Source organism: Ziziphus jujuba, chromosome 12, assembly GCF_031755915.1.
Source record: "Ziziphus jujuba cultivar Dongzao chromosome 12, ASM3175591v1".
NCBI lineage: Eukaryota > Viridiplantae > Streptophyta > Magnoliopsida > Rosales > Rhamnaceae > Ziziphus > Ziziphus jujuba.
In genome coordinates this window covers 6,611,107-6,683,195 of record NC_083390.1, presented here as the reverse complement: position 1 = coordinate 6,683,195, position 72,089 = coordinate 6,611,107, and the positions used below count along the sequence as shown (strand labels likewise).

The 72,089-nt window shown below is 33.9% G+C and overlaps 1 protein-coding gene across 4 annotated transcripts; it reads left to right on the top strand.

The window, feature by feature from the left end:
• Nucleotides 1–41,525: 41,525 nt before the first annotated feature.
• On the top strand, nucleotides 41,526–57,322 carry LOC132800274 (polyadenylate-binding protein 6-like). 4 transcript variants are annotated; one of them, XM_060813620.1, is made up of 6 exons: nucleotides 41,526–42,007; nucleotides 55,231–55,540; nucleotides 56,275–56,348; nucleotides 56,429–56,571; nucleotides 56,756–56,812; nucleotides 56,920–57,280. In XM_060813620.1, the coding sequence occupies exons 1-6, from the start codon at nucleotides 41,761–41,763 to the stop codon at nucleotides 56,944–56,946; spliced, it is 858 nt and encodes a 285-aa protein (XP_060669603.1). In that variant the 5' UTR covers nucleotides 41,526–41,760; the 3' UTR covers nucleotides 56,947–57,280. The 4 variants fall into 4 exon arrangements, with proteins under 4 accessions (XP_060669603.1, XP_060669600.1, XP_060669604.1 ...); XM_060813617.1 differs by lacking the exons at nucleotides 55,231–55,540; nucleotides 56,275–56,348; nucleotides 56,429–56,571; nucleotides 56,756–56,812; nucleotides 56,920–57,280 and adding exons at nucleotides 42,686–42,995; nucleotides 43,726–43,799; nucleotides 43,880–44,022; nucleotides 44,193–44,249; nucleotides 44,365–44,777 and having other exon boundaries at nucleotides 41,578–42,007; XM_060813619.1 differs by lacking the exon at nucleotides 41,526–42,007 and adding an exon at nucleotides 54,153–54,557 and having other exon boundaries at nucleotides 56,920–57,300.
• The last annotated feature ends 14,767 nt before the right edge of the window (nucleotides 57,323–72,089 follow it).

Sequence of the window (72,089 nt, the reverse complement as noted above, 5' to 3'; positions counted from 1 at the left end):
AATGGAATTAACAAGGTACATATTATACCTAATTATTAGGGAGATAAATATCAGGACCCGTTCAAAATTCCTCATCGGAATCCTAGACAAGTCCTGATCTCAGGGAAATCTTACCGGACCCTCGAATGGAAAATCCGGCAGAATCTCCCCTAAGGGTTGGACTTACCAAAATTTTCCTTTACTGAAAATATACTTCTATATACACCACCTTATTCCTCTCACATTACTATAATTTAAGTTCTACAGCTGGTAGCACTTCGATAACAAATTATATAAAAAGGCATATAATGTAATTAATTTAGTAAATAACCAATTAAAATATACCATTACAGATTCTCGTCCACCCACACCACCCACTTAGTGCTGCACATGTCAAATACACTTTAAATATCGTTTTTACAAATATGCCAATGCGTAACATAGAAAGAAAGGTAAAGCAATATCACATTAGCAATCAAGAAAAAAGACTATAACAAACGTTCTAATGATGATGGTATTGATGTAATTTGCCTGAGGGCTATTATATTCCCACACATATATTAATGTAACTTGCCTGAGGGCTGTCATATTCCCATACATATATTAATGTAACTTGCCTGAGGGCTATCTCACCTACCCAAAGCCTACCACTTATCCAAAGACTATTATACTTGCCCGATGGCTATCTTTTTTGTCCGTAGGCTATGATACTTATCCGAAGTTACCATATGGTAGTAATAATAATAAAAATAATAACAAAATTAAAATTAAAGATCTCATAATAATGTTAATAAAAATAAAAATAATAATCAATAATAACAACTATAACTATAATAATAATAATAATAATAGAGATTGGAATTACAATAAAAATAATTTTTATAATAATAATAACAATCCCGATAACAGCGACAATAATGATTAATTAAATAGTTAAATACAATTAATAGTAATAAGAATGTAATAACATCGATTAAGAATATTAGTAAGAAATTAAATCACAAATAGATAACATAACATAAATACATAAAATCATATCTTAAAATCCATAGCATAAAATGAAATATGCACGCTCGCAATGGAGATACATACGATACCTTCTAACATGTTACGTGATCCATGATTCCAGTTGTCGCCGGTACTTTGCTACCAATACAAACCAGGGTGGTTGCCTATGTGGGCTGTCCGATCCCCTGGACTTGTAGGTAACATGGTTATGAGGCTAGCTCTACATGGACCACATTTGTTCCCCGCCTCCGTATGGTGCGGTATATACAATATAATATTAAATAATATAACATACAAATATATGTACAAACACACACACACACACACACATATATATATATATATATAAAATATATTTGATGCATCATACTATATACCAGTGGTGCCCGAAGGTACCCAGCTTCCTAAGCACCGACTGATAGGAGGTTAAAGAGAGAAACTTGCATATGGTCGCTTCGGCGTCCTGACAGCGCCGCTGCTTATACCGTCATCCCGACCATGGAGGGGGGTGGCTTATGGCCAATATCAAACTTGCCTGCTCTCGGTCCGATGGCAACTCACGGGAGACATTACAACTTGCGTGCTTATCATAATCACATATACAGTACAGAATACTGGTACATGTATGGGTGCATCTTAAAAAAAACTATAAACTTCATAACATTATAATATTAAATTTAGATAAAATATAATCCAATTCATATACTTTTATCAAATACATACACAATAATAACAAATAATAAATAATCAAACATACGGATATTCTTGATCACAATAATTTAATATAATCATCTTCTTCTTCTCAATTCTTCAATTCAATTTATTCCAAAATTTATCATCAAAGCCACATACAATTTCACATAAAAGTAAAGATACAGAAATACATTAAAGATATCGCAATACAGTTTATTATAAGTCATCCATAGATATCAACGTATATATTCGCATATATATATATATATATATTTACATTTTCACACATTTAAATATATATATACACGGTAAAACCTTTAACAACCAATTTAACAAGCGCAATGTCCAGATACATATGTATAAATACATTTTGATATGCATAATCAAAGGCTTCAACAATACATATTTATACATATATATATATATACACCCACTCACACATCTCAATATATATTCACATATCACCATGTATTTATATACATCACCGCACATGTATATATATATATATATATATTTATATATATAATGCATGTATTTATCAATACTCCCATACACATGTATACAGAAAACACACACACACACACACATATATATATATATGTAATATACAATTTAATTTAATAATTTAATCAAAAATACCAATCTCTCAAATATACATCCATAATTTACAAACAAGATATCAATGCAAAGCTAAGGATATGAAGAATGAAATTTTGACCTTCGATTGGCTTGAAACCGCCGGGTGGGCGAAATTTTCGTCGTAAGCCGCTGCAGACTTGCCCCCCCCGGTACACCATGAATGAGCTTGAATTGGAGAAATTAAAGGTCACCATCAGCTTCAGAGGGTCCAAATTAAGGGGAAGGGACCGAGAACACGGTCGGAAACGATGGGAATCCGGTGACCGGACGGGCTGCTGCCGCCGGCTTCCCTGGCGGTTTCTCGGCACGTCAATAGCTTCCCCGGCGACCAGAGCACACTTCGACGAAGCTCACATGATGGGCTGCCGGTTGGTGTGGTCAGTGCAGCTTGGGTGCACCGGAACACGACGGATTCGGCCGGAAATGATGAAGGCCGATGGACCCAAGGGAGAGAAGAAAGAAAAGAGAAGAAAGAAGAAGAAGGAAGAAGAAGGAGGATCGGGGGGGTGGTCCCTTTTTTCCCACGTGGGGAAAGGAAAAAAAAGAAAAAAGAAAGAGAAAAAGAAATAAAAAGGAAATAAAATAAAATAATTAAATAATAATAAAATAATATTATTGTATAAAATAATATGGTATTTAACCATAGTTGACATGTGGCATCTCACCATTGTGACACATGGCACCTTTTATTAAGTCACATGTGGCACATTGTTCACATATTTAAAAATATTATTAAAATAATACTGTATTTGAAAAACTCTACAGGTCCATAACTTTCAAACCACATGTCTAAATCGGACGTACGGCTAGTCTACGGACTTGTATCGACGAGTACTTCACAACTATGCATGAGTCAAAACTCAACTTTGCATGAACAAAAACTCAATTCTGGCACCCCTTGGACAGTTTGGACCTCAAATTGTTTTGCTCACAACTTTCAAACCGTAGCTCCGTTTTCAACGTGCTACTAGTCTATGAACTCGTGACAATGTATACTTTTTAATGGTACCTTGGTCAATGTGAAATTTCATTAGGACCAAAAAGTCAACATTTGACCCCTTATCGGTCAACGACGGCCAAACTAGGTCAACTTTGGTCAAATTTGAGAAATTTCCGGTGTACTTTGGGACGGGGTGTTACATAAATTTTTATAATGATGTTGATGTGATGGCAGACCACAAGAGTTGTTCGAAACAAGGCCTTAAACTTTAGTACTGGAGCAGCCCTTATGGCAATTATTCACGAAAGAACTCACTTGAACCACATCTGCAATAAAAGAAAAATAAATAAATAAACAAATAAATGAAACCCAAAATTAAGTAACTAATTAAAAAAATCTGTATGTAAATATAAAAAATAAGAATATTAAGAAAAATATATACCAGTAATATTCTATTTGATTAAAGTAATGGGCACAGTTGTAAACTGCCGGAGGAGAAGACTGTCAGGACCCATCCAAAATTCCTCAGTCAACCTAGAATTTCATCCGAGTCAAAAAGTTAAGTTTTGACCCTTCGGTCAACGGTCAATGATCAACCTCGGTCAAAGTTGGAAAATTTCCGTTGTACTTTGAGACGGGGTGTTACAATCTTCCCCCCTACAAAAATTTCGTCCTCGAAATTTTAAACGTTACTAAAACGCATAAGAATATTGGTTGCGGATTTGTGTCTCGAGCTTCCACGTCGCTTTCTCGGCTAGGTTAATTCACCACGAGATCTTGACTTGAGAAAATAGTCTTATTGACCCATACGCATTCTTCATGACTTAAAAATCTGCACTGGTCGCTCCTTACATGACAGGTCTTCGATGTCCTTTCGTAGTAACAATACGTGAATTATGCTGCATACCCATGTCTGCTTTCCCGAAAATACTAACTTGCATGCCACAAAACCAAATCTTCCAATAACCTCGTAGAAACTAAGACAACGAGAACTTAGCTCTCTCTATCAACCAAAGCGTACGACTCTTTTCTACGGAGATAATTTCAAAAAAAGCTCAATCTCGGACTTCGAATTCAAGATCTTTTCCATGCACATTAGCTTAACTCATTGTTGATCTTGAGCAGCTTTCAAACTCTCTCGGATGACTTTCACCTTATTCATAGTCATCCGTAGGTGTTCGCATCCAATTCACGTTGGTCGTAGTGTGGTGCTTCTTCTCACCCACTTCACTTCAACACAGTGGGGTTAGACACTGCTTTCCCAAAAATTCTGCACTTCACTTGTCCAATGACCTGTGGTGGAAGGCGATGGAGTCGTTAAGTCTCGCTGCAAGAGTATCTGTTAACCTTCATCATAGTCTTGAAGTAAAGGTCTAATCTCAATTAGACGTAATGGCGATTGATGCTCTGTGCAGACTCATAATACGCTTTACGAACAGCTTGGCCGACTTGTCTCAGAGAGAACCACTCTCGTACCAGTAAAAAGTGCGTTAACATTTCTACTTCCCACTTCCACTTGTCGGCAGCTTACGTACCTTGATTCTAATTCGGCAACTTCCTTTATCGTGCCGATCCACCAATAATACTTAGTGAGCATTCGATATATCCTTATACCTTTGGGGTGTATCACATACATTGAATCACATGCTTCCTTTAGGATCTCCTTTTTGAACACAAGGATATCCTACTTTGGACTCTCAATTGGCGATACTTAAACCTTAAGTCGCTCTTGGAAAAACCATAACATAAAACAAATAATAAATATATTTTTCAAATATACCACCAACATAAAATATATACAATTTATCAACCCAACTTAGATTTCCAAACTTCTTCAAAAATCAAAATAAAATTTATGAAATTTACTAATTAAATCAATGAAATAATAAATAATACAAAAATTATTCTAATTAGTTTAAAATACCTTAACTTGCATAGGCAATTGTTAAAATTCCACATTGGAACAATAATAAAAACATGGATAAATGCATTTTAATAATTATTTTAAAGTAAGTAAAATGAATCCATTAAATAATAAAAGAAATATTTAAAACATGCATTTAAAATAAAAGTAACAATATAATAAAATTCATATTAAATCATCCAAACAATTTAAATAATAAAATCGTAGTAAAATGCACATTTAAAACATTAGTCGAATAAATGATGAACGCTTTAAACCGGGTACAATGATTAGAGTTATTTCAACTCGGGCAACAAATTTGCTTCGAGTCAAGGGGAAAGAACGCTTTAAACCGGGTACAATGAGAGATTAAATGCAGATGGGACGCACAACAATGCACAGTCCCTTAGGAATACTAGAACCTAGAGCTCTGATACCAACTGTCAGGACCCGTCCAAAATTCCTTAGTCAACCTAGAATTCCATCGGAGTCAAAAAATCATGTTTTGACCCTTCGGTCAAAGGTTAACCGTCAAAGTCAACGGTCAACGGTCAACCTCGGTCAAAGTTGGGAAATTTTCATTGTACTTTGGGACGGGATCTTACAAGAAAGCTTGCAACCAACCATGCAAATACCCATGCACGCTGCAAATGCATGAGGGACAATAATATTTTTAGCGCTTATACATGCATTTTCCCACACACTTCTTGTTTAAATTGTCAACCCCTGAATCAGAATCAGATGTTGCTGAGACTTCTTTAGCTACATCTACTACACCGGCAACCAATATCATGCTCAACATTACCGTCGCCACTCTCTTTCAGTTTCCACTTTCCATATTTCCCTAACTTTTCTACATTTTTTTTTTCACTCTGATAGAATTTCTGTGATTTCCAAGTAGTTAAACTTGTAATTTATAGATAAAATACTTTCACTCCATATATATGGAAATTTTCTATAATTTTAGCCAACGATTTTTAAAATTGAAAAATATTATTTATTACCATAAATGATAATCAATAAAACGCTTTCACTCCATATATATGGAAATTTTCTATAATTACAAATTGGGTGACATATATATCATTTCCTTTGATCATCGCCTAACTCTTCCAGTTATTAATTACTACTATATCCGTGAAACTATTTTGTAATTTTTTGATTCATCGCAAATCATATCAATTGGAAAAAGCAAGAATCTAAACACAGCAATAGACCAAAGGGGGTTGTGGACAAATTAACATTATATGTTGAGAAACTATAAACAAGTCAATAATTTCAACATAGTAAGTCACACGTGGCACACTCATCACATATTTAAAAATATTATGAAAATAATACTGTATTTGAAAACTCTAGAGGTCCATAACTTTCAAACCACATGTCTAAATCGGACGTGCCGCTAGTCTACGGACTCATATCGACGAGTACTTCAAAACCATGCATGAGTCAAAGCTCAATTTTGCATGAACAAAAAGTCAATTCTGGCACCCCTTGGACAGTTTGGACCTCAATTTGTTTTGCTTACAACATTCAAACCGCAGCTCCATTTTAAACGTGCAACTAGTCTATGAACTTGTGACAACTTGCACATTTTAATGGTACCTCGGTTAATGTGAAATTTCATCAGGAGTAAAAAGTCAACATTTGACCTTGTTAAGTCGTTGGTAGCTGATACACACCCTTAGGCAATCATCCTTCTTCTCCATGAATGAAACAGATGCCATTCACGATGATAAGCTTGATCTAGTGAAACCTTTATTCACCAAATCTTGCAGCGAAGCCTTTCAGTCCTTTTATTTTGATAGAGTCACACGGTATGGCGGTACTGAAATAGATTGATGTCCAAAGCCAAATTAATGACGATTTGATATCCTTTTTACGGTCATAATCCAGGTAACTTGTTGGGGAAACGCCTTCAAATTGCTTCCCATTATGAGCAGTTCCAACGCTCACCATCTACTCGGACATCAACCACATGGGTCAAATACCTTTGACAACCATTCTCCGATAGCTCCTTGGAGACGAGGACAGAAATTAACCACGGAAAAGGCCTCCTAACTCCTCCACGAAGCACCACTTCAGGTAAGCTCAATCACTTTAACTTTACTCCTTTATGCTAGCGGTCCATAAACATAAGATGCATAACTACTCAATCCGTATCTAGGGTCGCTTCAGATCCCAAAGAGATTCAAAGATTGGATCTGCCCGCATTACTTGACCTTCAAAAAAGAAAAGGTAATCCTCGACCTTTGACTAAGCCTTAGGAATTCCCCGTTACGATAGGTGATTCTGATTGACACCCTCAAAGATTAGTGTTATTTCAACTCAGGCAACGAATTTGCTTCGAGACAAGGGGAAAGAAAGCTTTAAGATGGGGAAAACGAGAGATTAAACGCGGATGGGACGCACAACAATGCACAGTCCCTTAGGAATACTAGAACCTATAATTTTAGCCAACATTTTTTAAAATTGAAAAATATTATTTATCACCATAAATGATAATCAATAAAATACTTTCACTCCATATATATGGAAATTTTCTATAATTACAAATTGGGTGAGATATATATCATTTCCTTTGATCATCACCTAACCCTTCCAGTTATTAATTACAACTATATCCGTGAAACTATTTTGTAATTTTTTGATTCATCGCAAATCATATCAATTGGACAAAGCAAGAATCTAAACATGGCAATAGACCAAAGGGGGTTGTGGACAAATTAACCTTATATGTATGTTAAGAAACTATAAACAAGTCAATAATTTCAACATATTAAGTCACACGTGGCACACTGATCACATATTTAAAAATATTATGAAAATAATACTGTATTTGAAAACTCTACAGTTACATAACTTTCAAACCACATGTCTAAATCGGACGCGCCGCTAGTCTACGGACTCGTATCGACGAGTACTTCAGAACCATGCATGAGTCAAAACTCAACTTTGCATGAACAAAAAGTCAATTCCGGCACCCATTGGACAGTTTGGACCTCAATTTGTTTTGCTCACAACTTTCATACCGTAGCTCCGTTTTCAACGTGCTACTAGTCCATGAACTTGTGACAACTTGTACTTCTTAATGGTACCTCGTTCAATGTGAAATTTCATCAGGAGTAAAAAGTCAACATTTGACCTTGTTAAGTTGTTGGTAGCTGATACACACCCTTAGGCAATCATCCTTCTTCTCCATGAATGAAACAGATGCCATTCAGGATGATAAGCTTGATCAGTGAAACCTTTATTCACCAAATCTTGCTGCTAAGCCTTTCAGTCCTTTTATTTTGATGGAGTCACACAGTATGGCGGTACTTAAATAGATTGATGTCCAAAGCCAAATTAATGACGATTTTATATCCTTTTTACGGTCATAATCCAGGTAACTTGTTAGGGGGAAACGCCTTCAAATTGCTTCCCATTACGAGCAGTTCCAACGCTCACCATCTACTCCGACATCAGCCACATGTGTCAAATACCTTTGACAACCATTCTGCGATAGCTCCTTGGAGACGAGGACAGAAATTAACCACGGTAAAGGCCTCCTCACCCCTCCACGAAGCACCACTTCAGGTAAGCTGAATCACTTTAACTTTACTCTTTTATGCTACCAATCCATAAAAATTAGATGCATAACTACTCAATCCGTATCTAGGGTCGCTTCAGATCCCAAAGAGAATCAAAGATTGGATCTGCCCGCATTACTTGACCTTCAAAAAAGAAAAGGCAATCCTCGACCATTGACTAAGCCATAGAAATTCCCCGTTACGATAGGTGATTCTAATTGACACCCTCAAAGATTAGAGTTATTTCAACTCGGGCAACGAATTTGCTTCGAGACAAGGGGAAAGAACGCTTTAAGACGGGTAAAACGAGAAATTAAACGCGGATGGGACGCAAAACAATGCACAGTCCCTTAGGAATAGTAGATCTTAGAGCTCTGATACCAACTGTCAGGACCCGTCCAAAATTCCTTAGTCACCCTAGAATTCCATCCGAGTCAAAATGTCAAGTTTTGACGCTTCAGTCAACGGTCAACGATCAAAGTCAACGGTCAAAGGTCAACCTCGGTCAAAGTTGGAAAATTTTCATTGTACTTTGGGACGAGATGTTACAAGAAAGCTTGCAACCAACCATGCAAGTACCCATGCAAGCTGCAAATGCATGAGAGACAATAATATTTTTAGCGCTTATACATGCATTTTCCCACACACTTCTTGTTTAAATTGTCAACCCCTGAATCAGAATCAGATGTTGTTGAGACTTCTTTAGCTACATCTACTACACCGGCAACCAATATCATGCTCAACGTTACCGTCGCCACTCTCTTTCTCTTTCCACTTTCCATATTTCCCTAACTTTCCTACATTTTTTTCTTTCACTCTGATAGAATTTCTGTGATTTTCAAGTAGCTAAACTTGTAATTTATAGATAAAATACTTTCACTCCATATATATTTAAATTTTCTATAATTTTAGCCAACGATTTTTAAAATTGAAAAATATTATTTATTACCATAAATGAGAATCAATAAAATATTTTCACTCCATATATATGGAAATTTTCTATAATTACAAATTGGGTGACATATATATCATTTCCTTTGATCATCTCCTAACTCTTCCAGTTATTAATTACTACTATATCCGTGAAACTATTTTGTAATTTTTTGATTCATCGTAAATCATATCAATTGGAAAAAGCAAGAATCCAAACACAGCAATAGACCAAAGGGGGTTGTGGACAAATTAACATTATATGTATGTTGAGAAACTATAAACAAGTCAATAATTTCAGCATATTAAGTCACACGTGGCACACTCATCACATATTTAAAAATACTATGAAAATAATACTGTATTTGAAAACTCTAGAGGTCTATAACTTTCAAACCACATGTCTAAATCGGACGCGCCGCTAGTCTACGGACTCGTATCGACGAGTACTTCAGAACCATGCATGCGTCAGCGCTCAACTTTGCATGAACAAAAAGTTAATTCCGGCACCCCTTGGATAGTTTGGACCTCAATTTGTTTTGCTCACAACTTTCATACCGTAGCTCCGTTTTCAACGTGGTACTAGTCTATGAACTTGTGACAACTTGTAATTTTTAATGGTACCTCGGTCAATGTGAAATTTCATCAGGAGTAAAAAGTCAACATTTGACCTTGTTAGGTCGTTGGTAGCTGATACACACCCTTAGGCAATCATCCTTCTTCTCCATGAATGAAACAGATGCCATTCAGGATGATAAGCTTGATCTAGTGAAACCTTTATTCACCAAATCTTGCAGCTAAGCCTTTCAGTCCTTTTATTTTGATGGAGTCACACTGTATGGCGGTACTGAAATAGATTGATGTCCAAAGCCAAATTAATGACGATTTGATATCCTTTTTACGGTCATAATCCAGGTAACTTGTTGGAAAAAGGCTTTCAAATTGCTTCCCATTATGAGCAGTTCCAACGCTCACCATCTACTCCAACATCAGCCACATGTGTCAAATACCTTTGACAACCATTCTCCGATAGCTCCTTGGAGACGAGGACAGAAATTAACCACGGTAAATGCCTCCTAATACCTCCACTAAGCACCATTTCAGGTAAGCTGAATCACTTTAACTTTACTATTTTATGCTACCAATCCATAAAAATAAGATGCATAACTACTCAATCCGTATCTAGGGTCGCTTCAGATCCCAAATAGATTCAAAGATTGGATCTGCCCGCATTGCTTGACCTTCAAAAAAGAAAAGGCACTCCTTGACCATTGACTAAGCCATAGGAATTCCCCGTTACGATAGGTGATTCTAATTCACACCCTCAAAGATTAGAGTTATTTCAACTCGGGCAACAAATTTGTTTCGAAACAAGGGAAAAGAACGCTTTAAGACGGGTAAAACGAGAGATTAAACGCGGATGGGACGCACAACAATGCACAGTCCCTTAGGAATACTAGAACCTAGAGCTCTGATACCAACTGTCAGGACCCGTCCAAAATTCCTTAGTCACCCTAGAATTCCATCCGAGTCAAAAAGTCCAGTTTTGACCCTTCGTTCAACGGTCAACGGTCAAAGTCAACTGTCAACGGTCAAACTCGGTCAAAGTTGGAACATTTGCATTGTACTTTGGGACGGGATGTTACAAGAAAGCTTGCAACCAACCATGCAAATACCCAAGCAAGCTGCAAATGCATGAGGGACAATAATATTTTTAGCGTTTATACATGCATTTTCCCACACACTTCTTGTTCAAATTGTCAACCCCTGAATCAGAATCAGATGTTGCTGAGACTTCTTTAGCTACATCTACTACACCGGCAACCAATATCATGCTCAACGTTACCGTTGCCACTCTCTTTTTGTTTCCACTTTCCATATTTCCCTAACTTTTCTACATTTTTTTTTCACTCTGATAGAATTTCTGTGATTTCCAAGTAGCTAAACTTGTAATTTATAGATAAAATACATTCACTCCATATATATGGAAATTTTCTATAATTTTAGCCAACGATTTTTAAAATTGAAAAATATTATTTATTACCATAAATGATAATCAATAAAACGCTTTCACTCCATATATATGGAAATTTTCTATAATTACAAATTGGGTGACATATATATCATTTCCTTTGATCATCGCCTAACTCTTCCAGTTATTAATTACTACTATATCCGTGAAACTATTTTGTAATTTTTTGATTCATCGCAAATCATATCAATTGGAAAAAGCAAGAATCGAAACACGGCAATAGACCAAAGGGGGTTGTGGACAAATTAACATTATATGTTGAGAAACTATAAACAAGTCAATAATTTCAACATATTAAGTCACACGTGGCACACTCATCACATATTTAAAAATATTATGAAAATAATACTGTATTTGGAAACTCTAGAGGTCCATAACTTTCAAACCACATGTCTAAATCGGACGTGCCGCTAGTCTACGGACTCATATCGACGAGTACTTCAAAACCATGCATGAGTCAAAGCTCAATTTTGCATGAACAAAAAGTCAATTCCGGCACCCCTTGGACAGTTTGGACCTCAATTTGTTTTGCTCACAGCATTCAAACCGCAGCTCCGTTTTGAACGTGCAACTAGTCTATGAACTTGTGACAACTTGCACATTTTAATGGTACCTCGGTCAAAGTGAAATTTCATCAGGAGTAAAAAGTCAACATTTGACCTTGTTAAGTCGTTGGTAGCTGATACACACCCTTAGGCAATCATCCTTCTTCTCCATGAATGAAACAGATGCCATTCACGATGATAAGCCTGATCTAGTGAAACCTTTATTCACCAAATCTTGCAGCTAAGCCTTGCAGTCCTTTTATTTTGATGGAGTCACACGGTATGGCGGTACTGAAATAGATTGATGTCCAAAGCCAAATTAATGACGATTTGATATCCTTTTTACAGTCATAATCCAGGTAACTTGTTGGGGAAACGCCTTCAAATTGCTTCCCATTATGGGCAGTTTCAACGCTCACCATCTACTCCGACATCAGCCACATGTGTCAAATACCTTTGATAACCATTCTCCGATAGCTCCTTGGAGACGAGGACAGAAATTAACCACGGTAAAGGCCTCCTAACCGCTCCACAAAGCACCACTTCAGGTAAGCTGAATCACTTTAACTTTACTCTTTTATGCTACCAATCCATAAAAATAAGATGCATAACTACTCAATCCGTATCTAGGGTCGCTTCAGATCCCAAAGAGAATCAAACATTGGATCTGCCCGCATTACTTGACCTTCAAAAAAGAAAAGGCAATCATCGACCATTGACTAAGCCTTAGGAATTCCCCGTTACGATAGGTGATTCTAATTGACACCCTCAAAGATTAGAGTTATTTCAACTCGGGCAACGAATTTGCTTCGAGACAAGGGGAAAGAACGCTTTAAGACGGGTAAAACGAGAGATTAAACGTGGATGGGACGCACAACAATGCACAGTCCCTTAGGAATACTAGAACCTAGAGCTCTGATACCAACTGTCAGGACCCGTCCAAAATTCCTTAGTCACCCTAGAATTCCATCCGAGTCAAAAAGTCAAGTTTTGACCCTTCGGTCAACGGTCAACGATCAAAGTCAACGGTCAACCTCGGTCAAAGTTGGAACATTTTCATTGTACTTTGGGACGGGATGTTACCAGAAAGCTTCCAACCAACCATGCAAATACCCATGCAAGCTGCAAATGCATGAGGGACAATAATATTTTTAGCGCTTACACATGCATTTTCCCACACACTTCTTGTTTAAATTGTCAACCCCTGAATCAGAATCAGATGTTGTTGAGACTTCTTTAGCTACATCTACTACACCGGCAACCAATATCATGCTCAACGTTACCGTCGCCACTCTCTTTCTCTTTCCACTTTCCATATTTCCCTAACTTTCCTACATTTTTTTCTTTCACTCTGATAGAATTTCTGTGATTTTCAAGTAGCTAAACTTGTAATTTATAGATAAAATACTTTCACTCCATATATATTTAAATTTTCTATAATTTTAGCCAACGATTTTTAAAATTGAAAAATATTATTTATTACCATAAATGAGAATCTATAAAATATTTTCACTCCATATATATGGAAATTTTCTATAATTACAAATTGGGTGACATATATATCATTTCCTTTGATCATCTCCTAACTCTTCCAGTTATTAATTACTACTATATCCGTGAAACTATTTTGTAATTTTTTGATTCATCGCAAATCATATCAATTGGAAAAAGCAAGAATCCAAACACAGCAATAGACCAAAGGGGGTTGTGGACAAATTAACATTATATGTATGTTGAGAAACTATAAACAAGTCAATAATTTCACCATATTAAGTCACACGTGGCACACTGATCACATATTTAAAAATATTATGAAAATAATACTGTATTTGAAAACTCTACAGTTCCATAACTTTCAAACCACATGTCTAAATCGGACGCGCCGCTAGTCTACGGATTCGTATCGACGAGTACTTCAGAACCATGCATGAGTCAACGCTCAACTTTGCATGAACAAAAAGTCAATTCCGGCACCCCTTGCATAGTTTGAACCTCAATTTGTTTTGCTCACAACTTTCATACCGTAGGTCCATTTTAAACGTGCAACTAGTCTATGAACTTGTGACAACTTGTACTTTTTAATGGTACCTCGGTCAATGTGAAATTTCATCAGGAGTAAAAAGTCAACATTTGACCTTGTTAAGTCGTTGGTAGCTGATACACACCCTTAGGCAATCATCCTTCTTCTCCATGAATGAAACAGATGCCATTCAGGATGATAAGCTTGATCTAGTGAAACCTTTATTCACCAAATCTTGCAGCTAAGCCTTTCAGTCCTTTTATTTTGATGGAGTCACACGGTATGGCGGTACTGAAATAGATTGATGTCCAAAGCCAAATTAATGACGATTTGATATCCTTTTTACGGTCATAATCCAGGTAACTTGTTGGGGAAACGCATTCAAATTGCTTCCCATTATGAGCAGTTCCAACGCTCACCATCTACTCGGACATCAGCCACATGTGTCAAATACCTTTGACAACCATTCTCCGATAGCTCCTTGGAGACGAGGACAGAAATTAACCACGGTAAAGGCCTCCTATCCCCTCCATGAAGCACCACTTCAGGTAAGCTGAATCACTTTAACTTTACTCTTTTATGCTACCAATCCATAAAAATAAGATGCGTAACTACTCAATCCGTATCTAGGGTCGCCTCAGATCCCAAAGAGATTCAAAGATTGGATCTTCCCGCATTGCTTGACCTTCAAAAAAGAAAAGGCAATCCTCGACCATTGACTAAGCCATAGGAATTCCCCGTTACGATAGGTGATTCTGATTGACACCCTCAAAGATTAGATTTATTTCAACTCGGGCAACGAATTTGCTTCGAGACAAGGGGAAAGAACGGTTTAAGACGGGGAAAACGAGAGATTAAACGCGGATGGGACGCACAACAATGCACAGTCCCTTAGGAATACTAGAACCTAGAGCTCTGATACCAACTGTCAGGACCCGTCGAAAATTCGTTAGACAACCTAGAATTCCATCGGAGTCAAATAGTCAAGTATTGATCCTTCGGTCAAAGGTCAACCGTCAAAGTCAACGGTCAATGGTCAACCTCGGTCAAAGTTGGGAAATTTTCATTGTACTTTGGGACGGGATCTTACAAGAAAGCTTGCAACCAACCATGCAAATACCCATGCAAGCTGCAAATGCATGAGGGACAATAATATTTTTAGCGCTTATACATGCATTTTCCCATACACTTCTTGTTTAAATTGTCAACCCCTGAATCAGAATCAGATGTTGCTGAGTCTTCTTTAGCTACATCTACTACACCGGCAACCAATATCATGCTCAACGTTACCGTCGCCACTCTCTTTCTGTTTCCACTTTCCATATTTCCCTAACTTTTCTACATTTTGTTTTTCACTCTGATAGAATTTCTGTGATTTCCAAGTAGTTAAACTTGTAATTTATAGATAAAATACTTTCACTCCATATATATGGAAATTTTCTATAATTTTAGCCAATGATTTTTAAAATTGAAAAATATTATTTATTACCATAAATGATAATCAATAAAATACTTTCACTCCATATATATGGAAATTTTCTATAATTACAAATTGGGTGAAATATATATCATTTCCTTTGATCATCACCTAACTCTTCCAGTTATTAATTACTACTATATCCGTGAAACTATTTTGTAATTTTTTGATTCATCGCAAATCATATCAATTGGAAAAAGCAAGAATCCAAACACGGCAATAGACCAAAGGGGGTTATGGACAAATTAACATTATATGTATGTTGAGAAACTAGAAACAAGTCAATAATTTCAACATATTAAGTCGCACGTGGCACACTGCTCACATATTTAAAAATATTATGAAAATAATACTGTATTTGAAAACTCTAGAGGTCCATAACTTTCGAACCACATGTCTAAATCAGACGTGCCGCTAGTCTACGGACTCCTATCGACGAGTACTTCAGAACCATGCATGAGTCAAAGCTCAACTTTGCATGAACAAAAAGTCAATTCTGGCACCCCTTGGACAGTTTGGACCTCAATTTGTTTTGCTCACAACATTCAAACCGTAGGTCCATTTTAAACGTGCAACTAGTCTATGAACTTGTGACAATTTGTACTTTTTAATGGTACCTCGGTCAATGTGAAATTTCATCAGGAGTAAAAAGTCAACATTTGACCTTGTTAAGTCGTTGCTAGCTGATACACACCCTTAGGCAATCATCCTTCTTCTCCATGAATGAAACAGATGCCATTCACGATGATAAGCCTGATCTAGTGAAACCTTTATTCACCAAATCTTGCAGCTAAGCCTTGCAGTCCTTTTATTTTGATGGAGTCACACGGTATGGCGGTACTGAAATAGATTGATGTCCAAAGCCAAATTAATGACGATTTGATATCCTTTTTACAGTCATAATCCAGGTAACTTGTTGGGGAAACGCCTTCAAATTGCTTCCCATTATGGGCAGTTTCAACGCTCACCATCTACTCCGACATCAGCCACATGTGTCAAATACCTTTGATAACCATTCTCCGATAGCTCCTTGGAGACGAGGACAGAAATTAACCACGGTAAAGGCCTCCTAACCGCTCCACAAAGCACCACTTCAGGTAAGCTGAATCACTTTAACTTTACTCTTTTATGCTACCAATCCATAAAAATAAGATGCATAACTACTCAATCCGTATCTAGGGTCGCTTCAGATCCCAAAGAGAATCAAACATTGGATCTGCCCGCATTACTTGACCTTCAAAAAAGAAAAGGCAATCATCGACCATTGACTAAGCCTTAGGAATTCCCCGTTACGATAGGTGATTCTAATTGACACCCTCAAAGATTAGAGTTATTTCAACTCGGGCAACGAATTTGCTTCGAGACAAGGGGAAAGAACGCTTTAAGACGGGTAAAACGAGAGATTAAACGTGGATGGGACGCACAACAATGCACAGTCCCTTAGGAATACTAGAACCTAGAGCTCTGATACCAACTGTCAGGACCCGTCCAAAATTCCTTAGTCACCCTAGAATTCCATCCGAGTCAAAAAGTCAAGTTTTGACCCTTCGGTCAACGGTCAACGATCAAAGTCAACGGTCAACCTCGGTCAAAGTTGGAACATTTTCATTGTACTTTGGGACGGGATGTTACCAGAAAGCTTCCAACCAACCATGCAAATACCCATGCAAGCTGCAAATGCATGAGGGACAATAATATTTTTAGCGCTTACACATGCATTTTCCCACACACTTCTTGTTTAAATTGTCAACCCCTGAATCAGAATCAGATGTTGTTGAGACTTCTTTAGCTACATCTACTACACCGGCAACCAATATCATGCTCAACGTTACCGTCGCCACTCTCTTTCTCTTTCCACTTTCCATATTTCCCTAACTTTCCTACATTTTTTTCTTTCACTCTGATAGAATTTCTGTGATTTTCAAGTAGCTAAACTTGTAATTTATAGATAAAATACTTTCACTCCATATATATTTAAATTTTCTATAATTTTAGCCAACGATTTTTAAAATTGAAAAATATTATTTATTACCATAAATGAGAATCTATAAAATATTTTCACTCCATATATATGGAAATTTTCTATAATTACAAATTGGGTGACATATATATCATTTCCTTTGATCATCTCCTAACTCTTCCAGTTATTAATTACTACTATATCCGTGAAACTATTTTGTAATTTTTTGATTCATCGCAAATCATATCAATTGGAAAAAGCAAGAATCCAAACACAGCAATAGACCAAAGGGGGTTGTGGACAAATTAACATTATATGTATGTTGAGAAACTATAAACAAGTCAATAATTTCACCATATTAAGTCACACGTGGCACACTGATCACATATTTAAAAATATTATGAAAATAATACTGTATTTGAAAACTCTACAGTTCCATAACTTTCAAACCACATGTCTAAATCGGACGCGCCGCTAGTCTACGGATTCGTATCGACGAGTACTTCAGAACCATGCATGAGTCAACGCTCAACTTTGCATGAACAAAAAGTCAATTCCGGCACCCCTTGCATAGTTTGAACCTCAATTTGTTTTGCTCACAACTTTCATACCGTAGGTCCATTTTAAACGTGCAACTAGTCTATGAACTTGTGACAACTTGTACTTTTTAATGGTACCTCGGTCAATGTGAAATTTCATCAGGAGTAAAAAGTCAACATTTGACCTTGTTAAGTCGTTGGTAGCTGATACACACCCTTAGGCAATCATCCTTCTTCTCCATGAATGAAACAGATGCCATTCAGGATGATAAGCTTGATCTAGTGAAACCTTTATTCACCAAATCTTGCAGCTAAGCCTTTCAGTCCTTTTATTTTGATGGAGTCACACGGTATGGCGGTACTGAAATAGATTGATGTCCAAAGCCAAATTAATGACGATTTGATATCCTTTTTACGGTCATAATCCAGGTAACTTGTTGGGGAAACGCATTCAAATTGCTTCCCATTATGAGCAGTTCCAACGCTCACCATCTACTCGGACATCAGCCACATGTGTCAAATACCTTTGACAACCATTCTCCGATAGCTCCTTGGAGACGAGGACAGAAATTAACCACGGTAAAGGCCTCCTATCCCCTCCATGAAGCACCACTTCAGGTAAGCTGAATCACTTTAACTTTACTCTTTTATGCTACCAATCCATAAAAATAAGATGCGTAACTACTCAATCCGTATCTAGGGTCGCCTCAGATCCCAAAGAGATTCAAAGATTGGATCTTCCCGCATTGCTTGACCTTCAAAAAAGAAAAGGCAATCCTCGACCATTGACTAAGCCATAGGAATTCCCCGTTACGATAGGTGATTCTGATTGACACCCTCAAAGATTAGATTTATTTCAACTCGGGCAACGAATTTGCTTCGAGACAAGGGGAAAGAACGGTTTAAGACGGGGAAAACGAGAGATTAAACGCGGATGGGACGCACAACAATGCACAGTCCCTTAGGAATACTAGAACCTAGAGCTCTGATACCAACTGTCAGGACCCGTCGAAAATTCGTTAGACAACCTAGAATTCCATCGGAGTCAAATAGTCAAGTATTGATCCTTCGGTCAAAGGTCAACCGTCAAAGTCAACGGTCAATGGTCAACCTCGGTCAAAGTTGGGAAATTTTCATTGTACTTTGGGACGGGATCTTACAAGAAAGCTTGCAACCAACCATGCAAATACCCATGCAAGCTGCAAATGCATGAGGGACAATAATATTTTTAGCGCTTATACATGCATTTTCCCATACACTTCTTGTTTAAATTGTCAACCCCTGAATCAGAATCAGATGTTGCTGAGTCTTCTTTAGCTACATCTACTACACCGGCAACCAATATCATGCTCAACGTTACCGTCGCCACTCTCTTTCTGTTTCCACTTTCCATATTTCCCTAACTTTTCTACATTTTGTTTTTCACTCTGATAGAATTTCTGTGATTTCCAAGTAGTTAAACTTGTAATTTATAGATAAAATACTTTCACTCCATATATATGGAAATTTTCTATAATTTTAGCCAATGATTTTTAAAATTGAAAAATATTATTTATTACCATAAATGATAATCAATAAAATACTTTCACTCCATATATATGGAAATTTTCTATAATTACAAATTGGGTGAAATATATATCATTTCCTTTGATCATCACCTAACTCTTCCAGTTATTAATTACTACTATATCCGTGAAACTATTTTGTAATTTTTTGATTCATCGCAAATCATATCAATTGGAAAAAGCAAGAATCCAAACACGGCAATAGACCAAAGGGGGTTATGGACAAATTAACATTATATGTATGTTGAGAAACTAGAAACAAGTCAATAATTTCAACATATTAAGTCGCACGTGGCACACTGCTCACATATTTAAAAATATTATGAAAATAATACTGTATTTGAAAACTCTAGAGGTCCATAACTTTCGAACCACATGTCTAAATCAGACGTGCCGCTAGTCTACGGACTCCTATCGACGAGTACTTCAGAACCATGCATGAGTCAAAGCTCAACTTTGCATGAACAAAAAGTCAATTCTGGCACCCCTTGGACAGTTTGGACCTCAATTTGTTTTGCTCACAACATTCAAACCGTAGGTCCATTTTAAACGTGCAACTAGTCTATGAACTTGTGACAATTTGTACTTTTTAATGGTACCTCGGTCAATGTGAAATTTCATCAGGAGTAAAAAGTCAACATTTGACCTTGTTAAGTCGTTGCTAGCTGATACACACCCTTAGGCAATCATCCTTCTTCTCCATGAATGAAACAGATGCCATTCACGATGATAAGCCTGATCTAGTGAAACCTTTATTCACCAAATCTTGCAGCTAAGCCTTGCAGTCCTTTTATTTTGATGGAGTCACACGGTATGGCGGTACTGAAATAGATTGATGTCCAAAGCCAAATTAATGACGATTTGATATCCTTTTTACAGTCATAATCCAGGTAACTTGTTGGGGAAACGCCTTCAAATTGCTTCCCATTATGGGCAGTTTCAACGCTCACCATCTACTCCGACATCAGCCACATGTGTCAAATACCTTTGATAACCATTCTCCGATAGCTCCTTGGAGACGAGGACAGAAATTAACCACGGTAAAGGCCTCCTAACCGCTCCACAAAGCACCACTTCAGGTAAGCTGAATCACTTTAACTTTACTCTTTTATGCTACCAATCCATAAAAATAAGATGCATAACTACTCAATCCGTATCTAGGGTCGCTTCAGATCCCAAAGAGAATCAAACATTGGATCTGCCCGCATTACTTGACCTTCAAAAAAGAAAAGGCAATCATCGACCATTGACTAAGCCTTAGGAATTCCCCGTTACGATAGGTGATTCTAATTGACACCCTCAAAGATTAGAGTTATTTCAACTCGGGCAACGAATTTGCTTCGAGACAAGGGGAAAGAACGCTTTAAGACGGGTAAAACGAGAGATTAAACGTGGATGGGACGCACAACAATGCACAGTCCCTTAGGAATACTAGAACCTAGAGCTCTGATACCAACTGTCAGGACCCGTCCAAAATTCCTTAGTCACCCTAGAATTCCATCCGAGTCAAAAAGTCAAGTTTTGACCCTTCGGTCAACGGTCAACGATCAAAGTCAACGGTCAACCTCGGTCAAAGTTGGAACATTTTCATTGTACTTTGGGACGGGATGTTACCAGAAAGCTTCCAACCAACCATGCAAATACCCATGCAAGCTGCAAATGCATGAGGGACAATAATATTTTTAGCGCTTACACATGCATTTTCCCACACACTTCTTGTTTAAATTGTCAACCCCTGAATCAGAATCAGATGTTGTTGAGACTTCTTTAGCTACATCTACTACACCGGCAACCAATATCATGCTCAACGTTACCGTCGCCACTCTCTTTCTCTTTCCACTTTCCATATTTCCCTAACTTTCCTACATTTTTTTCTTTCACTCTGATAGAATTTCTGTGATTTTCAAGTAGCTAAACTTGTAATTTATAGATAAAATACTTTCACTCCATATATATTTAAATTTTCTATAATTTTAGCCAACGATTTTTAAAATTGAAAAATATTATTTATTACCATAAATGAGAATCTATAAAATATTTTCACTCCATATATATGGAAATTTTCTATAATTACAAATTGGGTGACATATATATCATTTCCTTTGATCATCTCCTAACTCTTCCAGTTATTAATTACTACTATATCCGTGAAACTATTTTGTAATTTTTTGATTCATCGCAAATCATATCAATTGGAAAAAGCAAGAATCCAAACACAGCAATAGACCAAAGGGGGTTGTGGACAAATTAACATTATATGTATGTTGAGAAACTATAAACAAGTCAATAATTTCACCATATTAAGTCACACGTGGCACACTGATCACATATTTAAAAATATTATGAAAATAATACTGTATTTGAAAACTCTACAGTTCCATAACTTTCAAACCACATGTCTAAATCGGACGCGCCGCTAGTCTACGGATTCGTATCGACGAGTACTTCAGAACCATGCATGAGTCAACGCTCAACTTTGCATGAACAAAAAGTCAATTCCGGCACCCCTTGCATAGTTTGAACCTCAATTTGTTTTGCTCACAACTTTCATACCGTAGGTCCATTTTAAACGTGCAACTAGTCTATGAACTTGTGACAACTTGTACTTTTTAATGGTACCTCGGTCAATGTGAAATTTCATCAGGAGTAAAAAGTCAACATTTGACCTTGTTAAGTCGTTGGTAGCTGATACACACCCTTAGGCAATCATCCTTCTTCTCCATGAATGAAACAGATGCCATTCAGGATGATAAGCTTGATCTAGTGAAACCTTTATTCACCAAATCTTGCAGCTAAGCCTTTCAGTCCTTTTATTTTGATGGAGTCACACGGTATGGCGGTACTGAAATAGATTGATGTCCAAAGCCAAATTAATGACGATTTGATATCCTTTTTACGGTCATAATCCAGGTAACTTGTTGGGGAAACGCATTCAAATTGCTTCCCATTATGAGCAGTTCCAACGCTCACCATCTACTCGGACATCAGCCACATGTGTCAAATACCTTTGACAACCATTCTCCGATAGCTCCTTGGAGACGAGGACAGAAATTAACCACGGTAAAGGCCTCCTATCCCCTCCATGAAGCACCACTTCAGGTAAGCTGAATCACTTTAACTTTACTCTTTTATGCTACCAATCCATAAAAATAAGATGCGTAACTACTCAATCCGTATCTAGGGTCGCCTCAGATCCCAAAGAGATTCAAAGATTGGATCTTCCCGCATTGCTTGACCTTCAAAAAAGAAAAGGCAATCCTCGACCATTGACTAAGCCATAGGAATTCCCCGTTACGATAGGTGATTCTGATTGACACCCTCAAAGATTAGATTTATTTCAACTCGGGCAACGAATTTGCTTCGAGACAAGGGGAAAGAACGGTTTAAGACGGGGAAAACGAGAGATTAAACGCGGATGGGACGCACAACAATGCACAGTCCCTTAGGAATACTAGAACCTAGAGCTCTGATACCAACTGTCAGGACCCGTCGAAAATTCGTTAGACAACCTAGAATTCCATCGGAGTCAAATAGTCAAGTATTGATCCTTCGGTCAAAGGTCAACCGTCAAAGTCAACGGTCAATGGTCAACCTCGGTCAAAGTTGGGAAATTTTCATTGTACTTTGGGACGGGATCTTACAAGAAAGCTTGCAACCAACCATGCAAATACCCATGCAAGCTGCAAATGCATGAGGGACAATAATATTTTTAGCGCTTATACATGCATTTTCCCATACACTTCTTGTTTAAATTGTCAACCCCTGAATCAGAATCAGATGTTGCTGAGTCTTCTTTAGCTACATCTACTACACCGGCAACCAATATCATGCTCAACGTTACCGTCGCCACTCTCTTTCTGTTTCCACTTTCCATATTTCCCTAACTTTTCTACATTTTGTTTTTCACTCTGATAGAATTTCTGTTATTTCCAAGTAGTTAAACTTGTAATTTATAGATAAAATACTTTCACTCCATATATATGGAAATTTTCTATAATTTTAGCCAATGATTTTTAAAATTGAAAAATATTATTTATTACCATAAATGATAATCAATAAAATACTTTCACTCCATATATATGGAAATTTTCTATAATTACAAATTGGGTGAAATATATATCATTTCCTTTGATCATCACCTAACTCTTCCAGTTATTAATTACTACTATATCCGTGAAACTATTTTGTAATTTTTTGATTCATCGCAAATCATATCAATTGGAAAAAGCAAGAATCCAAACACGGCAATAGACCAAAGGGGGTTATGGACAAATTAACATTATATGTATGTTGAGAAACTAGAAACAAGTCAATAATTTCAACATATTAAGTCGCACGTGGCACACTGCTCACATATTTAAAAATATTATGAAAATAATACTGTATTTGAAAACTCTAGAGGTCCATAACTTTCGAACCACATGTCTAAATCAGACGTGCCGCTAGTCTACGGACTCCTATCGACGAGTACTTCAGAACCATGCATGAGTCAAAGCTCAACTTTGCATGAACAAAAAGTCAATTCTGGCACCCCTTGGACAGTTTGGACCTCAATTTGTTTTGCTCACAACATTCAAACCGTAGGTCCATTTTAAACGTGCAACTAGTCTATGAACTTGTGACAATTTGTACTTTTTAATGGTACCTCGGTCAATGTGAAATTTCATCAGGAGTAAAAAGTCAACATTTGACCTTGTTAAGTCGTTGCTAGCTGATACACACCCTTAGGCAATCATCCTTCTTCTCCATGAATGAAACAGATGCCATTCACGATGATAAGCCTGATCTAGTGAAACCTTTATTCACCAAATCTTGCAGCTAAGCCTTGCAGTCCTTTTATTTTGATGGAGTCACACGGTATGGCGGTACTGAAATAGATTGATGTCCAAAGCCAAATTAATGACGATTTGATATCCTTTTTACAGTCATAATCCAGGTAACTTGTTGGGGAAACGCCTTCAAATTGCTTCCCATTATGGGCAGTTTCAACGCTCACCATCTACTCCGACATCAGCCACATGTGTCAAATACCTTTGATAACCATTCTCCGATAGCTCCTTGGAGACGAGGACAGAAATTAACCACGGTAAAGGCCTCCTAACCGCTCCACAAAGCACCACTTCAGGTAAGCTGAATCACTTTAACTTTACTCTTTTATGCTACCAATCCATAAAAATAAGATGCATAACTACTCAATCCGTATCTAGGGTCGCTTCAGATCCCAAAGAGAATCAAACATTGGATCTGCCCGCATTACTTGACCTTCAAAAAAGAAAAGGCAATCATCGACCATTGACTAAGCCTTAGGAATTCCCCGTTACGATAGGTGATTCTAATTGACACCCTCAAAGATTAGAGTTATTTCAACTCGGGCAACGAATTTGCTTCGAGACAAGGGGAAAGAACGCTTTAAGACGGGTAAAACGAGAGATTAAACGTGGATGGGACGCACAACAATGCACAGTCCCTTAGGAATACTAGAACCTAGAGCTCTGATACCAACTGTCAGGACCCGTCCAAAATTCCTTAGTCACCCTAGAATTCCATCCGAGTCAAAAAGTCAAGTTTTGACCCTTCGGTCAACGGTCAACGATCAAAGTCAACGGTCAACCTCGGTCAAAGTTGGAACATTTTCATTGTACTTTGGGACGGGATGTTACCAGAAAGCTTCCAACCAACCATGCAAATACCCATGCAAGCTGCAAATGCATGAGGGACAATAATATTTTTAGCGCTTACACATGCATTTTCCCACACACTTCTTGTTTAAATTGTCAACCCCTGAATCAGAATCAGATGTTGTTGAGACTTCTTTAGCTACATCTACTACACCGGCAACCAATATCATGCTCAACGTTACCGTCGCCACTCTCTTTCTCTTTCCACTTTCCATATTTCCCTAACTTTCCTACATTTTTTTCTTTCACTCTGATAGAATTTCTGTGATTTTCAAGTAGCTAAACTTGTAATTTATAGATAAAATACTTTCACTCCATATATATTTAAATTTTCTATAATTTTAGCCAACGATTTTTAAAATTGAAAAATATTATTTATTACCATAAATGAGAATCTATAAAATATTTTCACTCCATATATATGGAAATTTTCTATAATTACAAATTGGGTGACATATATATCATTTCCTTTGATCATCTCCTAACTCTTCCAGTTATTAATTACTACTATATCCGTGAAACTATTTTGTAATTTTTTGATTCATCGCAAATCGTATCAATTGGAAAAAGCAAGAATCCAAACACAGCAATAGACCAAAGGGGGTTGTGGACAAATTAACATTATATGTATGTTGAGAAACTATAAACAAGTCAATAATTTCACCATATTAAGTCACACGTGGCACACTGATCACATATTTAAAAATATTATGAAAATAATACTGTATTTGAAAACTCTACAGTTCCATAACTTTCAAACCACATGTCTAAATCGGACGCGCCGCTAGTCTACGGATTCGTATCGACGAGTACTTCAGAACCATGCATGAGTCAACGCTCAACTTTGCATGAACAAAAAGTCAATTCCGGCACCCCTTGCATAGTTTGAACCTCAATTTGTTTTGCTCACAACTTTCATACCGTAGGTCCATTTTAAACGTGCAACTAGTCTATGAACTTGTGACAACTTGTACTTTTTAATGGTACCTCGGTCAATGTGAAATTTCATCAGGAGTAAAAAGTCAACATTTGACCTTGTTAAGTCGTTGGTAGCTGATACACACCCTTAGGCAATCATCCTTCTTCTCCATGAATGAAACAGATGCCATTCAGGATGATAAGCTTGATCTAGTGAAACCTTTATTCACCAAATCTTGTAGCTAAGCCTTTCAGTCCTTTTATTTTGATGGAGTCACACGGTATGGCGGTACTGAAATAGATTGATGTCCAAAGCCAAATTAATGACGATTTGATATCCTTTTTACGGTCATAATCCAGGTAACTTGTTGGGGAAACGCATTCAAATTGCTTCCCATTATGAGCAGTTCCAACGCTCACCATCTACTCGGACATCAGCCACATGTGTCAAATACCTTTGACAACCATTCTCCGATAGCTCCTTGGAGACGAGGACAGAAATTAACCACGGTAAAGGCCTCCTATCCCCTCCATGAAGCACCACTTCAGGTAAGCTGAATCACTTTAACTTAACTCTTTTATGCTACCAATCCATAAAAATAAGATGCGTAACTACTCAATCTGTATCTAGGGTCGCCTCAGATCCCAAAGAGATTCAAAGATTGGATCTGCCCGCATTGCTTGACCTTCAAAAAAGAAAAGGCAATCCTCGACCATTGACTAAGCCATAGGAATTCCCCGTTACGATAGGTGATTCTAATTGACACCCTCAAAGATTAGAGTTATTTCAACTCGGGCAACGAATTTGTTTCGAGACAAGGGGAAATAACGCTTTAAGACGGGTAAAACGAGAGATTAAACGCGGATGGGATGCACAACAATGCACAGTCCCTTAGGAATACTAGAACCTAGAGCTCTGATACCAACTGTCAGGACCCGTCCAAAATTCCTTAGTCACCCTAGAATTCCATCCGAGTCAAAAAGTCAAGTTTTGACCCTTCATTCAACGGTGAACGATCAAAGTCAACGGTCAACGGTCAACCTCGGTGAAGGTTGGAAAATTTTCATTGTACTTTGGGACGGGATGTTACAAGAAAGCTTGCAACCAACCATGCAAATACCCATGCAAGCTGCAAATGCATGAGGGACAATAATATTTTTGGCGCTTATACATGCATTTTCCCACACACTTCTTGTTTAAATTATCAACCCCTGAATCAGAATCAGATGTTGTTGAGACTTCTTTAGCTATATCAACTACACCGACAACCAATATCATGCTCAACGTTACCGTCGCCACTCTCTTTCTCTTTCCACTTTCCATATTTCCCTAACTTTCCTACATTTTTTTTTTCACTCTGATAGAATTTCTGTGATTTCCAAGTAGCTAGACTTGTAATTTATAGATAAAATACTTTCACTCCATATATATTTAAATTTTCTATAATTTTAGCCAACGATTTTTAAAATTGAAAAATATTATTTATTACCATAAATGAGAATCAATAAAATACTTTCACTCCATATATATGGAAATTTTCTATAATTACAAATTGGGTGAAATATATATCATTTCCTTTGATCATCACCTAACTCTTCCAGTTATTAATTACTACTATATCCGTGAAACTATTTTGTAATTTTTTGATTCATCGCAAATCATATCAATTGGAAAAAGCAAGAATCCAAACACAGCAATAGAACAAAGGGGGTTGTGGACAAATTGACATTATATGTATGTTGAGAAACTATAAACAAGTCAATAATTTCAGCATATTAAGTCACACGTGGCACACTGATCACATATGTAAAAATATTATGGAAATAATGCTGTATTTGAAAACTCTACAGTTCCATAACTTTGAAACCACATGTCTAAATCGGACGCGCCGCTAGTCTACAGACTTGTATCGACGAGTACTTCAGAACCATGCATGAGTCAGCGCTCAACTTTGCATGAACAAAAAGTCAATTCCGGCACCCCTTGGATAGTTTGGACCTTAATTTGTTTTGCTAACAACATTCAAACCGTAGCTCCGTTTTCAACGTGCAACTAGTCTATGAACTTGTGACAACTTGTAATTTTTAATGGTATCTCGGTCAATGTGAAATTTCATTAGGAGTAAAAAGTGAACATTTGACCTTGTTAAGTTGTTGGTAGCTGATACACACCCTTAGGCAATCATCCTTCTTCTCCATGAATGAAACAGATGCCATTCAGGATGATAAGCTTGATCTAGTGAAACCTTTATTCACCAAATCTTGCAGCTAAGCCTTTCAGTCCTTTTATTTTGATGGAGTCACACGGTATGGCGGTACTGAAATAGATTGATGTCCAAAGCCAAATTAATGACGATTTGATATCCTTTTTACGGTCATAATCCAGGTAACTTGTTGGGGAAACGCCTTCAAATTGCTTCCCATTATGAGCAGTTCCAACGCTCACCATCTACTCGGACATCAACCACATGGGTCAAATACCTTTGACAACCATTCTCCGATAGCTCCTTGGAGACGAGGACAGAAATTAACCACGGTAAAGGCCTCCTAACTCCTCCACGAAGCACCACTTCAGGTAAGCTGAATCACTTTAACTTTACTCCTTTATGCTAGCGGTCCATAAACATAAGATGCATAACTACTCAATCTGTATCTAGGGTCGCTTCATGTCCCAAAGAGATTCAAAGATTGGATCTGCCCGCATTACTTGACCTTCAAAAAAGAAAAGGCAATCCTCGACCTTTGACTAAGCCTTAGGAATTCCCCGTTACGATAGGTGATTCTGATTGACACCCTCAAAGATTAGAGTTATTTCAACTCGGGCAACGAATTTGCTTCGAGACAAGGGGAAAGAACGCTTTAAGACGGGTAAAACGAGAGATTAAACGTGGATGGGACGCACAACAATGCACAGTCCCTTAGGAATACTAAAACCTACAGCTCTGATACCAACTGTCAGGACCCGTCTAAAATTCCTTAGTCAACCTAGAATTCCATCGGAGTCAAAAAGTCAAGTTTTGACCCTTCGATCAATGGTCAATGGTCAAAGTCAACGGTCAACCTCGGTCAAAGTTGGAAAATTTTCATTGTACTTTGGGACGGGATGTTACAAGAAAGCTTGCAACCAACCATACAAATACCCATGCAAGCGGCAAATGCATGAGGGACAATAATATTTTTAGCGCTTATACATGCATTTTCCCACACACTTCTTGTTTAAATTGTCAACCCCTGAATCAGAATCAGATGTTGTTGAGACTTCTTTAGCTACATCTACTACACCGGCAACCAATATCATGCTCAAGGTTACCGTCGCCACTCTCTTTCTGTTTCCACTTTCCATATTTCCCTAACTTTTCTACATTTTTTTTTTCTCTCTGATAGAATTTCTGTGTTTTCCAATTAGCTAAACTTGTAATTTATAGATAAAATACTTTCACTCTATATATATGGAAATTTTATATAATTTTAGCCAACGATTTTTAAAATTGAAAAATATTATTTATTACCATAAATGATAATCAATAAAATACTTTCACTCCATATATATGGAAATTTTCTATAATTACAAATTGGGTGAAATATATATCATTTCCTTTGATCATCACCTAACTCTTCCAGTTATTAATTACTACTATATCCGTGAAACTATTTTGTAATTTTTTGATTCATCGCAAATCATATCAATTGGAAAAAGCAAGAATCTAAACACAGTAATAGACCAAAGGGGGTTGTGGACAAATTAACAATATATGTATGTTGAGAAACTATAAACAAGTCAATAATTTCAACATAATTAATTAAAATCCCGTCTAATATTTACTGTATATCATCTTAAAGAGATGAGTTATTTATTAATAATAATCATGGTGACGTGGCAGAGCAAGGCCTACCTTGTAGTTGTGTTGGAGCAGTTGTTATTGGACGAATCCGCAGTCTCCATCACTTGAGAAACATCTGAAATTAATTGACAACCAAAATGTACAAAAAATAATAATAATTCCATTAAAAACTTATTAAAACTAAATCAAAACTAAAAAAGAAGATGATGAGGTATCAATTTAAAGGGTATTAATTAGTATATAATTACCAGTAGTTTGGTAATGGTTGGAGAGAATGGAGTGTGCACAACCATGATCATGAGTAGAGTGACGGAGAGGAGAAGGATGCTTACAATTACGCATGCAATCGTCATAGTATTTACGACTCCACCCACATTTAAGGCCACATTTGAGACGACAAAGTCTGTTTTTGGAGTGAACCGCAGGGTTTGAAGAGATCTCAGCTGCATGATCCACCTCCACTGCACTCGCCAATAATAAAACCATGCTCATCACCAAAATCAATATCGCAACTCTCATTAACATTGTGTTTCCACCTTCCATGTCTCTCTCTTCTTTTCACTCTCTTTTTCTTAATATAATTTCTCAATGATGTTTATGCTAGTATCATATACACAGCGGAAGCCTGATCGAGATTGAATAAAGTGTGCAATAAATTATGTTATTATCCATAAGTTTACTAACCTTTAGCGTAGAACCTTCCAAACTATTCTCTAAGCGACAGATCTGCGTGTGGACGCACCTGATCACAAAAGAAACAAGAAGATTAATCTGAAAAAACTTCTGAAACTCATAGTTTCTGTTTTTTTCTCTCAAAGTGTTTTATTTTCTATTGAGATTCTAAACCTCTAGAAAATAATACGTTAAACTTATTAACTGGAGGCTAGTAAACAGTATATTTATAGACTGCTAACCTTAATCCTCCTAGGGTTTAATAACACCTTGGGTCCAATTAATGGGCTCTTTCTTGTATCTTAATAATCAATTAAATGAGCTCTGTCAATTAATGAGCTAGTTTGAGGATCCTACGGCTCATTATTAATCACGGCTCCTAATCATGGATTAGCTTGCTCCAATAGCATTAATCCAACAATCTCCCACTTGCTTTGAGCAAGCCTGGGACCGTGATCTTATCTGGTGCTATTCCACTAAAAGCCCAGATGTGAACTCCAAGCTTAATAATATTTATATTAAATGTATTTTTCCTTTGTAAAATATTAATAATTAATTGATAATAATTTCTGTCAATCAATTAATTATTTATTCTCTTAACTTATCAGTTTTTTTAACGGATCCAATGCACTGACCAGCGACTTTCAGCATCCGAGTACCGAAACATGTCAAGAGGACATTTCATACAAATTCCTTTTTGTATATTTCATAAATACTTAGCAATCAAAGAACCATAATTCCCAAATCATCAAGATATTGGCCGTTCAAAAATAGACCTCACCTATTGATAATTCAAAGAACCATAGTCACTTAATTACCTATTTATAATATACTCAGGATTAAGAAAAATAACATATCTAATATCGCCTGAAAATTAATACATTTCACATAAATTTATCCTTAATTAAATCTCTTCCGATCCTCTCAGAATGTCCATAATTCATTCCAATATTTTATAATAATCAAGACAGATTATTTCATAAAATATTGCTGTCTAAATAAAGTGCCCAACTTTATTTAACAACTGTGAGATAATTCATTAATTATGAGAACCTATGACCATGTCTTCTATGAATATATCCATATGATCATATACTACATAATTAATCTGGACCTTCTACATAAAATAAAACGTGCATAAGAATTGAAAATCCATACATTAAATTAGAAAATGAAATTACAATTAGTCTTGCTCCTAGAGCATAAATGTAACCAACTCCCACTTACTCTAAAGTAAGTCTGGAATCCTTTTAAGACTCATACAATTTACATGCTTCTCAAACACACATTTAGGAAGAGTCTTAGTAAAAGGGTCTACTAGGTTCTCCTCAGATGCTATCTTAGTAACCACTGTATCTCCTCTCTCAATGAAATCACAGATCAAGTGGTACTTTCCTATGTGTTTCTGCTTTTTGTGAGACCTGGGTTCTTTGGACTGTGCTACGGCCCCACTGTTATCATAGTAAAGGGTAATGGGCCGATCTGCACTTGGTATCACATGGAGATCCAAAAGAAATTTCTTAAGCCATACTGCTTCCTTTGCAGCTTCAAATGCAGCTACATATTTAGCTTCAGTCATGGAGTCAGCAACACAAGTCTGTTTAACACTCCTCCAACAAATGGCTCCTCCATTTAGGGTAAACACATATCCTGATGTTGATTTGCTAGAATCAATATCCCCTTGAAAATCAGAGTCCGTATAACCAAGGGTTTCAAGACTCCTATTGGAATACACCAACATATAATCCCTCGTTCTCTTTAAATACTTGGGTGTTCTACTCCGGGGTCTGATTGGTACCGGCTTACTACTCCCACCGCATGGTAGATATCTGGCCTGGTACATAGCATGGCATACATGAGACTACCAACAGCCGAAGCATAAGGTTTCTTACTCATGAGTTCTTTCTCTTTAGGAGTTTTTGGTGATTTCTCCTTAGAAAGATGAATTCCATGTCTGAAGGGTAGAAGTCCTTTTTTGGAATTTTCCATGTCGAATCTGGTCACTATTTTATCAATGTAAGAAGCTTGGGATAGAGCTAACATCTTCTTCTTCTGGTTTCGTAAAAGTTTGATTCCTTGAATATAGTTAGCTTCATCGAAGTCCTTCATATCAAACTGCTCTTTCAGGTAACCATTTACGTCTGACAACACTTTCACACTATTTCCAATTAACAGAATGTCATCTACATAAAGAACCACAAAAACAACCATTATTCCTTGAATCTTTTTATACACACATGGTTCATCAGGGCTTTTCTCAAAACCATATAATTTGATAACTTGATCAAACCTGATGTTCCATGATCTGGATGCTTGCTTAAGTCCATAAATAGACCTATGCAACTTACAAACCATGTGCTCTTGACCTTTTGTTATAAACCCTTTCGGTTGCTGCATATAAATGTCCTCTTCCAGCTTCCCATTTAGAAAAGCTGTTTTGACATCCATTTGCCAAATCTCATAATCGAGAGCTGTTGCTACAGCTAAGAGAATCCGGACAGATTTAACCATGGCTACTGGCGAAAAGGTTTCATCATAATCGATGCCCTCTTTCTGGGTGAAATCTTTTGCCACTAATCTAGCTTTAAAGGTTTCAACCTTCCCATTTGATCCTCTCTTTCTCTTGTAGATCCACTTACACCCAATTGGTTTTACCCCTTTAGGTGCTTCTACAAGAGACCAGACTGAGTTAGAATCCATAGATTCCATCTCACGGTCCATGGCCTTTCTCCATTCTTGCACATCAATATCTTCCAATGCCTCTCTGTATGTGGTAGGGTCATCATCAGGATTATCCAAAATGACTTGATAAGTCTCTCCTAACAAGGCATACCTTGCAGGTTTACGTATCATTCTCCCACTACGAGTTTGCTGTACTGGTTGTTGTACATGTAAAGGAGAATCCAAGTTTTTTTGTTCAAGTGGATTATCAATCTCTTCATTATATCCTTGTTCTTGAGTTTCTTGAATTTGGTCCTGAGCTATTTCCTGTGTTTGTTCACCTTGGAGTTTATTTTGTACATTTTTCCCTCTTTGAACATCAACAAGAACCATTTTATTCTTAGGTTTAAAATTGTTCATATAATCCTCTTCTAAGAAAGTGGCATTAGTACTTACTATCACCTTCTTTTCCTTTGGATTATAAAATATTCCACCTCTCATTCCCTTAGGGTAGCCAATAAATATACACATTTCTGTATGAGATTCCAATTTATGAGATTTCTGTGCTAAGACATGTGCTGGGGCACCCCAAATTCGAATATGGTTTAAGCTGGGCTTGCACCCTTTCCATAATTCTGTGGGTGTCTTTGAAACAGATTTAGATGGAACCAAGTTTAGTATGTATACAGCTGTTTCTAAGGTATATCCCCAAAACGATTCAGGTAATGATGAATAACTAAGCATCGACCTCACCATATCTAAAAAGGTTCTATTTCTCCTTTCAGAGACTCCATTTTGCTGGGACGTTCCAGGAGATGATAATTGAGAAATGATCCCCTCTTTAGCCAAGTAAGACTTGAACTCTCCAAACAAGTATTCACCGTCTCGGTCAGACCTAAGCTGTTTGATATGGACACCTAATTGCTTTTCTGCCTCAACCTTATACTCTCAAAATTTATCAAAAGCTTCAGACTTATGGCGCATTAGGTAAACATAACCATATCTTGAGTAGTCATCAGTAAATGTGATGAAATACTCATACTCGCCTCTTGCTTCAATGCTCATTGGTCCACATATATCCGTGTGTACCAATTCCACTTGTATGGTGGCACGATTTCCTTTGGCCTTGAAAGGCCTCTTTGTCATTTTACCTTCCAAACATGATTCACATACTGGTATAGGTTCAAAGATCAAGGAATTTAAAATTCCACTTTTAACCAAACCATAAATCCTGCTAGAATTAATATGAATCGCAAATGCCATAGATAGGTTTCATTTGAAACCTTCATTTTCTTAGATAAAGGAAGTTGCTCATCATCATTAATTTCAATGGCATTAATACTATAAGACAAAGGAGTTAAAAAATATAGACCATTCATCAATAATCTGGAACAAATAAAAGTATTATTACTCTTTATTGAAGCTGAGGAATTAAACTGTACTGTTAAACCATGTTCAACTAAACAACTAACAGAAACCAAATTCCTCTTAAAATCTGGAACAAATAAATAGTCTAATAAATTAAAAATTTTATTATCAAAATATAACTCCACTAGTCCTACTGCCATTACGGAGACATATTCTCTGTTTCCCAACTTCAAGCTTCTTTGTCCTTTATTAAGTGGGCTGCTTTGTTTGAACTACTGCAAAGAGTAACAAACATGGTTAGTGGCTCCTGAATCAATGATCCATTTGTCATTGTAATTCTCCATTAAACAAGCCTTAACAACATTTAGACTACCCATACCTGATTTAGGACAGTCCTTCTTCCAGTGACCTTTTTGTCCGCACTTGAAGCACTTGCCTTTCGGCTTCTTCATTGCAGTCGGTTTGACAGCTGGACCTGTTCCCTTCTGCTTCTTGTTTTTCTTTCCACCCTTAGGCTTCCCTTTAGGCTTTGAAGAACTTTCAGCATGATAAGCACTTTCTTGCTTCCCGAGAGACCTTTCAGCACTCTCAAGCTCGTGCATCAGTTCAATAGGAGTAAGCTTTAGTTTGTTCATATTATAGTTCATTTTGAACTGACTAAAGCTATTCGGTAGAGATTCCAAGATCATGTCTATCTTCATCTCTTGTTCCAGCTTAGCCCTCATCACTTCCGCAGTACTGATATGCCGTCATCTTTAAACAATGTTCCCGCACACTTTCTCCAGTCATGCGAGTGTTCATTAATGCCCCTATAGCTGCTTGTTTAAAGCAGTACTGCTACTTTTAGCAAACATCCCATCTAGAGTCTGAATCATTTCTGACACACACTCCAGACTATCAAGTTGCTTCTGCAAATGTTCTACACGCTGGCTAGAATATAACAGCGAGCTGTTATATTTGCCTGTTGCTAATCTGCAAATTACTTCTTAGTTTCCTCTGAAGCATTGGCAGCGGGCTCCTGGGGTTTTGGAGTTGTTGTAATGAATTTAATTCTCTCAAAATCAAGGACAACATAGAGATTGGTTTTCCATAGGTCGTAGTTATTTCCATCCAATGGTTTTTGATTCATAATTGTAGCTAGAGGATTAAGGGATGTCATTTTCTGAAATTAAAATGCACACATATTAACACGTAATCAACACAACAAACATACAAATACGTAGATCCCTTAAACTACTTATTATTAATGTTTATTGCAACAATAATTTAATTTCCATTACAAATACTTACGTTGGGTAAAACATTTGTAATAAATTAAATTTTGTACATGGTATATTTTAATGTCCTACTAAGTTAGCTCCCAGGAAAGTTGAGGTGGGTCTCAAACTCCTTAAAAACCTACCTCCTTAGACAGAACCTTCTTAGATAACCCCAAAATATACCACTCAAAATTGATTAAAAAATTAAAACTTTTTGAACCCGATACGTATAGTGTCCTACCAAGTCAGCTCCCAGGAAAGATGAGGTGGGTCTCAGACTCCTTAAAAACCTACCTCCTTAGACAGAGCCTTCTCAGATAACACAAACACACATCATTCAAAATTAATTTTAAAATCAACCATTGTTTCAATAATCTTTGGTCTTTTAATAACACTAACAGAGCCTCGTTGGGAGGATTATTAATGTCATTAAAATTGAATGTAATAACTATTAATTTTAATTTCAAAATTATCTTTAATATCTAAGTATTGTCGACGTTGGGCCGTACAACCTTATTAAAATTTTGAAATTATTTTAGATCCAATCTAATAAAATTTGGTCATGTTTATCCGTTGGGGCATCACATAACCATTTTATTATTGGACCCTTAATGGAGCCCGCAGGTTTGAAATTGATTAAATTAATTCTTTAAAACCTTCACCCATTCAATATTTTCCATTAATTAATTAGGGTTTTCCATAATAATATTATCTAGATAAAACAAATATTATTATACACATGTATATATCAAATGATGCAATTATATGGCACCACCTATTCTAAATGACATGTTAAGCACATATCACATGTTATATCCATATAATTTAAACAATTATAAACATAGAATAATTAATAGGCCCTAATCTATGGTTTCTTAGAAAAGAAAAATTACAAGCCCAATAGGCCCAAAAAGCCCAACTTAATATTTGGCCCGTACTTCTTTTCTTCAGATCTTGCAAGTCAATGGGGTGTGGGCCAAGTTAGAATTGGTTTATAGGGTTTTTAGACCAAAAAATACAAAACCCTAACAAGTCCACTATTGATCATGAGCACCAAAACCGCTGCCAGTCGCCACACAAACCTCGAATCACCATGCAATTTTATAGGAAGGTAGACACCCAAATAAGAAATCTACCCACAAAAAATCATCAACATCTGATCATGCACGCACCTCCACGCGCCTGATGAATTTAGGCGCGTGAATCCCACTCTCATCCGCTTTGAGTGGCGCGTGTTGTCGCGTGCAAGTGTTTCTGGCGACCGTTCTCCTCCCACCGATCCTCCTCCGTGTCCTTAAACTTCTTATGGTGTTGATCTATCAAGCCGCAGCTCCAATACACACGAAAAACAATGAACAGCAACGAGTATATAGTTTTTTTTCGGGTACTTTTACATATTTTTCCAATAAATCCGAATTTACATAAAACAAAAATTCAAATAAAATTGCAGGAAAAATAAATAAGTAAATCAATCAAGGAGGAAACCCTAATCTTATGATTAGCCTCCTTGTTACATCCCCAAAAAAAATATACAAGCAAAAATCTACCATGGATTAAAGCCAAAACCAAATCATTCATTCATAATAAAAAAAATATATATAAATAACATGAATAATAGAATCCTAGGTGCCATATATCTAATATACATCATATATACATGAAAAATAAAAAAATGGATTCGTTTTATCACACACTAATTCAATCACGACTCTGATACCAATTGCTAGTATCATATACACAGCGGAAACCTGATCGAGATTGAATAAAGTGTGCAATAAATTATGTCATTATCCATAAGTTTACTAACCTTTAGCGTAGAACCTTCCAAACTATTCTCTAAGTGACAGATCTGCATGTGGGCGCACCTAATCACAAAAGAAATAAGAAGATTAATCTAAAAAAACCTCTGAAACTCACAGTTTTTGTTTTTTTCTCTTAATGTGTTTTATTTTCTACTGAGATTCTAAATCTCTAGAAAATAATACGTTAAACTTATTAACTGGAGGCTAGTAAACAGTATATTTATAGACTGCTAATCCTAATCCTCCTAGGGTTTAATAACACCTTGGGCCCAATTAATGGGCTCTTTCTTGTATCTTAATAATCAATTAACGAGCTAGTTTGGGGATCCTACAGCTCATTATTAATCAAGGCTCTTAATCATGGATTAGCTTGCTCCAAGAGCATTAATCCAACAGTTTATAAGATGGTTTAATGTGTTTTCAAATTCCAGCTAAACCTCTAATTTATAGGTAAAATCTTTTTGCCACATAAGAAAATCCTTATAAGTATTTAATACGTTGATTGATAAAGTTTTTTTTTATTATTATTATTTGTTTATTTCAAATGTCTATTAGTAGGAGCTAGAGCTTGTTAAGCAAATGTAGTAACTAAAAATTTAGGGAGAGGGAAACCCACAAAAAAAAAAAAAAAAAAGGCAACACTCTAAATTGAAAAAAAATTGAAATTGTTTTTAATTTGGGTGTATTTATTTTTCATCCTTAAATTTGTAGTTAATCGAGATAATAAATTATTATCCACGTTCGAATTAAACAAATCACACATTATTAAGCAAATCAAACCAAATCATGAACATTTTCAAAGGGCCCCTAATTAAATTAATTTAACCATATAGGTTACGTCCCAAGAAGTTACACCAAATTAAGCACTTTTAAATAAACATTAATATATTGTACCTTTATTAACTAAAATTAATTTTGTTTATTATAATGTGTTTAGTGTTTATGAATATATTATGTAATATTAGATAAAAAAAAAATTTACGTTATAATTAAATTGGGGGAAGCTACTTGAAAAGGACCTATTGATCATAAAATCTGTCCTTATGGACAACCCAGTGGCTGTATGGTTGGAATCCTTGCACTTCCAATACGTACATAGTAGTTAATTGGTTATGGAACCTATCCCTATAGTGTAGGATATAGTGACACATAATATTAAATGGGGTAAATATATATATATATATATATATATATATAATTTCACTTGGTTTTTTGAAAGAAATCCAATGAAATTTCCATACCTAATAGCAATTTAATTAATTATCATTAACTATATTAAAATTTTAATATTTAAAAATAAAAAAATACTATGACTTAATATTTTTATGTATAATTTGCCAATTTATTTTTATGTCAGAGAGCGTATATATAAAATAATGAAATTTGTTCATTAAATTTAGAAATGATGAAAATATATATATATATATATATATATATGTTGAAATTTTAAAATTACGTTTTGATGGAGATACCTTTAAAAGGTTAGGCTATATTTTTCGATAACTTTTTTTCTATAAATCATTGTATATTAATGGATTAGAAATTCCTTTATACCATATCAAATTCAAAACAGAAAATTCCGTAATTTAAACTAGTTGTTTTATATTCTCTCCTCGCCCCCACTGTTTCCAAATTTTCGCTCGCCCTTGTACGTAATTGAAAGTCATCCCAAATTCGCTAATGCATGATCGGTATGTATATTTGCTTTTATTATTATTATTATTTTTTGGACCGAGTATAATTGCCATTTGTTAATTTGATTAGAAAAACACTAAAAATTTTAGAACATATATAGTATCTGTCACACTCATCATTAGCTATTTGCCTACAAGTATGTGCATGTAACGAATCCTGATAATTAATTAATTCCACCACGTACATTGTCTGAATCCAATCAAAAAATTATCAAATTAAGCACTTTTTAAAAAGAACTTGAATAGTGGGATCAAAATGAGGAGTTTTAATTTCCAAATTCATTAATGCATATATTGTACAGGTCAGACTCACCCATAGATTAAATGGCGTCTATAGGTTTTTTTTTTTTTTTTTTTTGCGTGTATGGTTGATTAACGTATAAAATATACATGTTGCAATTGCTGAGTGTTTTTGGGTCAGTCAGCCAGAACAAGCAAAAATGAGCAATTGGATTTTCAGATTGGATTAGATATATATATATATATATATATATATAGATATTTCATCTGACCATGACCAAATTAAATATAAAGTTATTAAAAGAAGAAAGTTTCACTGCACTGGTATATAGTCCAGTATAGTGAAACTACATCAAAATCAAATAAGATGATGAGATATTAATTGACGTTCAATTATATATTACCAGTAATTTGGGAATCGGAGGACGGAATGGAGTGTGAACAGCCATGAACACAGTCATAGACATTTTCAGCGGCAGAAGGATGCTTACATTCATACATGCAAGCATTATAATAGCAAACCAAGAATTGGATAGGGTTGGATATGCAATACTTGAAATATTTGAAACGACAACGTTTAAGAGATTTTCCTGAATATTTGAAGTGGGAAAAATGATCAATTACTGGATTTTCTTTAACGTTAACACCTCAAACAAAAAAAATGCATCGGATCCAAAAAGAAAAATTCTTGGTTTCATAAATCCGTTTTACTTACTTCCAAATAGCAATAAGAAAATCCTTAACTGTGTCAAACTTGGAAATATTATCCTTAATAGATTCCTCTATATGGTACTTCATAATAATCCATTGATACCTATTAGATTGCTCTCACTCCTCTTATGGCTTTTTGGTATCAAATAAACTCTCATCGATTGGCTCTCTAAATAAAACAATATTCATTAAATTCGAAAACAAAGGTACAATTCAGCATCATTATGAAAGAAACAATTTGTGGGCTGTTGCATCATGTGCTTGACATATTGGGCGTAAATGGGCCACAAATTCATTGCAGACCCACATATAGACATAGTCTACCCAAAGTTGGATCATTCTAAAATCCATTTCCTAGCAAATCTGTAAATTCATAACATATAAATGCGGATTTCACACCCAAAAGAATAAAAAGAAAAAAAAAATTTGTGGATATTAATCTTAGGTACAATCCAATAATCAAAATGGTGATAGTTAGATATCTAATTTATATTTTTAAAAATTACGCATGAATATACTTGTTGATTTTCTTCACGAAAAAGAAAAAATAATAATAATAATAATAATAATAATATATTTGTCGATATATTTATCTAGACATCTTTGTTTTAATTACACTTACAGAATATTGTATCGTTTTTTTTAATTTTAACTCAATATTATAAAGGTATTAATATTGTATTAGGTATCATAACTATTTTTTTTTTTTAATAGAATAGGTACCATAACTATTAGTGTCTATGTTTCACATCTTTTCGATGAGACCAAAGATCACCAAAGCAATGTGATCGTGAACATCCTTTTGAAGAAAAAAAAGGTCTTTTGCCAAAATAATAGAAATTACGTTAAAAAGAAATTATGAGGAAATAGTTGGGGAAAAAAAAAAAACAAAAAAAAAAGGGGTCTGAGAATATAAATAAATAGTATACTACTACGGAGACACACAACCTTGACCCTGCCCAAGTCCCAAAACCGTTACAACACACGCACAGCAGATTCTCTCTCTCTCTCTCTCTCTCTCTCTGTCTCTGTCTCTCTCTGAGACTCTCCGTTCGAACCTGCTTTCTACATTTTCTCTGTGAAACCTCTCTGAGTGATTTTGAAAGAAGAAAGATGGCAGTTCAGTTCATGTTCGGCGTTCCAGTTCCGGTGACAACACCAAATCCAAAGCCAACACCGGAGGCGGATAATGGGATATGGTCGCTGTACGTGGGAGACCTGGACCCAAAAGTCACGGAAGCAGACCTCGTTGATAAGTTTCGTTTAATAGGTCCCATTGCCTCTGTGCGTCTCTGCCGTGATTCTTTCACCGGCGACTCCCTTCGCTACGCCTACGTCAACTTCTTCACGTTATTAGATGGTAATCGCTTTCCCTCCCCTTTTCTTACATTTCTCTTTCTCTTTCTCTTTCTTTTCCAGAATGCCTTTTTACTCTCTCTTCCTTTCTACAACTTTGAATGATTGAATATTGAATCTGTTCTTGTTTCCTTTTGGTCTGCTTGTGTTTTAATATAGCTCGGAATTTGGCTCAGTTTTTGTTTTCTGCCATTGGGGTTTTTGTGGTTATCTGGCTCTTGTTATTATTATTTTTTGTTTTTTGTTCTTTATGAAATGCCATGTCTTTCTTTCCTTTCTCTTTCTTTTTCAGAATGCCTTTTTACTCTCTCTTCGTTTCTACAACTTTCAATGATTGAATCTGTTCTCGGGTTTTTGGTGATTGGGGGTTTTGGGTTCTTCCTTTCTATGAGCATCTGGTTCTTATTATTACTATTTTTTTTGTTCTTTATGAAGCGCCATGTCTTTCTTCTTGTTCATACACCTTCTTTGCTTTCTATATGCGACGATTGTGCTGTGTATAATATTGGTTAGTTTATGCGATGATTGAATGTGCTCACTGTGTTTGTAAAATCGAATGGGTCTTCTTGAATCTTTCTTAAAATTTGAATAAACTTTCATTCAATTTCTTATTTTGGGTTGTCATTTAGAGTTTTGCATAGCTATCGGTGATTTACCTAGATTTCTCCTCTGCTTTGTTCAGCGTCCACGGCTTTATGGTTTCTCAACCACAAGGAGCTCAAGGGAAAACCCATAAGAATCATGTGGTCGCAGAGATACCCTTTGGCAAGAAAAACGGGTATTGCAAATGTTTTTGTTAAAAACCTTCACCCGTCCTTCACCAGTGCTCAATTGCAGACTATGTTCTCCACGTTTGGGAAGATATTATCTTGCAAGGTCGCTGCAGAGAACGGGAAGACGAAGGGTTTTGGTTTCGTGCAATATGATTCTGAACAATCTGCTATGGCTGCTCGTAATGCTCTACATGGTACACTGGTTAAGGGGAAGAAAATGTAAGCCCTTATTTGTATTTGTTTGTTCCTCTGTTTCTTCCTTATCTATACCTCTCTTTTATGCTGAAAACACCTCAAGGATATCACTTTTTTAACTTGTCATTATGGCTTTACATTTTTAACTCACAAGATATATATATATATATATAAGGCAAAGAATTTCGTCGTTATGTATTGTGGAAAGGGTCAAAGGTGGGGAATGAAACACCATAGTCTCAATTTTCATGTTGTCACTTTGAATGCAACTTACTGGTAGAAAAGATTAAAAAATTGTACTTTAGTTTCCTATCGGATAGTGTATGAGATGCAAAACCTTTATTAGAGTATGCAATCTCAGAAAGAAATAAAACAATAAGTGTTGGCCATCTAGATGACTAATCTCTCATCAATCTGTTTTTTAAAATTTACTTTTAGATATATATATATATATATTGTTTTGAGTACTTTCCTTTTATCTCCACAATCTTGACTATTTGTTACCTTGTCTTAGTAATTACTAATTTCTACATATAGATCTTTGATATTTCAAAGAGATTCCCTGCATTCATATTGTTTCTAGCTGTCTAGTGTAAGATAACTCATAGTCTTTATCTTATTTGAAATCCTAAATTCTCTGATTATTTACCAGTTTATATAGTAGGTTCAATTTTAATGTTTAAGATTATTGATTTGTCTATTTTCTGAATTTATGCTGTTTCAATTGATTTTCCGTTCTCTTGGTGCCCCTTAGATATGTATCAAAATTCGTAAAAAAGAGTGCGAGAACAGTAACCCCTGGAGAAGCTATGAAGGCTTCACTGCAAGGTAAACATACACTTATTCTTCTCATAGTTATAAGTCATGTCAGCATATTCTCTAATAAAACAAATCAAAATACGGATCAGGGCAAAACAAAAATTTATTTATAGCAAGGGCTGAGCAGAAGGAGATTGCCAATTGCCACATGGAAAAGCTGAAGGCTGAAAGTCTACCACTAAAGAACTCAACCCATCCCGTCCACTACTCTTCTTTCCAATCATTGGGAAAGGTATCCCATCCTGTACACTACTCTTCTTTCCAATCTTTTGCGAACTGTTTTGGTACAGAAGTTGGCATGCAGAGTCCTGTCCCCTTCCCCACAAGTGTAAAGACACGGCTTTTTTTTCTACCATTTTTTTCATTCTGCAAGCTATTCTTACATGATTATGAAAATCACAGGATCTAATCAAACAGAGAAAGCATAGTAATACTGGGAATCAGAGTTTTGTAGGGAATGTATGTCCAATTTTCCTCTTTGGGTCTTTTTGACAGTTATAATACGTTTTATTTTATTTTCAATAGCATATTATATGCTGCTAAATGATCTCTCTCATTTTCTCTTCCTGTCTAGCCTCTGCGTGCTTCAAAGATGAAAACAACTCTGTCAAAGTCACATTATTCCTCGGCTGAAAGCAAATGCTAGGACCAGTGTAAATATGCCTCTCTATTGCCTTCTGCTTGAACCTTGTATTTCTGTGATACCTTTTTTTTTTCCCCCCTTTCTTTTTAATACTGCACTGTGTATAAATCTCTGATAAGACCACTACTAGATGTCTTAAGATTTTGTTTTCATCTTCTTTTGCTTTTGCTGGAGGTTGCCAGATCCTCTGTTTCTGCTTGCTCTTTGCACTACAGTTTGCCTTGATTGGTTGAGATGTCAGAGCTCTTTGCTCTTTGCACTGCAGCTTGCCTTGATTGGTTAAGATGTCAGAGTTCTTTACTGGCAGACTTAAAGCCTCAAACTTTTCATGGCTTTTCTCTTCAGTTCTGTATGATTTAACCTTTGGTTCCATATGGTTTAGAAGCTAGAGCATAATATGCTCATAACATGCAGAGAAAGAAATCAAAAATAGATGGAACAAAATACAAGTAGAAAACAAAACAAAACAAAAAATGTTATAACTTTATTTCGTTTATGACAAGCTATCAAATGCAGGAAAACATTGAAAATCTAGAAACTGTGGGAAAAAAGTAAAAGTTTATGAGAAGATGTATACAAGTAATTTAATAAAGAAGAAACAGAGAGGGGAAAAAAACCGTATCCTATATAGCTTTTAGAATTTGTAGAGCACAAACTTTTAGAATGTGTGGATCAATAAGCTATCAAACAAAGATTTTTAGAACAACAATATTAAAACAACTATTTAGATCAACAACAACAAAAAAATTATTTAGAACTTATATTTCTTTTACAATAAGCTATCATGGGAAAAAAAAAATCGCAAAGAACCAGCCAAATTCTCTAGCAAAGCAAACTAGAAAAATGGTCTAGAAATCAATAGAATAGTGAATCAACTTCAAAAAAACATAAAATACATAAAACTAACAAGCATAAAAACTCAAGAAAACAGTGGAAAGAAAATAAAGTTTACAAGAAGAATCACGTAAGTATAAGAAATCATACTAATAAAAAGGTGCAAGGTTTATAGAAACAGAAACAGAGAGACACAAAAATTAAAAATACATAAAATTAACAAACATGAAAAACAAAAAAAATAAAAGTTTAAAAGAAGAAACACACAAGTAAAAGAAGTAATTATAAGAACAATAATAAAAAAATGCTTTTTTTATTTTTTTTATTTTCTTGGCACTACAGTTTGCTTTGATTGGTTGAGATGTCAGAGCTCTTTACTGGCGGGCTTTAAGCCTCAAACTTTTCATGGCTTTTCTCTTCGGTTCTGTATGATTTAGCCTTTGGTTCCAGAAAAGCTAGAGCATAATATGCTCATACCATGCAGAGAAAGAAATCAAAAATAGATGAAACAAAAAATATTATAACTTTATTTCTTTTACAACAACCTAGGAAATAAAGAAAAAAAGAAGCTGATTTCTTTAACACAAACTAGAAAAATCAACCTCAATACCATCAAGGAGGAACCAGTAAAATAGTGAATCAACCTTAAAAAAAACATAAAATACATAAAATTAATAAACATAAAAACTCAAGAAACTGAGTATAAGAAATATTACTAATAAAAAGATGCAGGGTCTCATAGAAACAAAACAGAGACACAAAAAAAAAAAAAAAAAACATAACCTAAACAACATATGGAAAACCAAGAAACTATGTGGCTCAGTAATAACAGTAATAGAAAGATGCGGGATTTTATAAAGAAAAAACAGAGAGGACAAAAAAATAACTATGTGGCTCAATAAACAATCAAACGCAAATATTTAAATATTAACAAATAAAAAAATGCAGATATTTAGAACAGCAGCAATACAACAAAATATTTAGATCGACAACAACAAAACAAATATTTAGAACTTATATTTCTTTGATAACAAGCTATCAAATGCAGGATATTATCAAGGCTGGCAAAAAAAAAAAAAAAAAAAAAAACTGCAGAGAACCAGCCAATTTCTCAAAAACGCAACCTGGAAAGATCACCCTCAATACAACTAAGCATGGCCAGTAAAATAGCAAATCAACTTAAAGAAAACATAAAGTACATAAAATTTAAAAAAACATGAAAACTCAAGAAAAGTGTGGGAAGAAAGTAAAGTTTGCCAAAAGAATCACATAAATATAAAAAACTATACTAATGAAAAGATGCATGATTTATGGAAACAGAAAAAGAGATACAAAAATACTTAAAATTAACAAACATGGAATACCAAGAAACTATGGGAAGAAAATAAAAGTTTACGCTAAGAAACATATAAGTAAAAGAAGTAATTATATTAACAATAACGAAAAGATGCAAATTTCTTTCTCCTTGATAATTAAATACAAGGTTTTATAAAGAAAAAATAGAGTGGGGAAAAAAAGGGAAGGCATATCCTATAGCTTTTAGAATTTGTAGAGTACTAGAGTTTCAATATCTCTCTGGATCAATGTGGTATAAATATTTACTTGATGGACAGTCAATAGTTTATTTGATAGATACTCAATTCAAAAATTACTTATAACTTTATCCAAAAATTTATCATTAATGATTAATGTCTAAATTTAATTTAATTAATTGATGATGTGTATGTTTATTTTTTTCTTTTTCTTTTTTCCTTTTAAAAAAATATCTGTATCTATCTTTTTATTTTTCAAGGAAAATTATATTATTGATAATGATTGTTTTGTTGTATCACAACTCTGAAAAAAGTAGATAGCTTCCTAGACCACGCATTGGTTTTTTTTTTTTTTTTTTGTTATTTTTTGTGTTATGTCTAAATCCTAATAAATCAATTATGTGTATATATATATATATATATATATATTTTCTTATTTTTACATACAACCTCTGTTATAATGTTTATTTTATTTTTGTTTTATCTAAATCTTAATCAATTAATAATGCAGATATTTATTTTTTTCCTTTTAAAAATATAATAACAATAATAATAATAATATAGTTTTTTGGATGAATGTCTATATGTATGATGTGGCATAAAAATTTAAACAATCCACAAAGCCATTTGAGATGTTTTATATTTCCATTACCATTGCATTTATTAATTACACAAATAATTCATTCATTACAAAAATCAAAATCATATGGATATGGATCGAACCAAAAGAAAGAAAATCGAAAGGTAAGATTAATCAAAATCAACTACGGTAAAGATATTTGTAGCAGCTTACGTGGAAACGATTGAAATATAATGAATCAATTATATTTTTAGTCAAATATGTTACATATAACTAGACATAATTTGGTAATAAGCCGAATCATCTTTTCAAGGTTTACAAGCAAATTGCATGACATATGGACCCTGAAAATGTCAAACACAAACAATTTTAAGACCAGGAAGTTGCTTTTTGAGATTGACTGCAGAGAAGTTCTCTGCAGTCCAATGGAGGAAGTGAATCCACACAGCCACATAGGTTATTTAATTTAACAATCATACGTACATAATTACCATTCAGTCTCTCTCCCATTGGCAAAGTAATGAAAAATAAAAAGCATTGTTCCTACTTTTTAAGTATTTTAAATAACTGTCTTAAAAAAAAATGCGCGTAAGTTCATATATTCAAGTAAGATGTTTAATTTTTTCTGCTGAATGTTTTTCACTTTTTTGGTATGAAACTGCAGAATAGACCATATTTTTATAGGTGTAATTGAAACGATTATATAATTCACATTTTGGTAGCATCAAAATTAGGGGGAAAAATATCTTTAAAAGAAGGAAAATAAATTTGCCGTGCGCATGTGGATCTATGATATATTGTTTGCTTGTTGTTGAAAACAAAAAATGACAAAATTGGTCTCATAAGTTGGATGGCCATAAGGTTTCTTTCAATCGAGCCTAACACATCCTAAGATAGTGCTGGAAGAGAAAGAGAAACAGAGTTAGAGCAGAGTATTAAAGAGAGAAGAAACAATTAATTGGCACATTTTTGCACCCCATTATAGATGCTCTTAAACAAACGAATGCATCGGATCCAAAAAGTAAGCTTCTTGATTTCATAAATCCATTGTACTTGTTTTCAAATAGCAATAAGAAAATCTTTAACCGTGTCAAATTTAGGAATATCATCCTCAATAGATTTCTGTATGTGATACTTAATCCATAATAATCCAATAACACTTAATTAGTTTACTCTCATTCCTCGACAAAACTCTCATCAATAGGTTCTATAAATAAAATAGTATCCATTAAATCCAAATACAAATATGAGAAACTCAACAATATCAAATATGAGAGACTCAACAATATCAATAAAGGTACTATTCAGCACTATTATAAAAGAAATGATTTGAAAAGACAACAAAGATCGCACAAAAGTAAGAAAATAATATCAATAACCAATATGCATATTATGCGAATTGCTCATTTCCTAGCTTTCCAATTATCATATAACGCTGGAGTTCAATAAATAGATAAACTCTTACGCAGGTACAAACAATTAATCAAATACTCTAATTTCATTACTGATAAGGTAACACTAAAATCATGCAATCCATGTTTGTATCTGGATTTCAGGCACATTCTCACACACTACACATGAGAAAAGGAAAAATTAATTTTTTAATTATAATAGGACAGATGGCGATGTGTGATTGGATGATGACACAACCTGAGACCTCCCACTAGACACCACACAAAAAATTGTATCAACACAATGGTATTGGGCTGTGGTAAACAAAGTACTGTGAATTTCAAATATGGATTTTGGGCATATTATTGAAAGAAACCTTTAAAACAAATTGTTTAATAGGTTACTAATAGATTTGTCAGAGACAAGCGGCCAAATACTTTAAGCATGAATTAAATAAGTGTTCCACCTATCATAAAACATAATACAATACAATAATTATAAAAAGGTGAATTAGTGTGTAAAATTGAGGTAAGTCCACATTTTATTTCAGACAATGAAATCATATATTTATATATTTTTTTGTATGAAGATTATTTAACAAATTTTTTTTTTTATTGAAAAAGAACGACAACTAAACAAGTGTTTTTATTTGGTTGATTACTTAAGATTTATATGTTGCTACCGCCGTATAAGTGGGACTACCTAACCAAGCAAAAGTGCAAAGTTGAATCGTCAGATAAGATTGATTATGTATGATCTATCTTCTGATGATGCGTACCAAATTTTTCTAGTTTAGAAGAAAGTTTGACTGCATTGATGGTAAAGGACAGTGGACAAACATGAAATTAATGCAAAATAAGTTATGCTATTTTCGCAACTAAAAACAAAAAAAGAAAAAAAAAAAAAGAAACACAGAAGAATATAATTCATAAAAATGAATATTTTATTTCATTAACAGTTATATGAAACAGTACTGATGAGTATCACTTAAACTTTAACATTGAAGCAGCCCTTATTACTAAAATAATACTTGCTTTTCCTTTTCTTTTTTTTTTTAAAGAAGAAAAACATAGAAGAAAATAATTCATAAATACGAATATTTTATTTCATTAGCTCTAATTTATTATACGAAACACTACTGATGAGCCTTAAACATTAGCATTAGAGCACCGCTCGTAGCAAGCATCCACCAAAGATCTCACTTTAACCGCATCTGCAATGGAAAACAAAAATAAATTAAAACCCATCAATTAAAATTTTTGTAAACAAATAATTCAGTGTATATTTGATTATATAAAAAGAATAATATAAATATATATATATATATATATATATGTATACCAGCAGTGTTGGACTTGATGATATTGGATTGAGCACATAGACCAGTACAGTTATAGACTGCAGGAGTAATAGAATCCTTGCAGCCAATCCCGCAAACGGCCATACAAACTGCATATACAATTGGAACAAAACTAGTTGCAGAGCATTTATGATTGCATTTTGTATAACAATCTGCGTCCGAATTGTTGTGGTCATGCCCTGAACCAGAATCAGGTGTGATTGAATCCACTGCACCAGCAACCAATATCATGCTCAACATTACTATAGCCATCACCACTCTCATAAATCTGTTTCCACCTTCCATATTTCCTTTTCTTTTTTTTTTTCTTAAAAGAAAAATAGCTCTCTTTTTAATTTATTTTTGGATAAACTTTCTGGTGGATTTACAAGTAGCCAAACCCTATAATTTATAGGCGAAAACCTTATGCCTCACTTACATTCCATATAAATGTAAATTTTTCTTTTTTCCAATTTTATTGTTTTGCCCCAACACTTAAAATGGTTTATTAAAGTATTTATTGAAGGTAAAAAAGGTAAACAACGTCGGACCCTTAAATCTCTTTAATTTCATCCCTAAATTCTCTCTTACTGACAATTATACTCCCTCATCAAAGTATATTTAAGGTTAAATAAAACTCTCATCCATTCTACAACATAATCATGGATAAGCATAGAAAACGAAAAACTTTTTTTTTTTCCATTTATTTTAAAGTTTTCTTTCTTTGAAGTTTTTCTCATGTTTGGTTTGGAAAATATTATTATTATCTACATAATTCTAAAAATATCTTGTTTATTCTATTAAAAAAAGAAAAGAAAAGAAAGATATATATATATATATATATATATATATATATATTGTTGCAAGGACATATTGTTTATGTTTCAAAAATATATATTGTTAAAATTAAAGTTTTATTTTTTTTTGGGAGGGGGGGGGTCTTGAAAATATAATTTCTATTGTTATATGTTAAAATTATTTATTTTATCTTTGCAAAAAATCAGAACTCTTTTTATATGTTCAAAAAATTTGTTGATTGAATATGTTCATAAAGTTAAATGCTAGATATTGATCGTACAATTTTTCTAATAAAAATTATTAAATTTTTTATTTCATTTTAATACAGATTCTTATTTGCATTAGAATTAATAGTTTTTTTGTCATATTGTTATTACTCATTTTTTTATTCAAATTAAATTACATTTTTCATAAACACTTTTTTGTGCGTAATGCAACACGGTTACATGAAAGTATTTTATTTTTTGATAGCTAACATTAATGTTTCTTAATATAATGTTGTTAGTATTTACCAATATTAAATATTTCATAAATAAAGTTATTTATACCTTATAAGGAGTAATATAGTCATTCAAAAAAAAAAAAAAAAAAAAGATAGGAAAGGTAGCTAAAACTCATTTTAAATACAATTTAGATGACATTAAATTAATGATAGTTACATTTTTTTACTTTTTCGGTTAAATGAGAGTCAAATATAGTTATTTTCCCTGGCAAAAAAAAGGTTATTTTATTTTTATTTTTTCCAAATACACATATAGCTAAGATTTAAAAAAAAAAATTTTAAAAAAACGATTATAAATATGTTATAATTTATTTTATGTCACTATATTTATTTAAACTATTTAAAAAATATTTTTTTATAAAAAATAAATTTTATTTATATCACTGCATATTACTGCATATATATATAATATTAGTGCATAAAAATTGTTTATTTTGCTGTATCTTATATTAATATTTGCCCCCACCGTTTTGAAATCCTGGCTTACCCCTAATTTGTACTGTATATTTGTAAAATTAATCGTTTTTGGAAAGATTTGACTGATTTCCTTGAAGGAATTACACCAAAACTGAAACAACTTTTGTAAATGTAGCATCACATCATTGACGAGTGTTTCCATATTTGCATACATATAGATAGCTGCATATAGTTCATTTAATTTGAATAAAAAATAATAATACACTTTGCAAGGAAACTAAAACGATGATGACTATAATGAGAGGGTGAGGAATAGGCATATTATAAAAGCATCTCAAATGATAAAATGATTTATATGGATTATTCTATATATATATATATATATATGGTATAAAAATTGATATTGTAAAAATCTAAATAAAATAAATATGTATCTAATTTAAAAATTATTCTCTAATGTAGATAAAAGCTATTAATTGATATTAATAATTATTTATAGATTTTATTAACCTTTTTTTTTTTTTTTTTAAGGAAAATGAGAATTGAGAGTGCACGAGCATGAGTACAGTCGTACGATGATTCAGCAGCAGAAGGATACTTAACATTCATACATATGCAAGCATTATTATAGCAAACCACGAATTTAAAAGAATCGGAAATGCAATTGCTGAAACATTTGAACCACAATGCTTATTGGGATGGAACGCAGAAGAAGATGGTTGAAATTAATCTCAGCTACATTAACATCCACTGCACTCGCTCACAAAAACATGCTCATCCATAACTCTCATTCTGTTTCTACCTTCCATTGCCTCTCTGTTCTCTACTCTGTCTTTCCTTTATTTTCTTAAAGATTTTTGGTGGGATTAATATAGTTGCAACCTACCTAATTCTGTAATTTAGCTTTTTGCCCATCTGAGGAAATCCCGATGATTAATTAATTAATAGCATTTATGTAGAATGTCCGAATTCCATCAATAAATTACGCCAAATTAAGGAATTAAAAAATAATAAATCATAAAATTGTTGCATGCAATGGAGGAGTCTTTCCAATTCCACTTTTGCATATATGGTAGCCGTATAGTTTTCAGTCATTTTGAATAGGAAATTCAACAATTTTTTAATTTTTACACATATGCTATCTATCAGACTCATCCCTCTCTTGACCCACCCAAAAAAAAAAAAAAAAAAAAAAACCTCATCCTTGGCTCTGTGCTTGCAAATGTGTGCATTGCTTGTCCATGTTTATAAAAGGAATATGCTTGTTGATTTATTTATCTAAACATCTTTTTAAGTATCATCTTAATTATACTTATAGCATATTGTATTGTTTTTTTAATTTCGGCTCAATATTATAAGGATATTAATGTTATATATTAGATACCATAACCGCTAGTATTTGTGTTTCACATCCTTTCGATGAGATTAAAGATCACCAAAGCAATATGATCATGAACAACTCGAAGCAATAGTAATTTTGCTTATGAGTAACTTTAATGTAGCATATATGCAAATAAGTTATAGTTAAAATGTATAAAAACTGTACATATAAGCTTGATTTGGTGGTAAATCTAGTAGGAGTACCTCTCGATTTTCAAGTTCAAATTCTGTTTTGGGTAAATATGTCAAATTCTGGTTTGGGTAAATATGCCCTCTTCCTCATTTGAAATATTAAAAAAAAAAAAAATGTATTCAAACTAATCATTTAATTGTTTTTTTAAAAAAAAAATCAAATACAAATTAATTTGTTTGATTCTACATTTATATAAAAAGGAAGAAAGTAAAATTGGGAGAAAAATATGGCTATGTAGCAATCAATATAACCTATTTACATTTATAAATTTATGATTCTATGAGATAAAATTTAATGATTAATACAAAATGAGTCACCATTTATTCATTTCTTTATCCTTTCATCTATCCTATTCAATTATTCATATATACTTATTCTATTATAGACTCTTAATAGTATTTTATAACAGAATTAAAAGGTTTTAAGAATTGTACAATCTATTATGGACTTTTAATAGTGTTTTATAATAGAATTAAAAGGTTTTAAGAATTGTACAATCATCCGAGAAAAAGCAGAAAAGAAATTGAAAAAAAAATTGACTATCTTCTTCTGATAAAATATTAGTAGAATTATTATTTTTTTTTTTAAAGAAATGTTTTGACAACTAAAAAAGAGGGGAACAAAAAAGGAAGAAAAAAAGGGTCTTTTGCCAAAATAATAGAAATTACGTTAAAAAAAATAATGAGGAAATAATTTGAAAAAAAAAAAAAAAGTCTGAGTTATATATAAATAGGTACTATACTACGGAGAGACACACACCTGACCCTGCCTGAGTCCCAAAACCGTTACAACACACGCACAGCAGATTCTCTCTCTCTCTCTCTCTCTCTCACTCTGAGAATCTCCGTTCGAGCTTGCTTTCTTCATTTTCTCTGTGAAACCTCTCTGAGTGATTTTGAAAGAAAGAAAGATGGCAGTTCAGTTCATGTTCGGCGTTCCGGTTCCGGTGACAACACCAAAGCCAAAGCCAGCACCGGAGGCGGATAATCGGATATGGTCGCTGTACGTGGGAGACCTGGACCCACAAGTCACGGAAGCAGACCTCATTGATAAGTTTCGTTTAATAGGTCCCATTGCTTCTGTGCGTCTCTGCCGTGATTCTTTCACCGGCGACTCCCTTCGCTACGCCTACGTCAACTTCTTCAAGTCATTAGACGGTAATCGCTTTACTCCCCTTTTCATTCATTTCTCTTTCTCTGTCTTTTCTAGAATGCATTTTTACTCTCTTCCTTTCTACAACTTTGAATGATTGAATATTGAATCTGTTCTTTTTTCCTTTTTGTCTGCTTGTGTTTTAATAGAGCTCGGAATTTGGCTCTGTTTTTATTTTCTGCCATTGGGGTTTTTGCGGTTATCTGGTTCTTGTTATTATTATTTTTTTCTTTTTTGTTCTTTATGAAATGCTATGTCTTTCTTTCCTTTCTCTTTCTTTTTCAGAATGCCTTTTTACTCTCTCTTCGTTTCCACAACTTTCAGCGATTGAATCTGCTCCTCGGGGTTTTTGGTGATGGGGGTGTTTGGGTTCTTCCTTTTCTATGAGCATCTGGTTCTTGTTATTACTATTTTTTTGTTCTTTATGAAATGTCATGTCTTTCATCTTGTTCATACACCTTCTTTGCTTTCTATATGCGACGATTGTGCTGTGTATAATATTGGTTAGTTTATGTGATGATTGAATGTGCTCACTGTGTTTGTGAAATCGAATGGGTTTTGTTGAATCTTTCTTAAAATTTGAATAAAACTTTCATTCAATTTCTTATTTTGGGTTGTCATTTAGAGTTTTGCATACCTATCGTTGATTGACCTACATTTCTCCTCTGCTTTGTTCAGCGTCCACGGCTTTATGCTTTCTCAACCACAAGGAGCTCAAAGGAAAACCCATAAGAATAATGTGGTCGCAGAGATACCCTTTGACAAGAAAAACGGGTATTGCAAACCTTTTTGTTAAAAACCTTCACCCGTCCATCACCAGTGCTCAATTGCAGTCTATGTTCTCCAAGTTTGGGAAGATATTATCTTGCAAGGTCGCTGCAGAGAACGGCAAGACAAAGGGTTTTGGTTTCGTGCAATATGATTCTGAGCAATCTTCTATGACTGCTTGTAATGCTCTACATGGTACACTGGTTGAGGGGAAGAAAATGTATGCCCTCTGTTTGTCTTTGTTTCTTCCTTATCTATACCTCTCTTCTATGCTGAAAACACCTTCAAGGATATAACTCATTTTAACCTGTCATCATGGCTTTAGATTTTTAGCTCACAATATATATATATATAATAGGTAAAGTATTTCATTGTTATGTATAGTGGAAAGGGTCAAAGGTGGATGATGAAACACCATAGTTTCAATTTTTATGTTGTCACTTTGAATGCAACTTGCTGGTAGAAAAGATGAAAAAATTGTACTTTAGTTTTCTATCGGATAAAGTGTATGAGATGCAACACCTTTATTAGAGTATGCAATCTCAGAAAGAAATAAAATAATAAGTTTTGGCCATCTAGATGTCTAATCTCTAGTCAATCTGTTTTTTAAAATTTACTTTTAGATATATATATATATATATATATATTGTTTTGAATACTTTCCATTTATCTCCACAATCTTGACTATTTGTTACCTTGTCTTAGTAATTGCTAATTTATACATGTAGATCTTTGATATTTCAAAGAGATTCCCTGCATTTATCTTGTTTCTAGCTGTCTAGTGTATTAGATAGCAACTCATATTCTTTTCTTATTACAAATTCTAAATTCTGTTCTTTGATTATATGCCAGTTTATATAATAGGTTCAATTTTAATGTTTAAGATTATTGATTTGTCTATTTTCTGAATCTATGCTGTTGCAATTAATTTTCCTTTCTCTTGGTGCCCCTTAGATATGTATCAAAATTTGTAAAAAAGAGCGCAAGAACAGTAGCCCATGGAGACGCTATGATGGCTTCACTGGAAGGTAAACATACACTTATTATTCTCTTAGTCATAAACCATGTCAGCATATTCTCTGATAAAACAAATCAAAACATGGATCAGGGCAAAACAAAAATTTATTTATAGCAAGGACTCAGCAGAAGGAGATTGCCAATTGCCACATTGAAAAGTTGAAGGCTTCAAGCCTGGCCCTAAAGAACTCAACCCATCCTGTCCATTACTCTTCTTTCCAATCTTTGGGAGAGGTATCCCATTCCGTCCACTACTCTTCTTTGTTTCCAGTCTTTTTGCAAACTGTTATGGTACAAAAGTTGGCATGTAGAATCCTGTCCCCCTCCCCATAAGTGTAAAGAAACGGCTTTCTTTTCTACCATTTTTCATTCTTTATATTTTCAGCAACCTATTCTTACATGATTATGAAAATTACAGGATCTAATCAAACAGAAGCAGCACAGAAATACTGGGAATCGGAGTTTTGTATGGAATGTATGTTCAATTTTCCTCAGTTTCTCTTCGACAGTTATAATACCTTTTATTTTATCTTCAATAGCATATCATATGCTGGTAAATGATCTCTGTCATTTCTCTTCCAGTCTAGCCTCCATATGCTGGAAAGATGACAACAACTCTGTCTAAGTCACATAATTCCTCGGACTTTTGAATAAGGCAAATGCTAGGAGCAGTGTAGATATGCCTCTCTATTGCCCTCTGCTTGAACCTTGTATTTCTTTGTGATATTTTTCCTTTTTTTTTTTTTTTTTCCTCCCTTCTTTGTAATACAGCACCTAGTATAAATCTCTGATAAGACCACTAAGATTTTGTTTTTATCTTCTTTTGCTTTTGCTGGAGGTTACCAGATCCTCTGCTTCTGCTTGCATTTTTTTTTTTTTTTTTTGCACCACAGCTTGCCTTCATTGGTTGAGTTGTCAGAGCTCTTTACGGACAGACTTAAAGCCTCAAACTTTTCATGGCTTTTCCCTTCAGTTCTGTATGATTCAACCTTTGGTTCCATATGGTTTGGAAAAGCTAGAACCTTATATGCTCATACCATGCAGAGAAAGAAATCAAAAATAGATGGAACAAAATACAAGTAGAAAACAAAACAATATATATATATATATATATATATATATATATATATATTATGGCTTTATTTCTTTTACAGCAAGCTATCAAACGCAGGATATTCATTCACACACACACAAAAAAAAAAAAGAAAAAAAAAAGAAAAAAAAAAAAGCTATAGAGAACCAGCCAAATTCTTTAGAAAAATCATCCTCGATACCAACAAGGAGGAACTGGTAAAATAGTTTGTCGACTTAAAAGAAAACATAAAATTAATAAACACAAAAACTAAATAAATTGGGTATAAGTAATAATACTAATAATAAAATGAGGGGTTTTATAGAAACTGAAATAGAGACAAAAAAAAAAATAAAAATTAACAAATATGGAAAACCTAGAAACTGTGGGGAGAAAAGTAAAAGTTTATGAGAAGAAATATACAATTAATAGAATTTGTAAAGCACAAACTTTTAGAATACGTGGATCAATAAGCTATCAAACACGGATATTTAGAACAACAATACTAAAACAACTATTTAGATCAGCAACAACAAAACAAATATTCAAAACTTATATTTCTTTTACAATAAGCTATAAAGCTCAGGATATTATCATAGCTGAAAAAAAAAATTGCAGGGAACCAGCCAAATTCTCTAACAAAGTAAACTAGAAAAATCGTTAGGGAACCAATAGAATAGCGAATCAAAATCGTTAGGGAACCACTAGAATGGCGAATCAACTTGAAGAAAACGTAAAATTAACAAACATGAAAACCCAAGAAAACTGTGAGAAGAAAGTAAAATTTACAAGAAGAATCGCATAAGAAATATAATAAAAAGATGGAAAACCAAAAATTTTGAATACATAAAATTAACAAACATGGAAAACCAAGAAAGTATGGGAAGAAAGTAAAAGTTTATGAGAAGAAACACACAAGAAAAAGACGTGAATATATTAACAATAATAAAAAGATGCAGGCTTTTTTTTTTTTTTTTTTTGATAATTAATTACAGGGTTTTATAAAGAAATAGATAGTGAAAAAAAAGGAAGCCGTATCCTATGGCTTTTAGAATTTGTAGAGTATTAGAGTTTCAATGGGTCTCTAAATCAATAGAGTATAAATGTTTACTTGATAAACACTCAATCCAAAAATCTTATATGACTAATCCAAAAATTGATCAATAATGGTTAATGTCAAATAATTAATGGATAATGTCTATATTTATCTTTTCTTTTTCTTTTAAAAAATATCTCTATCTAATTTTTATTTTTTAAGAAAATAATATTATTGATAATAAATGTTTTGTTGTTATTGATAATGATAATTTTGTTTAGTCACAGACAAACAGACTCTATTACAATGTCTTTTTTTTTTTTTTTGGGCTTCTATCTAAATCCTAATTAATTAATAATGTAGATATTTATTTTTTTCCTTTTAAAAAATAATAACAATTAAAATAATGTATCTATCTATTTTTTTTAAAAAAAAATATATTATTGATAATATGATTGTTTAGTTGAGTTTTACTGAAAGTATATAGTTTTCTGTGCATCACAAAGTCTTTAGATAAAGCTATTGAATAATTTATGTATTTATTTTTTTAAATTAATGTCTATATGTATGTTGCGCATCAATTTGATAATGTATATTCTAACAAGATCAATTTGACAAAGGGCATTAGACAGATTTTTTTTAAATGAATGTTTTATATCATGTTGTGGCAAAAAAATTCAAGCAATCTACGAAGTCATTTGAGATGTTTTATATTTCTATTACCACTGCATTTACTAATTACATAAATAATTTATTCCTCATCAAAATCAAAATTATATGGATAAGGAAGGAACCAAAAGAAAGAAAATAAAAAGGGAAGATAAATCAAAATCAACTACCATAAAGATATTTGTAGCAGCTTACGTGGAAATGATTGAAATATATTGAATCGATTATAATTTTCAGTCAAATAGGTTACATTTATCTAGACATAATTTGGTAATAAACCGAATCATCTTTTCAAGGTTCAAAAGCAAATTGCATAATATATGGACCTTGAAAATGTCAAACACAACAATTTTAAGACCAGAAAGTTGCTTTTTGAGATTGACTGCAGAGGAGTTGAGCTACTTATTGAATCATTGTGGAAGCCAGAGAAGCACCCATTTGCATGAAAACCAAATAAGGTTTTTGCAGCTGGAAGGCAGCCCAATGGAGGAAGTGAAGCCACCCTACCCAATTTTCCTGCTTCCCTATCCATACAACTCCTGTAAGTTTGTCAACCTAATTAAGCATTAATTAAACTTTGAATTTTATGGTTAATTTACTCAAAGTAATTCAGAATTTCAAGAGTAAACAAAAGTTTATTAATGCAATATCCTGAAAAACAATATAATTTATATATGTATATATGTTGAGAAACTATAAAGCAGTCCATTAATATTTCAACACAATTACTCAAAAATAGGGGGATGAACCACATCCGTTATTTTATTGAACAATCATACGTGCATAATTTCCATTCAGTCTCTTTTCCATTGGCAATGTAATAAAATAAAATAAAAAACATTGTTCCTACTTTTAAGTATTTTAAATAACTGTCTCAAATAAAAATGTGCATAAATATGTTCATGTACTGAAGGTCAAAAAGGTAAACAACGTGGGACCCTTAAATCTCTTTAATTTTTCACGTTAATTAAGGAAAAAAAATAAAACTCTCATCCATTCTATAACATAATCATGGATAAGCATAGAAAACGAAAAACTTCTTTTTTTTCCATTTATTTTAAAGTTTTCTATCTTTGAAGTTTTTCTCATGTTTGGTTTGGAAAATATTATTATTATCTACATAATTTTAAAAATATCTTGTTTATTCTATTAAAAAAAAGAAAGAAAAAGAAAGATATATATATATATATATATATTGTTGCAAGGCCATATTGTTTATGTTTCAAAAATATATATTGTTAAAATTAAAGTTTTATTTTTTTTTGGGGGGTCTTGAAAATATAATTTCTATTGTTATATGTTAAAATTATTTATTTTATCTTTGCAAAAAATCAGAACTCTTTTTATATGTTCAAAAAATTTGTTGATTGAATATGTTCATAAAATTAAATGCTAGATATTGATCGTACAATTTTTCTATTAAAAATTATTAAATCTTTTATTTCATTTTAATACAGATTCTTATTTGCATTAGAATTAATAGTTTTTTTGTCATATTGTTACTACTCATTTTTTTATTCAAATTAAATTACATTTTTCATAAACACTTTTTTGTGTGTAATGCAACACGGTTACATGAAAGTATTTTATTTTTTGATAGCTAACATTAATGTTTCTTAATATAATGTTGTTAGTATTTACCAATATTAAATAATTCATAAATAAAGTTATTTATGCCTTATAAGGAGTAATATAAGTAGCTAAAGTCATTCAAAAAAAAAAAAAAAGAAAAAAAAAAAGAGAGGAAAGGTAGCTAAAACTCATTTTAAATACAATTTAGATGACATTAAATTAATGATAGTTACATTTTTTTTTACTTTTTCGGTTAAATGATAGTCAAATATAGTTATTTTCCCTGGCAAAAAAAAGGTTATTTTATTTTTATTTTTTCCAAATACACATATAGCTAAGATTTAAAAAAAAAGAAATTTAAAAAAAACTATTATAAATATGTTATAATTTATTTCGTGTCACTATATTTATTTAAACTATTTAAAAAATATTTATTTATAAAAAATAAATTTTATTTATATCACTGCATATTACTGCATATATATATAAAAAATAAATTTTATTTATATCACTGCATATTACTGCATATATATATAATATTAGTGTATAAAAATTGTTTTATTTTGCTGTATCTTATATTAATATTTGCCCCCACCGTTTTGAAATCCTGGCTTACCCCTAATTTGTACTGTATATTTGTAAAATTAATCGTTTTTGGAAAGATTTGACTGATTTCCTTGAAGAAATTACACCAAAACTGAAACAACTTTTGTAAATGTAGCATGACATCATTGACGAGTGTTTCGATATTTGCATACATATAGATAGCTGTATATAGTTCATTTAATTTGAATAAAAAATAATAATACACTTTGCAAGGAAACTAAAACGATGATGACAATAATGAGAGCGTGATGAGTAGGCACATTATAAAAGCATCTCAAATGATAAAATGATTGATATGGATTATTCTATATATATGGCATAAAAATTGATATTGTAAAAATCTAAATAAAATAAATATGTATCTAATTTAAAAATTATTCTTTAATGTAGATAAGCGCTATTAATTGGTATTAATAATTATTTATAGATTTTATTAACCCTTTTTTTTTTTGAAAATTTAATTTTTTAAGGAAAATTTTGTTGTTAAAAAATTTTTGCAATATTTTACAAATCAACTAAATTAAGTATTCATCTTGGCAATATCTAAACCACATCATCAAAGGCACTACGCCATTCAACATCAACCTCATGATTCAGATATTGTAATTCAACATTCAATCTGTCGGAGAGCATTTGTTAAAAAATTGTCCTTATCTATGTTATATATTTTTTTTCATTTTCTATTATCTCCATTAAAAACGTTGTAAGAACAAAGTGAATATTGTTATGGTTTAGACAGCATCAAATGGTATTGTTGTCTTTTTGCTACGATACTTGCTTATTATTAACCATCATGCACGTTTCAATCAAGCAAATAGAAACTTTTATTACACCAATATGTTGGTACATTACTTTTATGAGTCATTAACAATAATAATAATAATAATAATAATAACTGTTATTACTAAAAATAAAAATAATAATAATGGTAATCATGTGGCGGAGCAACTCCTAGACATTAGTGTTGTTGGAGCAGTTGTCATGGCAAGAATATATCCACAGTTTATTTCCATCATTCGATAAACATATGCAATTGACAACAAAACCTACACAAAAATTAAGTACCACTACCAAAAAAAAAAAAAGAAGAAGCAAACTTACATAAATAAAAATTATAGGAAAGCCAGAGGATTATATATATGAATATGAATGTTAATAATTACCACTACCATGGGAATCGGCCGAGCGAATGGAGTTTGCACAACCACATATATGAAGACCGAAAATGATTATTGAGACATAAGTTGTATATGACCATAAGATTTTTTTTTCCAATCGAGTCTTTATATATATATATATATATATATATAAATCTGACACTTAAACTCATATGTCTATTAATTCCCCAAAAAAAAAAAACATTTCTTTATGATTGTGGTCCAAAACTCAGCAGACACCAACTAAATCATACACTAAAATTTGTGACGATTATATATGATCATAAAAGGTTCATTTATTCTGCTAACTGCCTTTCAGAAAATAGAACTCTCAAAATGCTTCCACCAAATTCATAGAAATTATTTATATAAAGAAATTCTCATTTTAAGTTTCAGAAAATTCTTTAAACACCATATCGGATTAAATTTACTAGTAATCTTTTTTATTTGGTTGCGGAAACCAGTCCTTTTTTTTTTTGTTTCTATCACTATTTTGTGTGTGAATCCATAAACCTTTGGTCGAAACTTAGTAGTAAATGCTTTTCCTTGGGCGGGCAAAGCTTGGTAAACCACGCTGCGTTTAATCCACTTAATAGAGTAAGTGAGTCGCATGAGTCTCACATGCATAGCATTAAACAGTCCATAGTTCAAGTGTGATTAATTTGCAATAATTCGGAAACTTAAGAGTTCAAATCGTACAATTTTTTAAATTGAAGATCCAAATAGCACAATCTTAGAAGTTCAAGATGAAAAAATGCAATTAACCCTAGAAAACAACAATAATTGAGAGAGAGAGAAACAGCTTGTAGTCTATACTCATTTTTGAAGACCGAATAAGTTCCATTCGATATGACTTTTTACTTGTGATCGTTGGATATGGTTCATATGTTTTAGTTTAACGTTTTAGGTGTAACAACTGCTTTTGTGTTTGTCAATATATATAATTTACAAATTCAGCTTATGGTACATAAAATATATTAATCATTAAATCATATTGCTGGTTATTTTTTTTTTTTGTACGAAGATTATTCTCCCCCCCCCCCCCCTTTTGTTTTTTTTTTTTTAAACAGGGTGGTGGACAAAATATAATTAATGCAACATAAGCTATGCTATTTTTTAAACAATAAATTAACACACAGAAGTATATAATTCATAAAAAGGAATCTTTTATGCTGTTGGCAATTAAATAAAACTGTATTATTGATGAGTCTCATTTATTATTATTAATTAAATGGAATTAACAAGGTACATATTATACCTAATTATTGGGGAGATAAATGTCAGGACCCGTTCAAAATTCTTCATCGGAATCCTAGACAAATCCTGATCCCAGGGAAATCTTACCGGACCCTCCAATGGAAAATCCGGCAGAATCTCCCCTAAGGGTTGGACTTACCAAAATTTTCCTGTACTGAAAATATACTTCTATATACACCACCTTATTCCTCCCACATTACTATAATTTAAGTTCCACAGCTGGCAGCACTTCGATAACAAATTATATAAAAAGGCATATAATGGAATTAATTTAGTAAATAACCAATTAAAATATACCATTACAGATTCTCGTCCATCCACTTAGTGCTGCACATGTCAAATACACTTTAAATATCGTTTTTACAAATATGCCAATGCGTAACATAGAAAGAAAGGTAAAGCAACATCACATTAGCAATCAAGAAAAAAGACTATAACAAATGTTCTAATGATGATGGTATTGATGTAACTTGCCTGAGGGCTATTATATTCCCACACATATATTAATGTAACTTGCCTGAGGGCTGTCATATTCCCATACATATATTAATGTAACTTGCCTGAGGGCTATCTCACCTACCCAAAGCCTACCACTTATCCAAAGACTATTATACTTCCCCGATGGCTATCTTTCTTGTCCGTAGGCTGTGATACTTATCCGAAGTTACCATATGGTAGTAATAATAATAAAAATAATAACAAAATTAAAATTAAAGATCTCATAATAATGTTAATAAAAATAAAAATAATAATCAATAATAACAACTATAACTATAATAACGATAATAATAGAGATTGGAATTACAATAAAAATAATTTTTATAATAATAATAACAATCCCGATAACAGTGACAATAATGATTAATTAAATAGTTAAATACAATTAATAGTAATAAGAATGTAATAACATCGATTAAGAATATTAGTAAGAAATTAAATCACAAATAGATAACATAACATAAATACATAAAATCATATCTTAAAATCCATAGCATAAAATGAAATATGCACGCTCACAATGGAGATACGTACGATACCTTCTAACATGCTACGTGATCCATGATTCCAGCTGTCGCCGGTACTTTGCTACCAATACAAACCAGGGTGGTTGCCTATGTGGGCCGTCCGATCCCCTGGACTTGTAGGTAATATGGTTATGAGGCTAGTTCTACATGGACCATATTTGTTCCCCGCCTCCGTATGGTGCGGTGTATACAATATAATATTAAATAATATAACATACAAATATATGTACAAACACACACACACACACACACACATATATATATATATATATATATATATATATAAAATATATTTGATGCACCATAATATATACCAGTGGTGCCCGAAGGTATCTAGCGTCCCAAGCACCGACTGATAGGAGGTTAAAGAGAGAAACTTGCATACGGTCTCTTTGGCGTCCCGACAGCGCCTGCCCTCGGTCCAATGGCAACTCGCGGGAGACATTACAACTTGCGTGCTTATCATAATCACATATACAGTACAGAACACTGGTACATGTATGGGTGCATCTTAAAAAAAACTATAAACTTCATAACATTATAATATTAAATTTAGATAAAATATAATCCAATTCATATACTTTTATCAAATACATACACAATAATAACAAATAATAAATAATCAAACATACGGATATTATTGATCACAATAATTTAATATAATCATCTTCTTCTTCTCAATTCTTCAATTCAATTTATTCCAAAATTTATCATCAAAGCCACATACAATTTCACATAAAAGTAAAGATACAGAAATACATTAAAGATATCGCAATACAGTTTATTATAAGTCATCCATAGATATCTACGTATATATTCGCATATATATATATATATATATATATATATATATATATATATATATATATATATATATATATATATATATATATTTACATTTTCACACATTTAAATATATATATACACGGTAAAACCTTTAACAACCAATTTAACAAGCGCAATGTCCAGATACATATGTATAAATACATTTTGATATGCATAATCAAAGGCTTCAACAATACATATTTATACATATATATATATATATACACCCACTCACACATCTCAATATATATTCACATATCACCATGTATTTATATACATCACTGCACATGTATATATATATATATATATATTTATATATAATGCATGTATTTATCAATACTCCCATACACATGTATACAGAAAACACACACACATATATATATATGTAATATACAATTTAATTTAATAATTTAATCAAAAATACCAACCTCTCAAATATACATCCATAATTTACAAACAAGATATCAATGCAAAGCTAAGGATATGGAGAATGAAATTCTGACCTTCGATTGGCTTGAAACCGCCGGGTGGGCGAAATTTTCCTCGTAAGCCGCTGCAGACTTGCCCCCCCCCCCCCCCCCCCCCCCGATACACCATGAATGAGCTTGAATTGGAGAAATTAAAGGTCACCATCAGCTTCAGAGGGTCCAAATTAAGGGGAAGGGACCGAGAACACGGTCGGAAACGGCGGGAATCCGGTGACCGGACGGGCTGCTGCCGCCGGCTTCCCTGGCGGTTTCTCGGCACGTCAATAGCTTCCTCGGCGACCAGAGCACACTTCGACGAAGCTCACATGATGGGCTGCCGGTTGGTGTGGTCGGTGCAGCTTGGGTGCACCGGAACACGGCGGATTCGGCCGGAAATGATGAAAGCCGATGGACCCAAGGGAGAGAAGAAAGAAAAGAGAAGAAAGAAGAAGAAGGAAGAAGAAGAAGGATCGGGGGGCTGGTCCCTTTTTTCCCACGTGGGGAAAGGAAAAAAAAAGAAAAAAGAAAAAGAAAAAGAAATAAAAAGGAAATAAAATAAAATAATTAAATAATAATAAAATAATATTATTGTATAAAATAATATGGTATTTAACCATAGTTTACATGTGGCATCTCACCATTGTGACACATGGCACCTTTTATTAAGTCACATGTGGCACACTGTTCACATATTTAAAAATATTATTAAAATAATACTGTATTTGAAAAACTCTACAGGTCCATAACTTTCAAACCACATGTCTAAATCGGACGTGCCACTAGTCTACGGACTTGTATCGACGAGTACTTCACAACTATGCATGAGTCAAAGCTCAACTTTGCATGAACAAAAAGTCAATTCTCGCACCCCTTGGACAGTTTGGACCTCAAATTGTTTTGCTCACAACTTTCAAACCGTAACTCCGTTTTCAATGTCCTACTAGTCTATGAACTCATGACAATGTGTACTTTTTAATGGTACCTCGGTCAATGTGAAATTTCATCAGGACCTAAAAGTTAACATTTGACCCCTTATCGGTCAACGACAGCCAAACCAGGTCAACTTTGGTCAAATTTGAGAAATTTCCGGTGTACTTCGGGATGAGGTGTTACATAAATTTTTATAATGATGTTGATGTGATGGCAGACCACAAGAGTTGTTCAAAACAAGGCCTTAAACTTTAGCACTGGAGCAGCCCTTATGGCAATTATTCACGAAAGAACTCACTTGAACCACATCTGCAATAAAAGAAAAATAAATAAATAAACAAATAAATGAAACCCAAAATTAAGTAACTAATTAAAAAAATCTGTATGTAAATATAAAAAAGAAGAATATTAAGAAAAATATATACCAGTAATATTCTATTTGATTACAGTAATGGGCACAGTTGTAAACTGCCGGAGGAGAAGACTGTCAGGACCCGTCCAAAATTCCTCAGTCAACCTAGAATTCCATCCGAGTCAAAAAGTCAAGTTTTGACCCTTCGGTCAACAGTCAACGATCAACCTCGGTCAAAGTTGGAAAATTTCCGTTGTACTTTGAGACGGGGTGTTACAATCTTCCCCCCTACAAAAATTTCATCCTCGAAATTTTATACGTCACTAAAACGCATAAGAATATTGGTTGCGGATTTGTGTCTCGAGCTTCCACGTCGCTTTCTCGGCTAGGTTAATTCACCACGAGACCTTGACTTGAGAAAATAATCTTATTGACCCATACGTATTCTTCATGACTTAAAAATCTGCACTGGTCGCTCCTTACATGACAGGTCTTCGATGTCCTTTCGTAGTAACAATACGTGAATTATGCTGCATACCCATGTCTGCTTTCCTGAAAATACTAACTTGCATGCCACAAAACCAATTCTTCCAATAACCTCGTAGAAACTAAGACAACGAGAACTTAGCTCTCTCTATCAACAAAAGCGTACGACTCTCTTCTACGGAGATAATTTCAAAAAAAGCTCAATCTCGGACTTCGAATTCAAGATCTTTTCCATGCACATCAGCTTAACTCATTGTTGATCTTGAGCAGCTTTCAAACTCTCTCGGATGACTTTCACCTTATTTATAGTCATCCGTAGGTGTTCGCATCCAATTCACGTTGGTCGTCGTGTGGTGCTTCTTCTCACCCACTTCACTTCAACATAGTGGGGTTAGACACTGCTTTCCCCAAAATTCTGCACTTCGCTTGTCCAATGACCTGTGGTGGAAGGCGATGGAGTCGTTAAGTCTCGCTGCAAGTGTATCTGTTAACCTTCATCATAGTCTTGAAGTAAAGCTCTAATCTCAATTAGACGTAATGGCGATTGATGCTCTGTGCAGACTCATAATACGCTTTACGAACAGCTTGGCCGACTTGTCTCAGAGAGAACCACTCTCGTACCAGTAAAAAGTGCGTTAACATTTCTACTTCCCACTTCCACTTGTCGGCAGCTTACGTACCTTGATTCTAATTCGGCAACTTCCTTTATCGTGCCGATCCACCAATAATACTTAGTGAGCATTCGATATATCCTTATACCTTTGGGGTGTATCACATACATTGAATCACATGCTTCCTTTAGGATCTCCTTTTTGAACACAAGGATATCCTACTTTGGACTCTCAATTGGCGATACTTAAACCTTAAGTCGCTCTTGGAAAAACCATAACATAAAACAAATAATAAATATATTTTTCAAATATACCACCAACATAAAATATATACAATTTATCAACCCAACTTTAATTTCCAAACTTCTTCAAAAATCAAAATATAATTTATGAAATTTACTAATTAAATCAATGAAATAATAAATAATACAAAAATTATTCTAATTAGTTTAAAATACCTTAACTTGCATAGGCAATTGTTAAAATTCCACATTGGAACAATAATAAAAACATGGATAAATGCATTTTAATAATTATTTTAAAGTAAGTAAAATGAATCCATTAAATAATAAAAGAAATATTTAAAACATGCATTTAAAATAAAAGTAACAATATAATAAAATTCATATTAAATCATCCAAACAATTTAAATAATAAAATCGTAGTAAAATGCACATTTAAAACATTAGTCGAATAAATGATGAAAACACATTTTATGTAAACTCTCATAATCAAGGTAAATTATAAAAACATGTCAAAATACATTTTAAATCACACCTTTAAATAAATAATAAAATCAATGTGAATGAAATTCATGCTAAAACATCGATTTAATTAAATAATAAAAACATGAATAAAATACGTTTAATTTCAAATATCGCTTTGAAAAGCATTTAGTTTTTTATTTTGATAATCGATTGAAAACAATACCTTGACACCTTGAGGTTGATCAACACACATCCATACTCGACAACAAGTATCGATTATGGGCGGTGACCTTGTTAAGTCGTTGGTAGCTGATACACACCCTTAGGCAATCATCCTTCTTCTCCATGAACGAAACAGATGCCATTCACGATGATAAGCTTGATCTGGAGAAACCTTTATTCACCAAATCTTGCAGCTAAGCCTTTCAGTCCTTTAACTTTGATGGAGTCGTACAGTATGGCGGTATTGAAATAGATCGATGTCCAAAGCCAAATTAATGGCGATTTGATATCCTTTTTAAGGTCATAATCCAGGTAACTTGTTGGGGAAACGCCTTCGAATTGCTTCCCATTATGAGCAGTTCCAACGCTCACCATCTACTCGGACATCAACCACATGGGTCAAATACCTTTGACTACCATTCTCCGATAGCTCCTTGGAGACGAGGACAGAAATTAACCACGGTAAAGGCCTCCTAACTCCTCCACGAAGCACCACTTCAGGTAAGCTGAATCACTTTAACTTTACTCCTTTATGCTAGCGGTCCATAAACATAAGATGCATAACTACTCAATCCATATCTAGGGTCGCTTCAGATCCCAAAGAGATTTAAAGATTGGATCTGCCCCCATTACTTGAACTTCAAAAAAGAAAAGGCAATCCTCGACCATCGACTAGGCCATAGGAATTCCTCGTTAGGATAGGTGAATCTAATTGACACCCTCGAAGATTAGAGTTATTTCAACTCGGCAACGAATTTGCTTCGAGACAAAGGGAAAGAACGCTTTAAGACGGGTAAAAGAGAGATTAAACATGGATGGGACGCACAACAATGCACAGTCCCTTAGGAATACTAGAACCTAGAGGTCTGATACCAACTGTGAGGACCCGTCCAAAATTCCTCAGTCAACCTAAAATTCCATCCGAGTCAAAAAGTCAAGTTTTGACCCATTCGGTCAACGGTCAACGGTCAAAGTCAACGGTCAAATTCGGCCAAAGTTTGAAAATTTTCATGGTACTTTGGGATGGGGTGTTACAAGAAAGCTTGCAACCAACCATGCAAGTACCCATGCAAGCTGCAAATGCATGAGGGACAATAATATTTTTAGCGCTTATACATGCATTTTCCCACACACTTCTTGTTTAAATTGTCAACCCCTGAATCAGAATCAGATGTTGTTGAGACTTCTTTAGCTAAATCTACTACACTGGCAACCAATATCATGCTCAACATTACCGTCGCCACTCTCTTTCTGTTTCCACTTTCCATATTTCCCTAACTTTTCTACATTTTTTTTCTCCCTGATAGAATTTCTGTGATTTCCAAGTAGCTAAACTTGTAATTTATAGATAAAATACTTTCACTCCATATATATGGAAATTTTCTATAAATATAGCCAAAGATTTTTAAAATTGAAAAATATTATTTATTACCATAAATGAGAATCAATAAAATACTTTCACTCCATATATATGGAAATTTTCTATAATTACAAATTGGGCGAAATATATATCATTTCCTTTGATCATCACCTAACTCTTCCAGTTATTAATTACTACTATATCCGTGAAACTATTTTGTAATTTTTTGATTCATCGCAAATCATATCAATTGGAAAAAGCAAGAATCTAAACACAGCAATAGACCAAAGGGGGTTGTGGACAAAGTAACATTATATGTATGTTGAGAAACTATAAACAGGTCAATAATTTCAACATATTAAGTCACACGTGGCACACTGATCACATATTTAAAAATATTATGAAAATAATACTGTATTTGAAAACTCTACAGGTCCAAAACTTTCAAACCACATGTGTAAATCGGACGTGCCGCTAGTCTGCGGACTCGTATCGATGAGTACTTCACAACCATGCATGAGTCAAAGCTCAACTTTGCATGAACAAAAAGTCAATTCTGGCACCCCTTGGACAGTTTGGACCTCAATTTGTTTTGCTCACAATTTTCAAACGGTAGCTCCGTTTTCAACGTGCTACTAGTCTATGAACTTGTGACAACTTGTACTTTTTAATGGTACCTCGGTCAATGTGAAATTTCATCAGGAGTAAAAAGTCAACATTTGACCTTGTTAAGTCGTTGGTAGCTGATACACACCCTTAGGCAATCATCCTTCTACTCCATGAATGAAACAGATGCCATTCACGATGATAAGCCTGATCTAGTGAAACCTTTATTCACCAAATCTTGCAGCTAAGCCTTTCAGTCCTTTAATTTTGATGGAGTCACACGGTATGGCGGTACTGAAATAGATTGATGTCTAAAGCCAAATTAATGACGATTTGATATCCTTTTTACGGTCATAATCCAGGTAACTTGTTGGGGAAACGCCTTCGAATTGCTTCCCATTATGAGCAGTTCCAACGCTCACCATCTACTCGGACATCAACCACATGGGTCAAATACCTTTGACAACCATTCTCCAATAGCTCCTTGGAGACGAGGACAGAAATTAACCACGGTAAAGGCCTCCTAACTCCTCCACGAAGCACCACTTCAGGTAAGCTGAATCACTTTAACTTTACTCCTTTATGCTAGCGATCCATAAACATAAGATGCATAACTACTCAATCCATATCTAGGGTCGCTTCAGATCCCAAAGAGATTCAAAGATTGGATCTGCCCCCATTACTTGACCTTCAAAAAAGAAAAGGCAATCCTCGACCATTGACTAAGCCATAGGAATTCCCCGTTAGGATAGGTGATTCTAATTGACACCCTCAAAGATTAGAGTTATTTCA

Coding starts and splice junctions, on each gene's coding strand:
- LOC132800274 (XM_060813617.1), top strand. CDS start 41,761: ATGGCAGTTCAGTTCATGTTCGGCGTTCCAGTTCCGGTGACAACACCA. Junction 42,008..42,685: donor CTTCTTCACGTTATTAGATG/GTAATCGCTTTC, acceptor TGCTTTGTTCAG/CGTCCACGGCTTTATGGTTT. Junction 42,996..43,725: donor CTGGTTAAGGGGAAGAAAAT/GTAAGCCCTTAT, acceptor GGTGCCCCTTAG/ATATGTATCAAAATTCGTAA.